Source organism: Chiloscyllium plagiosum, chromosome 35 (genome assembly GCF_004010195.1).
Source record: "Chiloscyllium plagiosum isolate BGI_BamShark_2017 chromosome 35, ASM401019v2, whole genome shotgun sequence".
NCBI classification, from domain to species: Eukaryota; Metazoa; Chordata; class Chondrichthyes; order Orectolobiformes; family Hemiscylliidae; genus Chiloscyllium; species Chiloscyllium plagiosum.
In genome coordinates this window covers 21,733,012-21,805,100 of record NC_057744.1, presented here as the reverse complement: position 1 = coordinate 21,805,100, position 72,089 = coordinate 21,733,012, and the positions used below count along the sequence as shown (strand labels likewise).

The 72,089-nt window shown below is 40.6% G+C and overlaps 1 protein-coding gene across 1 annotated transcript; it reads left to right on the top strand.

Annotated features, from left to right (window-relative positions):
* Positions 1-30,214: 30,214 nt before the first annotated feature.
* Positions 30,215-44,721, top strand: LOC122540549 (delta-like protein 4). The gene is made up of 7 exons (XM_043676415.1): positions 30,215-30,360; positions 33,278-33,457; positions 35,638-35,754; positions 38,602-38,751; positions 41,106-41,258; positions 43,175-43,419; positions 44,596-44,721. The coding sequence occupies exons 1-7, from the start codon at positions 30,345-30,347 to the stop codon at positions 44,719-44,721; spliced, it is 987 nt and encodes a 328-aa protein (XP_043532350.1). The 5' UTR covers positions 30,215-30,344.
* The last annotated feature ends 27,368 nt before the right edge of the window (positions 44,722-72,089 follow it).

Genomic DNA, 72,089 nt, shown 5'->3' with positions numbered 1-72,089 from the left:
TCTAGCACAGTACAGGCCCTTTGACTCTCAATGTTGTGCATACCTTTTATCCTTCTCTAAGATCAGACTTACCTACACACCCTTCATTGTACTATCATCCACGTGCCTATCCAAAAATCTATTAAATGTCCTTAATGTATCTAACGCTACTAGCACTGCAGGGACGGCGTATCATGCACCCACCACTCTGAGTGTAAAGAAAACCTACCTCTGACCTCTCCCCTCCTATCACCTTAAAATCATGCCCCCATGTGATAGCTATTTCCGACCTGGGAAAAAGTCTCAGGTTATCCGCTCTATCTATGCCTCAAATCATCTTGTACACTTCTATCAAGTCACCTCTCATCCTTCTTCACTCCAATGAGAAAAGTCCTAGCTCCCTCAACCTTTCTTCATAAGACATGCCCTCCAGTCCAGGCAGCATCCTGGTAAATCTCCTCTGCACCCTCTCTAAAGCTTCCACGTCCTTCCTATAATGAGGCAACCAGAACTGAACACAATATTCAAAGTGTAGTCTAACCAGGGCTCTATAGAGCTACATCACAACCTTATGGCTCTTAAACTCAATCCCCTGATAATGAAGGCCAACACAACATATGCCTTCTTGACAACCCTATCAATGTGTGGCAACTTTGAGGGATCTAAATACATGATAAGCATCAGGAGGATGTTCATGAGTCAGTCATTGATCCTCACAGGGAATTCAGAGGGACCACTGATGAGCTGGTTCTTAATTGAGAATCCAATGTTGTGAGTTTTAGGCTCATCAGCAGCCTTCCCTTTCCAAGAAGGTGTAACCACCTTTCATCTCCTTCAATTGCTCTTCGTCTGCAAAGTGCGGCTTCAGAAAGAGCAGATAGGTCAATATGGTATCTCTTCAGTTCCCTGGCTATGATCACATTTCTTCCCTTAGGTTGGTCGCTGTCACCTGCGTCCATTAGAGTTCTTACATTCCAGGCTCCAAAGTTTATTGTTCTTTATTTCTGACCGCATGTTGGTGATCTCTATGGATGTGGTAAATCCAGTCAGGAGTTTTGAGGCAGGCTATTATCAGGACACTTTTTCCAGCCCCCTCCCCAACTGGACTGAGCAGAGTGGATCCGAAATAGGGCTGTTGAGTTGTGGGTGCAGCTGCCAAAATGATTGATCTGCCTGGTTCAGGAGGAAGATGACTGAATCTGACACCAACCACCTAATGTGTCAATTTGTGACTAGGGGCTTCCAAATATCACAGCCCTGCCCCCTTTGCCACTAGCTGATCACCATAGGGCTTTTGTCCTGGATGTAAGTAAGGCTGGTACCTCTTGGGAAGGTCTCTGTGCATGATGTGTTTTAATTTGGGGAGGCTGGTGCACAGACAGCCACAATGTGGACCTTGGCAGATAGGGGTCGAAGCCCAATGGCATGGAGACCATGATAACTGGTGGCCCTTATCTGTTACAGCTGTCATTCACCTTTATAACAGTTGTGATGCTTTAATCTAAGTTCAGCTATAGTCTTCAACCTGCTCAGCTGATGAGGTCTTCATGTATTATGCTTTGTCTGGAACTTTCCCCTTGACTTTACCATCATGGGTGACTCTGCTAGGAGTAATTTTCCTGAAGAGTTAGCTCTTGTGTTCCTACATACACACAAACCTCTCCACCACAACAAGGTGGCAATGGACGGGGGGAGGGGGAGAGATAATAGTATAGTGATGATGTCACTGTTATATATAACTGGAACTGACAAAATAGGAATTCAATTAATAAATCTGAAAAAGCTAGTGTCAGTAATGGTGCAGGACCACTGTCATCAATAGTTGTAAATAAACCTAACTGTTTCACTAATGTCTTTCAGAGAAGGAAAACAGTCATTCTTACTCGCAGTGGCTTACATTTACTCTGAACTCTCAACCACGTGGTTGACTTTTAACTGCCCTCTGATATGGTCTAGTAAGCCACTCAGTTCAACAGCAATTTAGGTTTTATAAAGAATTTTAAGAACATGATTCTCTTGGTCCTGTTACTTAATGTTCTTGATGATGTGTCATTCTAACCATCTTAGCAGTTCCCTAGCAGTTCCTTTCTTGATGAGTGATGTTCTATTTTCTAGCATTCAGTCCACTAGGACAATTCCAAAATCTGGGAAATGTTGTAAGATCACAACCAGAGGACTGTAATAAAGTGACCCAAATGATGACACTGTTAGATGTTAAATAGTAGCGAGTGTTGTGATTTTCACAGTCTACATGATGAGTGCAAGTCATTTTTAGTGAGCCATAGATCTTTCATTTAAAAGCTGATTGTCTTTTTGTACAAGTATGTTGCAAATCAGAATTGATTAATTATGGATAGTCTTATGCTTTGGACTTTGGTCCCTTGGGAAATAAATTGCAATTTCAGAGAACCTTAGTACTTAAGCTTATAATAGATATCAAAGGTGTCTTTGTCTTAACATCCTCATCAAAAACACAGCTCAGGGTTTGGGTTATGTAAAACCTGGCAAATAATTTTACAGCATTTGTCTCCTATATGAAAGGTACAAGCATTATACAGCCACAAAATATATAGCCAGTGAATAGAAAACTAATTAGATTCGAGAAATAAATTTACAGTTAGCAGTAAAGTTGTAGTGCGTGTCTTTAAGAAAGTTGCCCACAAAAGTTTATCAATTTCTGTGGCATGGATTTCTCCTTTCCCTAGATCAATTTGATCACATGCCAATCCAAGGGGATTCTCAGGCACCCAACAATAATGATGACATCAAAAAAGGACTGACCTCCCTATCCTAGCATTGGTCGAGATCAAATTGTGGAGAGCAATTCAGGAATACCCTCTGCCAGCAACTATCTTTTTTTTTGGTTCTTTCATGGGATGTGGGCTGTTTCATGAGCACTTAGCAGCACTGTGTCCACCATGAGATCTTTATTGAACAGCTTTAAATAGCTGTTTATAGAGTTGGACCTCAGTCACATGTCTATGGCAAACTAGGACTGACATTTTCAGATGATTGCATTTCAATCCAAGTATGGGTGTCACTGGCAAGGCATTTGTTATCCATCCTTAAATGCCCCTGAACTAAGTGATTTGCGGGTCATATGAAAATGCCAATGACATTTCTGTGTAACTGGACTAACATGTAGGCCAGAACAGTAAAGTTCCTTCCCTAAAGGGCATGACTGAACCAGATAGATTGATAGGACAATTTATGATGGTTGTCATAGTCACTAGCTGTCAATTTCAGATTTTTATGAATTGCATTTAAATTCTAGTTGCATATTCCCGAAACATTGGTCTAAGTCTCTGGATAACTTGTCCATTGAGATCATCGCTAACTTCCTGTTAGACTTAATTCAAATTAAAAGACTCCACATGTGTAAATATAAAGATAATTTAATTTGGTGAAAGTTCGAAAGGCACCAGCACTATAAAAAGGACAGACACATTTTGAAAACTTTAAGAGATACCTAATGGGTTTAATTTTAAGAAATAACTGAGAAGGACAATGTCATGTAGAAGAATAGCAAGCCTTTCAATCAATGCATGAGGCAAGCTCTATGTTTCAAGGTTCCATCACTGTCTGCATGCTGAGGTTAGTTTAAGTGCTCCTTCATTCAGATTTGGAGGGTGGCACCATGTTGCTAAACAGGAAATTGTGAAATGGGAATATTAGATTTATCAAACCAACACTGCAGTATTCTGCCTGAAAGGAAGAACAGGAGGATGCTGGATGGCTTGTCAAGTTTGAAAGTGGTTGCAGGGGAATGAGAGGTCCTACTTTGTGTTAGGGCACAATGCATTTGCAGTTCAGCAGTTTTCTGGAAAGATTACTTCAACATATATCAGGGATGGCTTTGTAGTTGTTGTCTCTTGTTTGTCTCTCAATAGTTACATTAAAAATGGATAGGTCATAAAGTCATAAAGTCATAGAAATATACAGCACGGAAACAGACCCTTTGGTCCAACATGTCCATGCTGACCAGATATCTTAAATTAATCTAATTCTATTTCCCAGCATTTCCACATATCCCTCTATACCCTTCCTATTCATAAACCATCCAGATTTTGTTTTAAATGTTGTAATTGTATCAACCTCCACCACTTCCTCTGGCACCTCATTCCATACACGCACCACCTTTTGCATGAAAAAGTCCCCCCTTAAGTCCCTTTTAAATCTTTCCTCTCTCACCCTAACCTATGCCCTCTAATTCTAGACTCTCCCAACCCAGGGAAAAGACCTTGTCAATCCAACCCAGCCTCCAGCACTAACTGCAGAAAAAAACAATGTTTTCCAACTATTGCAGAAACCAGCATGTCCCTTGAAGCAGCTTAAGGTCTTATTTTTTGGGAAACATTCGCCCCTTAACTGCATTTTGGCATTAGTAGACGAAACTCAAGCATATGTATCTCTGACAAAAATTGCGAGATTCAGCCTTCTCAACTAACTCATGGGATGCTATGGTACCTCAGTGGTTAGCACTGTAGCCTCCTAACACCAAGGACCGGGTTTGATTCCAGCCGTGGGCAGTTGTCTTTGTGGAGTTTCCACATTCACACTATATCTGCATGGGACCACCAGATACTCAAGTTTTCTCCCATTGAGCAAACATGTGCAGATTAGGTGGATTGGCCATGCTAAATTGTCCCGCTGTGAGCAGTACAAGCCATGATAAATGCAGGTTTCTGGGGATAGGGTGGGATGCTCCTTGGAGGGCTGGGCAGAGTCGATGGGCCAAATGCCTCCTTCTGCACAGTAGGGACTCTATGATTCAATAACTGGTCTATATCTGAGAAATTGCGCTACATAATCCTTTGCACCCATGGAAACAATTTAGCAATCTCAATTTGGAAGTTACCAATTGAATACCCAGTGTTAGCAACTTTTGGGAGAGAATTCAAGTCAACCTTGAATGGGCGAGCCCTCACACTAAGGCTTTGTCCCCTTGTTGTGGGCATGCTCACCAAAGGAAATAACTCTACCTGCCTTATCAATTCCTGTAATTTTCTTAATTGCTTTGACTAGAGCAATCCAGTCTTTTGTATGAAATGCATATCACTCTGAAATTTAAATGCAATGTACACCATTCTGTTCCTTCATGTTTAGAAACCACAAAAGACATTGGGTAACGTTGTGCATGCACAATTGATGCAAACAAGAGCACTCCTTTTCATTTTGACTTACATATCTTTGCATATTTCTTTGAAATGACTGCTTCATGCAGCATAGTCTTAATTAGTGCCTGCAAGGTGTAGGGGACACTATTTCGAAGCAGGGCACAGGAAAATCTGCTCATAAAAATTGACTAATTTCAACCTCTTGCAGATTCTTCTGTTCCAGATTAAATACCCAAGCTCCATCGGGGCCATGCAATCCAGGATATTTCTGCACGGGTGGTGCCAGCACTCCAACCCAGCATGGCACGGCTGAGGGGCACTATTCACTTGCTGGAACAGCAAGCCCCATGCCCTGCCCACTTGGCACTTTCCAAATGGTATGTGTGATTCACATTTCATGCAACAAATAAATAGCCTGTAGAATCATTAAACTGTGTATCTTCATTTTTCTGAAATTTACTGATTGTTTGCATATGCTTATCAGCAAAAGAGCAGGTAATGGACAAGATCATATCACATTTTATTTAGCATCATAGTCCCAGGGGCCATGGGCTGCTGTCTCATTATAGAGATGAGAGGGCTGACGTTAACCTGAGGGTCACCATGTCTCAGGTGAGGGACAAGGGTGAGAAGGTGAGACTGTCATGGTAACCTCACATTTTATGTCACACTTCCATACAACTCCATGTTGCAATTTCTCATTATTGCTGTAAAAGTTGACCAACATTATCCCAAAACAAATTATTCCAATATTTCCTTCTATATATCTTATATTTAAGTAACTTCAGGATACCTTACCTTGAAAGCAGGTAATCCAGGTACTAAATGCTGAAAAAAAGGAATTATAGGCCCCTGCCCCTCCCATTTGAAAGCACCATTTAAAACTTCTCACCATTGTCTGTTACTCCGGATCATTGACTTTAGGTTAGAGACACAAAACGCTGCAGATGCTGGAATCCAAAGTAGACAAGCAGGAGGTTGGAAGAACACAGCAACATCAGGAGGTGGAGAATTCAGCATTTCAAGGGAAGAAGGGTTACACTCAAAACGTTGACTTCTCTACATCCTGATGCTGTCTGACTTGCTGTGTTCTTCCAATCTTCTGCTAGTCTACCATTGACTTAAGATGCAGACTTCTGCCAGCATCTTGGATTCACTCAGAAACTGGAAGTGATCAATATAAAGTTGATTTCAGTCCCCGTAAACCAGTAGAAGTTCATAACACAGATTGTATTTCAGACTTTTCTGAGCTGAAGACTTTAAGCCTAAACATATTAAAATTAGCACAATATCTATTACAGTGGCAAACAGCATAATGAACAAAAGAATTATTTTGTGACTTTTATTGTATTTTTTTCTGGTACCATTCCCCAAACCTGCATTGCCAATGAAGGAAGAGGTTCTCGTTTTGTGATTTAGTTCAATACAAACAAGATATCTACATTCCTGGTCAATATTGACATACACATTAGAAAAAAAATGATGCCAATTGTAGAACTCTTACTGTAGATCTATATTGTGAAATAATATATCTATGATATGCAGTATTTATGACCCTCATGTTAGGTCGTTTGCAAACAGGGCAACCATGTTCACATATTGCTCCTTGTTCAACTAAACAAAAGCATAGTTATAGCCATCTCCTAATACATTCCCAAATGCCAGTTAAAGTTAATACGTCTGGCATGAATTTAAGCAGAGGCTGGACTGTTAATTGTTCCCATGAGCATTCTCCATCACAAAATCTTCACCAAATAGGATCATCTTGCTACCTAATCAGTCCATCTTCTTATGCAGTTGCTCCTTCTGAGATTTATGTTCTTCTCGTTCTTTCCTGATGAGTGTAGATGAATACTCTCAACAACAAGGACTGGAAACGATGATTGGTGATAAGGGATTCATTTTCAGGTTGGCAAACCATGACTAGTGGGGTTCCACAGGGATTAGTACTGGGACCACAACTGTTCACAATATATGTTCATGACTTGGAAGAAGGAAGCGAATGTACTGGAGTAAAATTTGCGGACAACACTAAAATACATAGAAATGCAAGTTGTGAGAGGGATGCAGACAGTTTAAAGAGAGATATTGATAGGTTAAGTAAGTAGGCAAAAAGTTGGCAAATGGAGTGTAATGAAGGAAAGTGTTCATATTGGAAGAAAGAGTAAAATAACAGAGTATATTTGATGGAGAAAAACTGCAGAAAGCTGCAACACAAAGGGACATGGAGGTACTTGTTCATAAAACACAGAAAGCTAGCACACAGGTGTAGCAGGTAGTGGAATGTTGGCCATTATTTCAAGAGGGTTGGAGTAGAAGGTTAGCAAGTCAACCTGCAACTGTACAAGGTGCTGGTGCAACCACATCTGGAGTACTATGAGTAGTTGTGGTCCCTTTATTTAAGGAAAGATAGCATTTCACTGAAGGCAGTTCAGAGAAGTTTCACTCGGATGATCCCGGTATGGAAGTCTTAAATGCAAAGGCAAAACAAGTATGGGACTGTACCCACTGAAGTTTAAAGAATGAGAGGTAATCTGACTGAAAGATAGAAGATTATTAAGTTGCTTAACAGTGTAAATGCTGAGAGGATGTTTCCCCACATGGGAGAGTTTAGGACCAGAAAGCATAGTCTCAGAATAAAGAGGTACTGATTTAAGACTGAGATGAGGAGGAATACCTTCTTTCAGAGTTTTGAGTCTTTGGAACTCTTTGTCATAGACAGCTGTGGGGGCAGAGTTCTTGTGTATATGTAAGGCTAAAGATAGATTCTTGATCAGTTGGGGAATCAAACGTTACAGGGAAAATGCAGGAAAGTGGAGGTGAGAAGTGTGAATCAGCCATGTTCCTATTGATAGGGGAGCAGGCTCGAGGGACCAAATGGCCTGTTCCTGTTCCTGTTCCTATTTGTAATGGTCTTATGTCTGTTTACTCAATGTCTGTACCATCAAATGATTATCTTCATGTTAATATATCCTCTTGGTTTGATCCTCCAAGGCACCTCTCCAATCATCTTGTTCAACTTGCCTGCGGGGAAGGTACTGTAACCAAACAGGCCTAGTCAGTCCTCCATTTTGTATTCAAGGAAACTATTGCCCAACTGGAAGCATTCTGCCCATTCCATGCCCTGTGGTGAGTTATTTATTACAATGATTAAGCCTAAGGGTTTTTTTTTTCAAGGCGTCACTTAGAAAGAAAAATGATTAATAATTCAGAAATTCACTTGCTACGGTTACAGAGAGTGCAATTGAGCCATCTGACAGTACAAAATTTAACAGTTAATAATTAGTTCGATAACGAAACATGATATGGTCACATATCATTGTGTAGCTCCTTTTCATAATAGGAACTGTATGAATATGTAGTCCTAGTGTACTTTCTGTCAGTACTTATTTCTTCTGCAGTAACTTGGAAGATAATTAATAGAATTACGTAAGCTTCAAATCAGGGTATAGACTCCCACAATAATTACACGAAATATTAAAACTTTTAGGTGGAGAAACATTCCAAGTGAAATCGCAGAAGACAATTCCAAACTGTGGGACTTAAATGATTAAACCCATGATTATCAATACTGGCATAATATAATGGAAGTTGAAGGAATGGAGCATCCAGGTGACAGATTGTAGGGCTAGAAGAGAATACACAAATACGAATGGGCCAAAACAATGATGGGATTGGATCAGGAAGCATTTTTTACCTTTGAACTATTGATTGACTCCTTTATTCTCCTTCACCAGAGATGTCACAAAGTTATATTTTATAAAACTGCATTGACAGAGGCATGGCAAGATTGATGATTTAGTTCAGTTCAATATTCTGTGCTGATTTGCTATTACAAGTGTCGACTGTTCCTGTTTCCTTGTCTTTCAGGGATACTACTTACACCAAAAAGGAGCAGAGGACATCACGTCATGTAAACTTTGTGATTTAGGGATGTACTGCAGTGTGGTAGGTCTGGCTGCACCAGAAGGGCCCTGTCAGCCTGGATATTACTGCACCAGTGGCTCCAACACCTCCGTACCTGTACGTTCACAAAACACTATTTCGTTAATGCTAAGAAAATATTTCCAAATTATATTTTAGAGGAAGTCCAGCTACTACCATTTCAATTTACATTATTGTATCCCTTCCCAAACCTTTTCCCAATGCGACTCTATTTGGAGACTTGAAAATTGATGCAACACCCAGTGAGAGTGAAATAAGGGCAAGCGATGAGAGGCCCGTGACAATAGGAGTTAGGGGACAGGGAGTCAGAGACCTGGGAGAGTAGGAGTTGTGGGCAAGGAGTGAGAGACCTGGGAGAGTAGGAGTTAGGCACAGGGAGTGAGAGACCTGGGAGAGTAGGAGTTGTGGGCAGGGAGTGAGAGACCTGGGAGAGCCGATGGTGGAACGCTTGGACTTCTGAGTGCATGTGTCTCTTAGAGCAGGAACACAGCTTAGTGAGAGTTCAAACATATCCACTGCCACCTCAACACCTATGACCCCCAACATTTCAGCTCATGACCCCACTTGAGCTCACAATCCCCAAGTTCAGAAGCTTTGTATTATTGTCGGTGTCAAGCATTTTAAAACATGAATCTCAACATAAAATACATTTTGTTTAATCACATTTTGCATACCAGGCTTTGTCTTTCACCTCAATCAGTAATATAGAATGGGAGCTATAACTTCAACCCCAATGAGCTGCTTCAGGCCTTTACTTTTAATCCAGTATCCAACTGGATTCCAAATCATGATGGGTCTAATTATCAATTTTCTTTAAAATGTTTAGAATGCCTGTAACTGTTTTTCTTTCTTTTCCAGGTGGAATTGTCCTTTGGTAATGTTTGCCCAGCCGGTTACTATTGTCCTCTTGGAACAAAACATGCTTTTGAAAAACCATGTCCAACAGGAACATGGAACAACATCACAGGTGCCCAAGATATTACATTCTGTCTTCCATGCCCTCCTGGATATGCTTGCCATCGTATGGCACTGACTCAGCCAAGTGGACTGTGTGCTCCAGGTAGGAACTTTCTGTTACAGTGATTGGGATTAATTGAGATCATTTGCATTTTTGTAACATCCTCAAGTCGCAATTCACTGTATGTCATCCTATGTGTTTGATATTAATTATTCATGGCTATCTTTAGGTTTTTATTGCAAAGAGCGAGCTACAACCACAAAGCCATTAGATGGAGAAACAGGTGATTTGTGCCCTGAGGGTCACTACTGCCCAGAGGGTACAGCAATGCCTTTACAATGTGGAGATGGCTCTTATAACAATGTCACAGGTGAGTAAATAAAATTTGCGCACTTTTTATACCAACTGGTATTTTTCTGGAAAAGCTGCACTCCAGTCGTTGAGTTGAATCTCACCATTCTGGTTTTTCACACAAAGGGTCTGATGTTTTTGGATCTTGGTCCCAAGGGTTGTTGAGGTCAGCCTGCCAGTGCAATCTTCCTGGAGCGGGAAGTTTCACAAGCTGCCTCTGGAAACACTGTCCAATTAGAGACAGTGAGCAGGATGCCTGGATGGGAGGACCAATGGAAGCATTCACAGCAACATAGAAACAGGAAGAGACCATTCAGCCCCTTGTGCCTGTCTGCCATGCAATGCTAGTTTGTGGCCTAATTCCTATTACCTCCATTAGGCTCAAATCCCTTAATGAATTTGCTTAACAAAAATGTGTCTGGCTCAGATTTATAAATTACAACTGATGTAGCATTCAGGGTTCCTGTTGGCTGGAAGCCTCACCAAGGGAAGTGGGCAGTGACAACATCTCAAGGTGAAGACACTTGTTGAAAACATTAAAAATCAGTAAAGCAAGTATTAGCACAATGACCAGGCCATTATTGTGGAGTGGTTATGAGTTGACAGGAAATATGGACCTGTTTGCAACCCTGTCCTCCCATGGCCCACCACTGGATGGCTATCTCCAGCTCTCTGCCAGGATTCAGCCGAGCATCTTAGCTGGCATTGGGAAGATCCCCTCTTCAATCCAGTCCAAAGTGACCTTTTGGGTGCCACTAATTGACTACTGTAGCTATATGGTGGATAGCTGGCATGACTGTTTCTGTAACAACCTCACTCAGAGGCAGCATCATGTCAGGTAGATGTCCCAACACATTACCTGCTGCCCACTACTCCAATTCTTGTTGTACTGTTATAATCATTGAAATCTGTCAAATATCTAAACATAAAGCATTTTGTTTCCCTTTATTTGACATTGATTGTAGGTCAGAGCAAGTGCTTTGATTGCCCTGCTGGGCTTTACTGTGTCGAAGGGTATATAATAAGGCCTTGTCCAGAAGGCCATTACTGCACAAAGAACACAGGATGGAACCATCTACCTTGCCCACCAGGAACCTACAATCCAGCAATGGGACAGAGCAAAGTGGAGCAGTGCCTGCAGTGTCCAGCTGGTCAGTCTAACTAATGGGATGAATATTAGAAAGGTGGAATGCTTGAGTTTGAAATTGGGACATTTTCCAATCTGGTCACTTAGGGCACAATATTGTAGCCCCCTCCAGGACTTTGAAACAGAGGATGGTGAGAGCTAAAAATAGTCCCCCCACCAACACGCCTCTAGCCCATTTTAAAGCAGGAGTGGAGTGGAATGTTGATGTGGTGGTATTGACAATCCTATGTCAATACCACAAATGATGGGTAACCAAGAAAGCTCAGTAAGAGCTGTTTAAGCCAAGTAAGGATTTTCCAATGAGCTTCCAAGTGTCTGCAACTTGAAGGCAGCTTCCTGAGGCAAGGCAGATGTTGGGGGATGGTGGGTGATTTGTACCAGCTCCAATTTCCTGTGTTCCTTTATTACCAAATCAACTTTAACCAGTTCCTTCTTCATATTAACATAATTGACGTTATTTAAGATTCTTGTGATTGCAGTGTATCATTTTCAAATGTAACATGGAATTCAGTTGTATTATGGTTATTGTTTCCCTGTGGAAATTCTACTGTGACCTTACTAATTAATCTGCCCAATTGCACATTGCTATATTGAGTTGTAGCTACTGCTTTTAAGATGGAGATGGTGAGATTGGCCCTGCTGCTTTGAGAAGCTGTACATTTTCCTTCATTGGCCACCAACCCATCTCCAGGTTAATGAAAAAGGTGCTCCCTTGATAAGCAGGACTGATGATTATCTGCACTCCAGGAGCTGGTTTAGGACTATAGAAGACTGTCGTCTATCCCCACAGAGAAACATCCAGCCACACTAACTGAATCAAGTAATCTAACACGGTTACGGCGGATTAAATTCTTCCTACATAGATCAAACTGTATTCCTTTCCCCAAACATTAGAGAGTAGCCCCTATGACTGTGGTACTGTTTATTCCAGCAATTCAGCAGGCCTCAAAATTCTCCAAGTGATATTTCCAATTTGTGCAGCACAGGAGACACTTACATGCTGTTGATTTCTAAGTAGTTTATGGCTCCATACGTTAATTTCACATTGGAAGCAGTTAGAAATATGCAGTTGAAGAGTGTATTATAGGTTTACATTTAAGGGATTGTTATATTAATATATCTATGAGATCAATGAATTGGGTAGCTTGTTACTTCATGCATGAAAATAAAGATTCTGCTCAGCAGAGCAATTAACCTAATTGTTCCTCTGTAATTTCTGCAAAATCACTGACTGGATGTGACTGAATAATATTAATTTATAATTATCGAATAACATAATATTCAAGTTATATTTATTGAATTGCATTAACATTTCATGATTTCTGATATCACTTCTTCAACACTTGTTTTTAATTTGAAGGTACATTTTGTGGCACATGGGGATTAGCTGCTCCATCTGGACCCTGTCAACAGGGATACTACTGCTTAACAGGTGGAGTGTATGGAGAAAATCAATTCTGATACTGACATTTTATCCAGATTGTCAGTTAGTTATGCAGAATGTGCAATAACTATGTCGAGGGACCAATCCAAACAAGCATGAAAAGAATGCACTTTACAATGTCAGGCAACATTTAATTAAGGAACACATCACCACTGAGCTTCTGCACTGACAGCAAGTCTGAAAGGGATTTCAGCTGATTTTTGTGTTTGTGTAACTACAGTCAAGGCCAAGTGATGAATGAAAATCACGGAGCAGTAAAGTTTATCGGCAGAGAAAGGATCCTATTTGGTCCACTATACCTGTGCTGATTCCGTGAAAGAGCTGACATGCTTATCTCCACATTTTACTCACCACCTTTTGTATCCCTCATCCTGATTGCATGTCCTATTCCCTTTTAAAATTAATGATTGGATCAACTGTCATCTTCTTTTCAGCTGGACCATTTCAGCTGAATGTGAAAATAATTCTTCTCATCACTATCTCCTTTGCCAATTGCTTGAATCTATGCCTTTTAGTTATTTATCTACTTGCCAAACAAAATCATTTTTATCCTCCCCTCACCATTCATCAAAACCTCTCTTAGGTCTCTTCTTAACTTTCTCTGCTCTAAGGAGAACAACTTTAACTGTTCCAAATGTTCCTCATCACAAACGTCCTTTATTGCTAGCAACATGGCAATATTTCTCATCCATTCTCTTTCTCAAGTCTTTCCATCCTTTCTGAAATGTAGTGCACAGAGTTGGTCACAAATCACCAGCTGATGCCGAGTCTGTAAAGTCACAGTTTTTTTTATATTCTTATCTTATTTTTAAAAACATAATAGATATTTTGCCAAGAATAATATAAGGCAAACATAACAGAGTTTGAGGTCTCATCCATTCTCTTTCTCAAGTCTTTCCATCTTTTCTGAAATGTAGTGCACAGAGTTGGTCACAAAACACCAGCTGATGGTGAGTCTGTAAAGTCACGTTTTTTTTTTATATTCTTATCTTATTTTTAAAAACATAATAGATATTTTGCCAAGAATAATATAAGGCAAACATAGCAGAGTTTGAGGGAATATTTACTCTTGTGTAATCAAAGTAGCTAGTGAATTAATTATCTTTGCTTCTAATTCAGGGAAGCAAGTCTATTTCACCAACTGTAAACTGAAATAAAACACTGCATATGGTAGATGAATAAATACAGTTGTCCATTCATGTTTACCTTTCGACAACATATTTTAATATACTTAAGCATGTCTGTATTTGATATACTTATAGTGTTTAAGATGTGACAAGTAATGACAAACTAATCGGGAATGAACTCTAGAAGTTGGTTTCAAGTAACCACCTGTCTCCACCTACTGGGGATGTAGTGCTCAGAAATAACAAAGCCTTTTATTGTCACTCTAATTAGGTGTAGATGTTGAAAACCCAAATGGTAACATCAGTACAGGAGTAGGAGAGCCCTGTCCAATGGGACACTATTGCCCAGTTGGCACAAGTGTGCCTCTGTCCTGTCCAATGGGTACATACTCTGACAAGTAAGTAAAATATTTCATCTATAAATGGTAGAGATAATGAATGATTTTACAGGCAGTATGAAATAGCTATCAAAATAAGCCTTCTTGCTGATTCTTATTCTGACTACATGATAATAGAAAAGTGAAGGCTCACTTGCAACTATATTAAACCTTTATTAACCAAAATATATTGGCATTCGAAATCAGCAGCCTGATTGTTGATTCTACTATCTTTTGAGTTTATATTAACAAGTTATGGTAAGCACCCTTTATAGAAAAGCTGAAAGGACATGTTCAAAGACCTTGATGACTTGTGGAGGGTGGAGTTGTAGCAGATACAGTCAAAAGTGAAATGTGAACTTTTCAGATATTTCCCTTGGAATTAAATATGATTTTTTATCAACAAAATAGATGTGCTGTTGCCATTGCACTATTGATCTATTTCATTCAAATATTTTTGTTTACAAAGTCTAATATGTATCTTCCAAAATATATATAAAGAGCTCCTTTTAAACTCTGCAATGTCATTAACAGAGTAACTAGTTCCTGATTTATTTGCAAACACCACCATTTAAACTAAATCTGTTAGTTGCACTGAAAACACCACTACGAAGACATATAAATTAAAACAACAAATCAGATATTCAGACCCAAGCTATCTCTGAAGTGGTGTCGGCTGAGATGCCTTTCTCAAAGGTTTTACATGTAATTTCATATTGTTATGGGATCAGGTACCATATTCTGCCTTCATGCAGACCATAACTGCAATACCCATGCAAAGCCAAATCACTTTGTGCAAACACTACATTCAGACTCTGAATATGACAACCAGCAAGCTCACTAACAAATGCTCGAGCAGTCTTTTCAAATCCAGTAGATTTATCTTCATGTTTCAGTCAGTTGTATGTCATTCATGACAGTGCTGGCAAAGATCTTGTATATTATAAGAACAGCTTTAGTGAACACAAGAATATTTAGAAAACCTGTGTTAGTGCATCCATAATCTATTAATAGAACACCTTCACCCAGCCAGTTTTTCACCAATATCTTTCATCACTTTCCTGATCAATAATGCTTCAAATAGTCATGCCAATCAATTTTCCAATTATTATAACCAAATCTTTTAGTTAAAAACATTCTACTTGACATCTCTTTTCTCAATTTTAGAATTGTGGAAAACAAACTATTTTAAGTGCATTTCTGTAACTTTTCATCATGCATGATATTATGTTGGGTAATGTGGATAGGTTCGAGAGTAGGATTTGTTTGTTGCCTTGTTTGATTGACTGATTAACAGGTTTAGTTAAGAGGAGAAAGTGAAGACTGCAGATGCTGGAGATCAGTGTTGAGAGTGTGGTGCTGGAAAAGCACAACTGGTCAGGCAGCATCCGAGGAACAGGAGAATCAAAATTTCAGTCATAAGCCCTTCATCAGGAATAAGGCTTGTGGGTCGGGACTGAGAGATAAATGGGAGGGGGTGGGATTTGGGGGAAGGTAGCTAAGAAAGCAATAGGTGGAAGAAAGGGAGGGAGAAGGTGATCAGTCAGAGGAGGCAGTGATGGACGGCTCCAGAGGACGGTGCTGAGTTGGAGGCTTGGGACTGGGATAATGTGGGGGGAGGAGAAATTTTTCCGTGTGGTTGCCGGGTCACAAGGCGGAATATGAGGCGTTCTTCCTCCAGGCACGGGCGGTGGAGCAGGCGCAGGACCTGCCTATCCTTGACAGAGTGGGAGGGGGAGTTGAAGTGTTCAGCCACAGGGCGGTGGGGTTGGTGGGTACGGGTGTCCCAGAGATGTTCTCTGAAACAATCCACAAGAAGGCGTCCTGTCTCCCCAGTGTAGAGGAGACCACACCGGGTGCACCAGATGCAGTAGATGACATTGGTAGAGGTACAGGTAAATTTCTTGCAGATGTGGTAGGATCCCTTGGGGCCTTGGACGGAGGTGAGGGGAGTGGTGAGGGCGCAGGTTTTGCACTTTCTGCAGTGGCATGGAAAGGTGCCAGGAGTGGGGTGTGGGCTGGTGAGGGGTGTGGACCTGATGAGAGAGTTGTGGGAGGAATGGTCTTTCTGAAATGCTAATAGGAGTGGGGAGGGAAATATATCTTTGGTGGTGGGGTCTGTTTGGAGATGGCAGAAGTGGCGGAGGATGGTGTGATATATGAAGAGGTTGGTGGGGTGGAAGGTGAGGACCAGAGAGGTTCTGTCCTTGTTGCAGTTGGAGGGGTGGGGTTCAAGAACGGAGGTGCTTGAAGTGGAGGAGATGGGCTGGAGGGCATTGTCAACCACGTGGGAAGGGAAGCTGTGATCGTGGAAGGAAAAGGACATCTGGGACTTTCTGAGGTGGAATTGACCATCCTGGGATCAGATGCAGCGGATGAGGAGGAATTGGGAATAAGGGATGGCTTTTTTACAGCAGCTAGGGTGGGAGGAGGTGTAGTCTAGGTCACTGTGGGAGTCAGTGGGCTTGTAGTAAATGTCTGTGGTTAGTCAAAAGCCAGAGACGGTGATGGAGAGCTCCAGGAAGGGGAGGGAGGTTTCCGAGATGATCCAAGTTAATTTAAGGTTGGGGTGGAAGGTGTTGGTAAAGTTGATGAACTGTTCAGCCTCCTCGTGGGAGCATGAGATGCACCAATACAGTCATCGAAGTAGCGGAGGAACAGGTCGGGGGGGTTGTGCCGGTGTAACTGGAAGATGGACTGTTCCACGTATCCAACAAAGAAGCAGGCCTAGCTGGGTCCCATGGGGGTGCCTATGGCTACCTCTTTGGTTTGGAGGAAGTGGGAGGATTGGAGGTTGTTGAGGGTGAGGACAGGCAGATGAGGGTATTGGTGAAAGGGTACTGGTTGGGACGGCTTGAAAGGAAGAAAAGGAGTACTTGGAGATCTTTGTCGTGGTGAATTGATGTGTACAGGGACAGGATGTCCATAATGAAGATGAGGCATTTGGGACTGGAGAAACAAAGATTTTGGAGGAGGTGAAGGGCATGGGTGATGTCACAAACATAGGTGGGGTATTCCTGGACTAAGGGGGAACAGGACGTTGTCAAGGTAGGAAGAGATGAATTCGGTGGGACAGGTGCAGGCTGAGACAATGGGTCAACCAGGGCAGTTAGGTTTGTGAATCTTGCGAAGGAGGTAGAATTGGGCAGTGCGGGGTTCACGGACAATGAGGTTGGAGGCTGTGGATGGGAGATCCCTAGAGGTGATTGGGTTGTGGATGGTCTGGGAGATGATGGCTTCTGATGGGAGGTGAAGTCATGATCAAGGGGACAATAGGACGAGATTTCTGCGAGTTGGCACCTGGCGTCAGTGGTGTAGAGGTTGGTGTACCACACTACGACTGCACTCCTCTTGTCTGCAGGTTTGATGTTGAAGTTGGGGTTGGAGCGGAGGAAGTGGAGGACTGCGTGCTGTGAGGGTGAAATGTTGGAGTCGGGAAGGGGGGTGGACAGGTTGATGCGGTCGAAGTCACAGCGGCAATTTGAAATGAGGTCAAGGGCGGGTAACAGGCCGACATGGGGTGTCTACATGGATGGGGTGTGTTGGAGACAGGAGAAAGGGTCCTTGGTAGGTGGGTGGGTGTCTTGGTTGAAAAACTGGACATGGAGGCGAAGGTGGCAGAAGGAACATTCAAGGTCGCAGCGTATGTCAAACTTATTAATCGGGGACTGTTGAGGGATAAAGGTGAGGTCTTTACTGAGGGCAAAACGTTCGTCCTCAGTGAGGGAGAGGTCTGGGAGAATGGTGAAGACATGGCAGGGATGGCAGCTAGGACCTGGAGCTCGAGGTGGGGCAGAGACTGCAGCTTGGGTGGGCGTGTTTATAAGGTCAGTAGTGATATCACCAACCAAAGTGACGCTCACAAAGGGGGCAGAAATGGTGCTTATGGCTGTGTTAACAGGGGAGGAAGTGGCGTCACTAGCGACGAGGCCAAAGTTTCAGTTTGGTTCTTGGCTGGTGATATCACTGGAGACCGAAGTGATGTCAGCAATAGAGACTTCTAGTGGGGCGGAAGTGGCTGCCGCGGCGGCAACTGCAGGGGTGGAAGAACATGCAAGGTAGGTACCACGTCTGTGCTGGTGAATCTAGCGACACCAATGGATCCTGCGGTGGTCAGGACGGCAGTAGTCTTCTCGGCAGTCGCAGAGGTGGTTGGGTGGACGGCAATCTCGGAGGTAGTGTGGTCGGCAGTGGCTGCGGGCTGTGTGGCGGCAATGGGGTCGGAAGTGACGTTATCAATTGCCCCAAGGGATCATTCCTCATCCGCCAGAAATTTATCTGTACCTCTCCCAATGTCATCTACTGCATCCATTGCACCCGGTGTGGTCTCCTCTACCTCGGGGCAACAGGATGCCAACTTGCTCATTTCAGAGAACATTTCTGGGACACACGTACCCACCAACCCCACCGCCCCGTGGCTGAACACTTCAATTCCCCCTTCCACTCCGACAAAGACATGCAGGTCCCGAGCCTCCTCCACCACCAAACCGTTACCACCTGACACCTGGAGGAAGAACGCCTCATATTCCACCTTGGGACCATGCAGCCACATGGGAACAATGTGGATTTCAACAGCTTCTTCATTTCCCCCCCCCCCCCCCCCCACATTATCACAATCCCCCCAAGCCTCTAACTCAGCACCGCCCTCTGGATCTACTTTTCTTCAGTTTAAACAAAGACAAAGACACTGCCCTCTCTGACCTATCACCTTCTCCCTCATCTTCATCCATTTATCGCTTTCCCAGCTACCTCCCCTCAACTTTACCTCCTTCCATTTATCACTCAGCACCAACCCGCAAGCCTCATTCCTGATGAAGACCTTATGCTCAAAACGTTGATTCTCCTGCTCCTCAGATGCTGCCTGACCTGCTGTGCTTTTCCAGCAACACACTCTCGACACTGGCTCAGGTCAAAATGCAACTTTGTACACAATTGTGGCTAGATTATGACAGTAAACTGAGATTAAACCACATTACTCATGATTTTCTATCTGGGTTTTTTTCTTCTCCATGTCATAGATTGTACTTGTCCGTGGTTTCTAACTGCACTGTTTGTAGTCCAGGGATGTATTGCGGATCTCCAGGTCTGATCAAGCCTTCAGGGTCCTGTGACCCAGGTTTCTTTTGTTTGGCAGCTGCTACAACACCAAGACCGCTGGGTAAATCAATCCTAAAACATTTATTATTGATTGACTTTTTATTAAGTCAATTATATATTATATAATATTATGTGTGGTTTGAATTGTTGGTATTTGTTTCATATTTCAATTGGCAACCACCAAATATTGATAAATTAAACTTGTTTTTAGAAAGACTAATGCTTCAAAGGTCATTTCATCCAATTTAAGGTAATAAACAAATACAAAATGTTTCGATCCTTCATGTTAAGCCAGAGTAGATTCTAAAGTAATCAAATCTCAGATGTTTCTCAGAAATAAGAGGCTGGATTTTGTGAGAAGTGGCAATATCATGTAGATTGTCCCTCTATTCCTTTCACTTTTCTGCCAAGAGATTCAGATTAGGACTCCTTCAGAAATGTGGAATATATCCATTTGGACAGGTCCCTTTTCTTCATTCATTCAAGGAGAAAGGGCATCGTTGGCTCGGGCAGCATTTATTGTCCATCCCTAAATGCTCAGAGTGGGGGGGCTAACAATAAAGCACATTGCTCTGGGTTTGGAGTAACATGTAGGCCAGACAATGTTAGGATGGCAACTTTCATGTCCACAGGACATAAGTGAACCAGATGGGTTTTTCTTAACAATTGATGGTGCTTCATGGTCATCATTAGATTCTTAATTCCAGATTTTTATTGAATTCAAATTCCACCATGATTCAAACCTGGGTTCCCTAGAGCACGTCCTGGCTTAATAGCCCAGTGATAATACCACTAGGCCTTCACCTTCCCTTGCACTATAAAATGCTTGAGTGAGGAAAGGTCAGTTGCCATTTTCTGAAACTTATAGGTCCAGCATCACAGACAGCCACTCTGACAGTTGCTATCAAACAGTAAGTGTTTAAGGTAAGGATTCTGGGAAGGTAAGGTGCCAGATGGGGAGAGTGGAGGGGCACTGGTAATTGGGGTTCGAGGTGGGTAGGGTACCATGTGAATCAGGTTAAGATGCAAAGTTGTTAGGAGGCTGAGTGCCAGCTGGATGGGGTGACAAGTGGATTGGATACCATGGTACAAGGTGACCAGGTTAAGGGATGGGGTTTGGGCAGGTTGGCATGGCTGGGTAGGGGTTGATTGGTCCATTGGTAGGAGTGATGAGGGTGTCAGGCCTGAGGTGAAAGGGTGTCTCTGCTCAAGGTCTAGTGAGTATTGGGTGTCTGGACCATGTGTGATTGAGGGTGTGTGAAGTAAGTATGGAGTTATTTGAATCATTACCCAGGAGTTAGACAACCAGGTTAATAGTCTAACTCTTAACTACTTAACTTCAGCAGAAGTCTCTGAACTTTCCAATTAAGATGTGTACTTACAGATCTTTTACAAAAGTAAGGAAATTCTCAGCTGAATACTCAATTTTTCAGATAATTTCTTTGAAGTCTGAATGGGGTTTCCACAGTATCCACATGAATAACTCCCATCTACGCTGGAAAAACAAGTGTGTGGTCAATGGAAAATCCCAGCTAAAATCTTTGAAGTATGATTAATACACTTACTTGTCTTTGTTTAAACTGAAGAAAAGTAGATCACGAAGTTATTAGTAATTTATGTCTTGAAATTAACTCCTGAATGCCACACAATACTGAAAAAATAGAACTGACATCGACTTCCCAAGATTCATTGAGAGTTGGATCCCAAGCTCAGCATTTGAACTTGGGGTGTTAAATGCCATAAGTATGTTGCAGGTTGAACACATAGCTATGGTACAGCATCAAAAGTCATACTAGTTACAATATTACAGCATGTTCTCAATAGCTTTTCAATTTCTCCTAAAACCCTTAGATTTTTAGGATAGGTTCTACATTTAGGTTGGGATCATCTGGTGATGAACTAACAATTATGCTGACTCCTGATAGCAAAAAGAGAACATTGATTCCTACTATCAGTTTTTAGCTAAATGGAGCTAGTAGAATGTTGAATGATCAATTTTGTTGTTTTCTTACACACTCTTGAAAACGCTTTATAAAACTGGTATATCCACAGACAATCTTCCTAATGAATTGTCATCTTTCACTTTGAAGACATTGCTGTTCTTGATTTTCAAATACATGTTAGGGAGTACCTGCACAGCAGAAATTTCAGACTGCGTATAGAAAACCAAGAATTAAAATCTGAACATATAAATGCTGCATTGACATTCCATTATTACCTTTCAGGAAGTCATTCAGCTGGACAGTTGTTTGCATTTAAGTGACAGCAACAGCACAGGGTCCATTTCCCACAGTGGCTAAAGTCACAATATAAGTTATAGCTTCTCAGCATTACCACTGGCCTGATTTAAGGTGACACTCAGGTTAAGCTCACCACCAGTCATCTCTCTCTCTCTCTCTCTAATGAGAGTGCAGTCATCTGGAACCATGATAACTCTACCTGATTATCTTTAACACAGGTAACTAACTCTGTGAAATAACTGCACAGGGGCCATTATACCATCATCAAGTCATCCTTTAATTACATCTGTACAGTACATGGCCTCTGGCAGCCAGCTCAAAGCCAGTCCCTCGCTTGAGGAGGCCTTCTGAATTTCCAGGTTTTCTTTGTCTTTTTTTCCCCCTTTTCCCCCACGCCACCACCTGACAACTGTAGTGCTTACTTTTTACCCAGCACCCATGTCATGTGTGTGCAGGTGTCGGACATAGTGAAAAACAACAAGTGTGTAAATCTTTATTTGTATTTCACTACCAGAAAGAGAGGAAACACCCTAGTGGCCAGTGACAAGCAATGCCTTTCACATCAAAGGGCAATGCTGTGTGATCAAACAGTGAAGGGGAGGGCAGGGATTAAATCAAAATAGAGTTGGATGGGGAAATAATACATTCCACTCCTTGCGGTGCCCAACTTTCCCTGAAAATCTTGAGGGTGTTGGTGGGCATGGCGTGCTCCTTCTCCAGGGACACACGGGCTCTGAATTTCCTGTATATTTTCTTTTGTTATGTTCTTTATCCCATTTTTGTTGGAAAGTTCTTACAGTGAGTTGATTCATTTGTGATGGTTCCAACAATTAGTGATATCTACTTTGATGTAGTGACTTAGAGCTGTAGAGTCATACAGTACGGAAAGAGACCGTTCAGTCCAATTCATTCAGGCCAAACATAATCCCAAGACACTTTCACAGCAATGAAATACAACTTAAAACTGATCCCACATAATGTAAGAAAAATGGTAGTCAAAAGAGGTCAGGTTTAAGGATTACAAATTTAAATTTAAAATCACATGCCCAGTGAAATAACTCCAAAGTGGGGTGGTATCCTTTCACCAAGTCACCCTTTATTTACACGTGGAGAGTCCTTAACACTGATCCAGCTCCCCCAGAGCCAGCTCTCAGAGTGAACAGAACCTCAGACACTACTGTTTTTTTTCAAGTGTGTAAATCTTTATTTATATTCCACCACCAGAAAGAGAGGAAACACCCAAGTGGCCAGTGACAAGCAATGCCCTTCACATCAAAGGGCAATGCTGTGTGATCAAACAGTAAAGGGGAGGGCAGGGATTAAATCAAAATAGAGTTGGACGGGGAAATAATGTACTCCACTCCCTGCGGTGCCCACCTTTCCCTGAAAATCTCTAGGGTGTTGGTGGACACTGCGTACTCCTTCTCCAGGGATATCCGGGCTCTAAATTTCCTGTATTTTTTTAAACTTTAAAAATTTTTTTTGCAAAAAGAAAAGCCAGAAAACAAACAGACAATCTCAATAAACAATAAAGAAAAAACAAACAACTTCAAAATAAACTCTTCCTTAATACGAGGACACAGAATCAGTCTCCCCTTCTCTTTTAACACAGGGAAAAGAGCAGAGTCCTTCACTTCCACACTGATCCAGCTCCTTTGGAGCCAGCTCTCAGAATGAACAGAACTCCTGACACTCCCATTTTTTTATGTCTGATACTTCTGTTTTTTTTTAGAAAACAAACAAACTTAATAAACAATAAAGAAAAAGACAACTTTTTTTTCTTATTTTACCCCCCACATTACCACCTAACTGCGGTAGTGCTTATTATTCCCCAGCACCCATATTGTGTGTGTGCACCTGTGAGACACAGTGAAAGACAACAGGTCTACAAATCTTTATTCAATTTCCACCACCACGAAGAAAGGAAACACCCAAGTGGCCAGTGACAAGCAGTGCCCTTCACATCAAAGGGCAATGCTGTGTGATCAAACAGTGAAGGGGAGGGCAGATATTAAATCAAAATAGAGTTGGACAGGGAAATAATACATTCCACTCCCTGCGGTGCCCAACTTTCCCTGAAAATCTTGAGGATGTTGGTGGACATTGTGTGCTCCTTCTCCAGGGACACACGGGCTCTGAATTTCCTGTGAATATCTGTCAGCCAGTGCTTCCCAATTGGTCCAGGTAATGACCCCAATCAAGGATCTCATCATCTATGAGATCTACCTGGCCCTGGTTCCAATCGCTGCACTCTGCTTCCAACCTGGCATAATTTTCAATAGAGAGAAAGTGAGGGCTGCAGATGCTGGAGATCAGAGCTGAAAATGTGTTGCTGGAAAAGCGCAGCAGGTCAGGCAGCATCCAAGGAACAGGAGAATCGACGTTTCGGGCATAAGCCCTTCTTCAGGAAAATTTTCAATAGACAAAACGTGCAAAAGTAAACTCTGCAACTTAACGTGTAACTAATCATACATAGCGGTTCTGCAATTCAACACAAGCAATCGATGTTGGGGCTATGACTATCAATACAAGCAGTTGACAATTGTCTTGTAATTTCTAACCTTTTATGAATCCTTGTTTGATAGGTTGTGAACCACAAAATGGTATCTATCTTAATTTGTCATTGGGTTTTATTTCTTTTGTTGATCTTACCTAGATCGTCCACTCAACTAGGAAGTAGGTAGCAATACATGGATATTTTATGTTTGTGTTTAAAATGCTATTCTAATTGTAGGTGCAGGCGACACAGGAGGCCTCTGTCCTGTAGGTCATTATTGCTCAGCAGGCACTATCCAACCGATTCCATGTCCAGCTGGGACATACAATAACGCAAGTGGACAAGCCAGATGCTTCTCCTGTCCTCCAGGATATTTCTGTCCACAGAATACTACCACTTACAGTGACTTTCCCTGTCCTGCAGGATTTTACTGTCCCAACGGTGAGAATTACAGAAGTAAAACAAAGAACTGTGGATGCTGGAAATCTGAAACTAAAACAGAAAGTGCTCGAGAAATTGAATAGGTTTAGCAGCATCTGCACAGAGAAAAACAGGATTAACATTTTGAGTCCAGTGACCCTTCATCAGAAATGAAAAGCAGCTGGGAAAGGGAGGGATTTATGCTGATGTCGGGGTTTGTGGGAGGAAGGAATGAATAGAATATGTGGAGACGGTGCATTTACTCCCTGCCCCCTCACTATCCAAGGCCCCAAACACTGTTTCTAGGTGAATTAGCTGCCATTATTCAGTGCAGTATGTAGTGCTCACAATGAAGTTACCTCTATACAGTATTGCAGTAATGAAACACTGATTGGGTGACCACTTTTTAATAGCTAAGCCCTAGCTGTAAAAATTAATCCTGAGCTTCCAGTTGTCAACCACTTCAATATACCACTGTGTTTCCGTGTCAACAGAGTGCTGCAGTCCTCCAGTGAAGCTCAATATGAACTGAATGAACAATACCTCATCTTAGGCCTAGGTACCTTACAGCCTTTAGGACTCAACATTTAGTTTAATAGAATATGAACACCTTCCTCCATGTTTATTGCCTATCCCCACACTCCGAGGAACTGTTTTGTATGGGTTGACCCCAGCACAACTAACCCATTTACAACCATTCACACTTTTCATTAACAGCCTTTATCGAGGCTTATCATTAGAAATCTCTTTGTTTGCCTCCTTTTCTTTCTCTCTCTCTTTCAGCACGTCTCTATATATTCTGCTCACTTCTCCCCAACATTACCTTCAGCATAAATAGGATCTTTTCTCAGCTGCTAATAAAGAATCATTGGAATCAAAATGTCAATTCTCTTTTTTCTTTACAGATGTTGCCAGACCTGCTAAGTTTCGCCAGCACTGTATGTTTTTGTGTGAGAATTACAGATCATCTCTCTATCTGCATAGTTGGAAAGCAATGAAATGTGGTGTGTTCATGACAAATGGAAGTTCGCCTTATTGGATACTCTGTTGCACTTCATTGGTGTTCTTGTAATCTGAGAACGTTATGTGATTGTCACTTCATTTATATGTGAATGCCTGGTGAAATCCTATTAGTTGTGCAAGTAAACTATGACATAATCATCATGTTAGCAGGTTAGTTGAACTGAACTCAGTTGCAGGGAGTGAATTAATCTACATGCACGATGGAAATTTTTGGAACAAGAAAGGAAATAACATGGAAGTAAAGTATTGACATAAAGTCAAAAATTGCTGGAGAATATCAGCAGATCTGGCAGCTTCTGTGGAGAGAAGACCGAGTCAGCATTTCAGGTCCAGTGACCCTTTTGAGAACTGAAAGCAGCTGGGAAAAAGTCTTATTTATGCTAAAGAGGTGGAGTGGAGAGAAGGGAATAGAATATATGAAGATGATGTTGAAAGAGAAAGAGAATGAGAAAAGGAATGACCAACAAAGGGATTGTTGATGATAAACCAAGAGGGAGACGAAGGTCAAGCTAACGAGAAGTGTGCAAGTTCTGAAGAAAGTTCACTGGACCTGAACCATTGACTCTGCTTTTTCTCCACAGATGCCCCAACCTGTTGAGTTTCTCCAGCAACTTCTATTTTTGTTTCAGATTTCCAGCACGCGCAGTTCTTTTCTCTTTATAAAATATTGACATATTAATTTCACACTGATATTGTATTAGTGCAAGATGGAGTGATTTTGTTGGGATCTTCAATTAATGGAATTTGCACATTATCATTGTTTGGGTTAGAAATTCAATAAGATTCATCTGATGATAGTATATTCAATGGCACGGCAGTTCATAACTGAACATGAAACTTTTTTCTTTCTTCCAGGAACAAAGCATTCTACGGAGTTTCCCTGTCCTAGAGGTTACTATAACCCAGAGCCAATGACCCAAAGTTTGGACAGTTGCCTACCATGCCCTCCAGGGCACTACTGTGAGAAAGAAAAGCTAACCAGTGTATCAGGAAAATGCAAAGCTGGTAGGTACTGCATCTAATTGACTATATGGGTACCATTGCCTGGGCCAGCAATTGTTGCCCATCCCTAATTGCCCTTAAAAGGCTTTCTAGTCCATTTCAAAGGGCATTTAAGAGTCAACGACATTGCTGTGGGTCTAGGGTCACATGTAGCAAGACCAGGTAAGAATGACAGAGTGTGTTGCTGGAAAAGCACAGCAGGTCAGGCAGCATCTGAGGAACAGGATAATCGATGTTCTGGGCATAAGCCCTTCATCAGGAATCTTTCCTGATGAAGGGCTTATGACCAAAACGTCAATTCTTCTGTTCCTCGGATGATGCCTGACCTGCTGTGCTTTTCCAGCACTACACTCTCGACTCTGATTTCCAGCATCTGCAGTCTTCATTTTCTCCTAAGTAAGAATGACTGATCGACTCATAGAGTCCTAGAGATGTACAGCACAGAAACAGACCCTTTGGTCCAACTCATCCATGTCGACCAGATATCATGACCGAATCTAGTCCCATTTGCCAGCACCTGGCCCATATTGCTCTAAACCCTTCCTATTCATATACCCATCCAGATGCTTTTTAATTGTTGAAATTGTACCAGCCTCCACCACTTCCTCTGGCAGTTCATTCCATACACGCACCACCCTCTGTGTGCAAAAGGTTACCTTTAGGTCCCTTTTAAATGTTTCCCCTCTCACCCTAAACCTATGCCCTCTAGTTCTGGACTCCCCACCCCAGGGAAAAGACTTTGTCTATTTATCCTATCCATGTCCCTCATGATTTTATAAACCTCTATAAGGTCACCCCTCAGCCTCCAACGCTCCAGGGAAAACAGCCCCGGCCTATTCAGCCTCTCCGTATAGCTCAAACGCTCCAATCCTGGCCACATCCTTGTAAATCTTTTCTGAACCCTTTCAAGTCCTTGCTTTAAGGACATCAGTGAATGTGATAGTTATTTTTTAATAACAATGTTACATGTTGGCATTGGGTTAGCTTTTAATTCTACATTTTTTATTGTATTCAAATAGCACCATCTGTTAAGGTAGAATTAAAACCCTTGTCCCAGAACATTATCTGGAACTGTTTTTTGATAAGACTTGTCATTCAGATTGATGATAAGTATGTAAGTTAGCTCACTGACAAACCTTCAAGCTCAGTGAGCTAACTTATGTACTTATTATCTGGTCTCTGTATTACTGGTCCAATGACACCACCACATTCTCAAAGGCAACTCCAACAATAATTGCTTGCCCAGCCAACAATATCCATTATCCCACAGTGAATACAAGGAAACATTATCACTATGCCACTGTTTCCCATCAGAAAGCTCTAGTTTGGTATTGTTGGTGCCATTCTCACCTCCAAGACCGAACTTTTCAAATCATGTGATTGTTGCCTTCAACCTGGTATGTTACTAGATATATCAGTGCTTATCATATCACTCATAACATAAAAAAACTAGGTGTGTATATTGTGGTAATGAAGAATTCAATAGACATTTATTACAACTCATTAGTACATACAGCAAAAACATTTACAGGCACTTACATGGGCGGCATTAAGATATAAGATTACAACAGAACAGAGTAGCAAATTTCTAAGCATGTTGTGCTTTGAGTCATCGCTGGGGAAGATGGAGTATAAGGTCTTTATTGTCTCAAGTCATATGCTATGATATGCTAATGATATCATGAGGAGAAAGTGAGGACTGCAGATGCTGGAGATCAGAGTTGAAAATGTGTTGCTGGAAAAGCGCAGCAGGTCAGGCAGCATCCAAGGAACAGGAGAATCGACGTTTCAGGCATAAGCCCTTCTTCAGGAAAGAAGGGCTTATGCCCGAAACGTCGATTCTCCTGTTCCTTGGATGCTGCCTGACCTGCTGCGCTTTTCCAGCAACACATTTTCAGCTAATGATATCATGAGCATGTCTCTGAAAGGTATACAGGCATAGTGACTATAATTCATAACACAACATCAGTATCAAGGCCTATTCCAAGATTTGAGCACAGAATTTAAAGCTGACATATCAGGAGAGTGTAGAGCTGCCTTGCTGAAGTTATGCTCTTCAGGTGAAATGTAAAAGTGATCCCCCACGTGCCTGATTACACAGACATAAATATTCCATGGGACCATTTAAAGGAGAGCTGATAGTTGCACTGGTGAACATTCCTCTCACAATCAACACTGCCACAAACATCTGTATTTTGTGGGACCAAGTTGCATTCATGCATAACAACAAAAGCAGCACTATTTTTGTTATAAAATAAGTTAATTGTGAAGCTCTTTGTCTTCCTGAAGATATCATAATCAGAATAAGCACAAAATAATCATTTGAAATAAAGAGTGTGTGACTATCAAGTATCAAAGTGTACTATGTTTGAAGGACAATAACAAGCTTTCAGTGTTGTTATGGGCTAGGCCAGACCACTCCAAACATTCTTATGCAGGCAGCCCAGACCATAACTTTGCAATTTGTTTCAGTAAGTGTACAGTGAAAATTACCCAGAGTAAGTTAACTAGGTTGACTACTAGGTTTTAAAACAGACAGAAATTTATTCACAAAATTACACAATGAAAGATAAAGAACAGAATAAAGAACCTCTCCAGAACTCAGTCTATCCAAATTAGACTTAATTATGCTGTTCCGAATATGCACAACAGTCCCAATTAGCAAACTGCCTTAAAACAACAGTTAGAAAATGGAACAGATGCTTACAGGTTGAAGTTAGAAGGACAGAAAGAGAGAGAGCCTGTTCACACACAGCTGAAGTCCTAACTAGTTCTGCACTGAACTGCTCAGCTGAAGAGCTGACTGCTCCCCTTTCGTTATATAAGTCACTTTGAAAATATGACCACTTTGGCCTGAAGTCTCATCTGTTTAAATATAAACAAAAAGGCTTCTCAATACCCTTTAATCTCTGCACCAAACCAGTCTAATTGCAACCGGGAGAAGTTTATGACCCCTCTGAAAAAAAATCAAGGATACAGTATCCTTGAGAAAAGGAAGTTTTTCAAAAAAAGGGACCAGCTTTGTGACAGTGTACACAATAAAAATCAATCTTTCCAAATACATTTAAATTATCTGTCAAATGCAATGTCACATCCCAATAACTGATTTAAATATTTCTGGGTCCCATGATTTTATTTGTATTGAAATGTTTGATTTTAAATCAAGCTTTTGCTGTATTTATTCAAATAGAATCTTACAATGACATCAGGTCTGCTCGATTTTGCCTATCCTCGGATGCTGCCTGAATTGCTGTGCTCTTCCACCACCACTGATCCAGAATCTGGTTTCCAGCATCTGCAGTCATTGTTTTTACCTCTTTTACTTGTAGTCCAGGTGGTTGAGTCTGGTTGTGTGATGAAATAGTACACACCATCACAGGAAGTGATGCAGTGTCACATGATTCAGCTCCCTTTTACAGCTTTGTGGTGTTGAAGGTGTCATAAGAATGTTCTGAAATAAAAATTTCTTTTCATGTATCAGCAACGCAATGAGACAAAGAATGTTATATTAACTGCCTCTTTTCAAGTTATATGTGTGCAACTAAATTATAAACCTACCCAAAATGGCTATCACCAATTGAAAAATCTAGGTCATAAAGAGTAATTATAGAAGATGGAGAATGCTGAAGTTCAAAAGTAAGTCTGTATCTTAACAGGAAATGTATTTTAACACAGACATGTATCTCTGGAAATGTCCTTATAAGGATTGTGAGTAATCCATTGTTAATGCTTTGATCAGTGATATACAAAGCATTGAACACATATATTTTGTGGCCATTGATATTCTGGGGGATTTGAACTGTGATATGAAATTTTCCATGAATGCAAAAACTTATTATTAAATTCAGCCTTCTACATTTCATTTTTTTTCCAATCCCCCTGGAGTTTATTCATAAATAATTACCATCCTAATACCTGCAGTGAGTACTTAATCATTAGAGCTTGCAAATGTTCAGACCAAGCTGCAGACTATGTACAGACTGGAGAGCCAAATTTGAGGCCACAGATGAAAGCCTGTTCTTTAATTGCATCCTTCCCTGGGGTTCCTACAAAATATGAGACCATTTAATTGTAAATATTAACTCTATTTGAACACAAATGTTTTGCAATCAGGTATGAATCTGCTGAACAGAAACAACAGACATCCAATATGACTGAGCTTAATAAGCTGATTTTCTATGTTTATCTAAATAAGAATGTGACTTTGTTTTGGTTAACACATGACCTACATATGTATTAGTAATGAGCTGGAACTGGTTGGGGGTGCTTTAGATGCAATCTGCAATTCCTGCATAAGTTGAGTCCACTTTGATAGTCATTTCTAATTACAAATTCATATTCAAAATAATTTGCATGGTGATAAATGCAAACTCTGCCATAAACTAATGCAATTATATTTTTTAAAGGTGTTTTTTAAAACATATACACATATTTATTGATATGTTAGAAGTGGTAATTTGATGAAGTTTGATTAATAAAACCAAAAATGTGACCAAATATTTACTGAAACAATGACTTTCTGTAAAATAAAATACAAACCTGTTTTCTTATTAGGTGGTTCTCCTGTAATCAGTTCCATAAAATCATTTAAGTCATTTACAAACCTCTCTATTAGGGCCCTTGTAGTCAAAAAGGCAGCCTTCATTTTTGGAGGTTGAAAACAGGATCACAATTAGCATAAATTTCTGATGGTGATTAATTCATTCTGGCCTGGCTAATGTTGTGGGTTTTTACTGTTTCCAGTGTAATATTGTTAAACTGATATAAATGAGTAAGGCAATTCCAGTTGCCCTGAGACAAATCTGCATTTAACATTCAGCAGTTTCTTTCACACAATGCTGATGCCAAAATCAGGCAAATTGCCCAAGAAGGAGAAAGTGGGGACTGCAGATGCTGGAGATCAGAGCTCAAAAATGTGTTGCTGGAAAAGCGCAGCAGGTCAGGCAGCATCCAAGGAGCAGGAGAATCGACGTTTCAGGCATAAGCCCTTCTTCAGGGCTTTCATTCCTGAAGAAGGGCTTATGCCCGAAACATCGATTCTCCTGCTCCTTGGATGCTGCCTGACCTGCTGCGCTTTTCCAGCAACACATTTTTCAGCAAATTGCCCAAGAAAACCAGCATAAACAAACAGAGTCTGCGTCATATCTTGACAACCAAAACTAAAGTTACCTTGATTCTTCCATAAATATCTGTAGTCCCTTACAAACTATGGAATTGAGTTTTAAGTCATCATCAGTCAATATGCAACTGTGCTTGTTTTTGAACTTTCTTCAGTTACCAGGTTCCAGATTATTTTTTGTGGGCTTTGGTTTCCATCTAGATTTTAAAGGATGCAAATTAAGTTTTGAACATTTGGAGCAGTAAAAATTTATGATTTATAATTCTTTTCTGATTTCACAGAGGAATGTAATGTAAAATGTGAGAAGTTGTTAAAAATGTCAGCTGTCTGAGGAAATATAGTTTTCTTTAGGTTTCCACATTGTAAATAAGTCCATAGACCCATCTAAACAAATAATACACAAAAAAAACAACAAAAGGCTTCCGAACATGGGTCACTGGATCTGAAATGTTAATTCAGCTTTCTCCCAGACCTGATACATTTTTCCAGCAATTTCTGTTTTGTAACAAAAAACATCTATTCTTTTTGAAATTTCTGCTATGTGACTGATTACAGAGGAAACCCTGACTTAACAGCAACAAAGGGTTAAAGAAAAGTAAAATAATGAAGAAGCTGGCAATCCAAAATATAGACATGAAAGTTGGAAGAACTTTCCAGGGTTATGTTTTGAGTTCAGTATAACTCTTTTTCAGAATCTTAACTAAGGGTTGTTACTCACTGAATGAATGGACTCATTGTAGGCAATGGGAAACATAGATTTTGCATTCATTGACCATTTGCCCACTTTCAGTATTAGTACCTTTCTTAAGGCCTGATAAACACTGTGGTCCCAAAGTTTTATAGAAAACATTAATCTTTGCGATAGGGAGGTGTAAGAGGAAAACTTAGTCTCCATTTAGGATGATAAATCCCACTGTGAGACTCTCAGCGAAAGCATCTCACAACCTCAGTGCAGTAAAAATTTCAATCTTGTGTGCTATCCTTCAAATTTCTGATTTTTAATTCTAGGAATAATTTGAAAAATAGGGAAATGGAAAACCAACTAAGGGTTTAACTTATTCTTAAATTACGTTTTATGTTGATAGTTTTGTATTGCTGGAAATGCATTACACTTTTTGATGCCGAATGCTATCAACAAAATTTATTTCAAATTACTATGACAGATATTTTAGTAGGAACATTAATCTATTGTAAAAGTCAATACTACCATTAGAGCAGCAGAGAATTTTATGAGTAAATTGAGACCTTATATGTTAGGGCTTATGCCTGAAACATTGATTCTCCTGCTCCTCGGATGTCATCTGACCTGCTGTGCTTTTTTGGCGCCATACTTTTCGATTTTGATCACCAGCATCTATAGTCCTCACTTTCACCTGATATAAAATATATCTTGATCACATTTAATTTTGTTTTCTCACATTCCATTTGCCTTAGGTTGGTTTTGTGTATCAGCTGCTTGGACCTCCCAGCCATTTGATCTTGATAACTACACAACTGCAAACTGCCTCTGTCCAGCAACAGCTACAGGAGGGAAATGCCAACCAGGTTTTTACTGTCCTGAAGGCAGTATTGAGCCAACACCCTGCCCCCCAGGGACTTACTGCAATGATTCAGGTTGGTTTAAGCAGGTTTCTCTCAGCAGATTTGTTTCATGTTTGAATAGTGGGTACCGAGACAGGAGTACATCAGAATCCAATAGAGGGTTGGTTGGCTCAGTTAGCTGGTTGGCCGGTTTGATTCAGTGTGACACCAACAGAATGGGTTCAATTATCACACCTGCTGAGGTCACCATGACGGTCCTAACTTCTCAACCTTGCCTCTCACTTGAAGTATGGTGACCCTCAGTTTAAACTATCATAAGTCATTTCTCTCTAATTAGATAGCAGTCCTGTGTTCCTGTGTGATGATGAAGACTTTATTTCTTACTTTATATCAGAATCCAATAAACACGACCTGGAGTCCAATGGGGTACTCTGTACGTTGATCGAAGGTGGGCCCAGGGGCCTAAGCCAGGACCAGCAGTGAGGCCTCAGGTTTTTGTCCATGTCTCTGTATTTTGACATACTCTAACATTAAGAGCAACATTTTCCCAGTCACAGGTTCGAGGAGAAACCAGGAGTTAAGTCCCCTGAAATTGCTGGGTGAGCTGTGAGGAGAATGCAGAGATGTTACAGCGTGATATGGCCGGGTTGCAAGAGTTCCAAATGGCATATAATGTGGATAAATGTGACCTTAGCAACTGTGTTAACAAAAGCAGAAAGGAAGATTATTGTTTAAATGGCTAGAAATTGAAAGAGGGGAATATTTACTTAGACACCATTGGTGGACTGGGTGTCCACATGGACCAGCTGCTGAAAGTAAGTAAAGAAAGCAAACTGTATGTTGGCCTTCATCGTGAGAAGCAAGGATGCCTTGCTGCAATCATACAGGGCATTGGTGAGGCCACACTGGAACATTGTGTGCAGATTTGGTTTCCTTATCCGAGGAAGGATGCTCTTTCTCTACAGTGAGTGCAGCAAAGGTTTACCAAATTGATTTCTGGAATGGCAGGACTAACATAAAGGATAGATTAAATCGGTTAAGACGTTATTCACTGGAGTTTAAAAGAATGAGGGGAGATCTCATACAAACCTATACAATTCTAACAGGTCTAGACAGGTTTGATGCAAACAAGGTATTCCTGACAATGGGGGAGTCCAGAACCAGGGGTCATAGTTTAAGGATAAAGGGTAAGTTAATAACAACTGAGCTGAGGAGAAATTTCTTCACCTAGAAAGCTGTGAGCCTGTGGAATTATTAATTCAGGAAGTTGATGAGGCCAAATCATTATGTTTTCAAGTAGAAGGTAGCTATAGCTCAAAGGATACTGAAGGAGAGCAGGATTGAGGTATTGAGCTCAATGGCAGGCCATGATCATAATGAATGGCAGAGCAGGCTCAAAGGGTTAAATGGCATCCTATCTTCAATGTTTCTGTGATGAGCCAGGATCCTGACATCATTCCAACCACTTCTGGCTTTCCCTGCAGTGAGTTCCAAGCCTAGAAAGGATAGAAAGGAATGTCCTTTATTCAATCAAGAACATTTATAAGCATTAATTCCTCAATGCATGCTTTCCACACAAAATCAGTACTTCAACAGTTACCGTGTTCAATGCACTGAACGAAGTGGCTTCAATGAAATTAATAAGCACAATAGCTTTGATCTGTAAAACTGAAGAGCTCCAGCCATGATCAGATGGGAGGCCTTTTGTCAAAAGCCTCTCTCCCAGCATCTTGACAATGATCTTGAAGGCACATCACCTACCTTGCTTTTCCCTCACATTCAATTGCTTTTCCCTGCTACTAGCCTTCATCATAGCATAGCGTGGTAATAGCTTAGACAAAACTTTTTGCCATCTCTGCTGAGGGGAAAGAGTTGAAGCCACACCTCTGGCAACAATCCAGTATCAGCAGAAGTAAAACCAACAGCAACAACAGATTTCTCCCACTCAACCTCATGCCCATCTCTCAGGCTGATGGAATAGATTCCAAGATTCAACTGAAACTGAACAGGAGTTTTTTTAAAACATCAGTTGATTTACCAAAACTTATAAATTTTTAAGGCACTAGATAATTTAGTCTATCTGTCAAGGAATATTGTTAAAACATGCACCTGGTTTCTGATTTGTGACATTTTGATTGAAATTGGACCTGGAAAACAGAAAAACATCTCTCTCCGTTTTCGTGTGCAGATCACATTCAAGGGTAACTTGGTATACTGAGTTTCTTTCTCTTTGTATTCATTCTGTGTTGCAGGTTTGGCAGAACCAAGTGGAGAATGCAGTCCAGGTTACTATTGCATAAGAGGAGCCACTAAACCACAGAATACTGATGGTATCACCGGTAATATATGTCCCGGGGGTTCATACTGTGGTAAGTAAAATACTATGAAAACAACAGGCAGACAAAGCCAAACTATTCTACACTGTCTAGGCACAGATTAAGTACATCATGAACTCCCAAACACCACAGACCCTGGCAAACCTCAACCTCACAACACCCCAGTTTGCTGCACATCAAAGGATATGGATAAAGTATAAGAAATGGTATTGAGACAAAACGTCAACAATGATCTGTTTGAATCATTAAAGCAGGATCAAGAGCCAGATGACCTCTGCTCTTAATTCCTACATGAACAGACAGTCTTAACAACACATCCTGGATTGCAATGGCAAAAAAGAAAGAAAAATGCCGGGGACTGTCTATTAGTTAAGCAATTTCTCCAGAGCCAACAGAATTCCAGGAGAGCACTGTGGCTTAGAGATACTCCTCCCATTATTTCACCAGCTCTTGCACACTGGCAACTCTTACACAAGCAGAATTGTGACTGGCTTCAGCTTTGCACCAAATCTGCACCTTCTGAGCATGCCAGCTATTCATCCCTTTGGCCAGCACCTCTCACTGAAAGAAGAACCCTGGTCTGTAATGAAAAGTGGAGTTTGTACATTTGTCCCCTTAGCCAGTCCTACTTTATCTACCATTATTAGCCCATTCATAGGAAGCAAATCTATTAACAATACATTTTGAAAGAGCAAGTGCTGCTGGATTTGGATGAAAGATAATTATTCCACAAACTACAAAATGCACACAGCCAATCATGATTATTCTGAAATGGATAGACAGTATATAATTAGAGTCCATGCGGTATAATTAATGGCCCATCAGCTGGCAGACATGTCAAATTAAAAATGTCAAAGCCTGCTTTGTTCATATTTAATCTGTCTTTTAGGTTTAACACTAAGCAGGCAGGTTCCCAGCAGCTTGAGGTAAGAGGACTGCTGTCTGGAAGAGGCAAATGTCTTTCCCTCTCTGTTTATAGGTAAAAAAGAACAGGAATATTTTCCTCTAGCCCACCATCATTTTGCTCACTCTTGGGAAAGAACCTGATAATCAAGGACCAGCCTCCATCCGAGCCCTAATCCGGGGGTCACAAATCATAACCTTGATTAGGCTGTCCATCCACCAGAGGACCTCACTATCACACCAAACAGTTGCCTTCCTGCTTCTGAACCTCACTGGATTACTCCTCTTCCAGCAGCCCATCAGTCAAGCTGACATCTAGTTTGAGTGTATAGTGCAGGATGGAGGCTTAGCTCCACAGGACCATCTCAGAAATTCAGGAAAAGCTTTCCAGAATTTAAACTATGACCTCTCCCTGAACTCTACTGAACTCTCCCTGGAATTATGGCCAGAGTTTGCTGCAATACCCAATTAACCCCAGTTCAAAACTTAACACTTTAGTGACTAGCACCAAAATGTCATCTTCAGTCTTATTACTCAATGAAGCATATTGTTTTGTTACTAAGATGTGATTCCAGAGCACTGGCATAAATGCAACAGACACCAAATAAAAGGTATACAACATAAAATTGTTTCTGGAAATGGAACCCAATTGGAAAACAATGACTTGCACTGTTCTGTAAAAAGTGACAGTTAATAGCTCTCTCATCTTTGAACTATTATTGGATTCTGGGTTCACATCCCACTCCAGAGCTTGAGTAACATCAAGACTGAGACTGGTGTATACCCATCAAGTATAGAAATTCATTAGATAACTATAGCAGACTGGGAGGTTGATGTAGGGTGACCCTATTTAATTCAGAAGGAAAAAGTGAGACTGCAGATGCTGGAGATCAGAGTCAAGAATGTGGTGCTGTAAAAGCACAGCAGGTCAGGCAGCATCTGTGGAGCAGGAGAATTGACGTTTCAGGCATAAGCCCATCATCAGATTCCTGATGAAGGCTTATCCCAAAACGTCAATTCTGCTGCTCCTCGGATGCTGCCTGACATGTTGTGCTTTTCCAGCACCACACTCATGACGACGTATTTAATTCAGAACACAGACATAACCCAGTAAGCTTCACAGAGACATATCCACAGTATTGTGTAGAAAAATAGAAAGTCTAAACATTACAGAAAGGTAATTGCTCTGAATGGGGACCTGTTTGCATTTTCAAGTGATGTGGTCACTGGATATGGGTGTACCAGCAGCTTGATTAGCCTTATATTTGAAATTGTTTATCCTAACCAGTGATTGGTCAACCTTCTAATGAAACTTCGATACTGTAATTGTCTCCTAGTTTTAGCCACATGGTGAATTATATATTGCATCTGGAAGTATATAAAAGTGTATAAGAATATAAAGAAGCTTCCATTCATTGAAATGCATTCATATATGCATGCATTGGAATAAATTTATCTTGTTTGCACACTTAACCAGGTGTCCTTGTCAAGTATTGCTTAAAATACTGCAACATACTCCAGTGCAGCACTGAGGATGTGCTGCACTGTCAAAGGCGCCATCTTTAAACTTTTGTCCCATCTCCCTAATGAGATAAATGTAAAAGATGCTTAGGCACTTATTCAAGGTTGAGTTCAGAAGTTATCCTGGGTGGTGTTGTGGCCAATATCTACCATCAATCGAAAATACATGATACAGATTGTTAACTATATTCATAAGAAATGTTGATGGAATACAAAAGTTAGTTTTTGATAGGAACAGAAGTGAAGCAGTAAAGAAAATAATAATCCAACAATTTGCAATGTGCAAAATGTCAGGGACTCTGTGAATGTTTAGAGCAGGCATTCAAATAAATTTCTGTCAAACTATTTCTTGGTTTCAAATTGTCTTTACCTAGAATGTATTTGAGGAATTAAATTCTATTTTCCCTCTCTAGATTTTTAAAATTTTAACTATGTTCCAATTTGGTTAACCCCCAGATGCTGGATCAGGGCAACCAATACCTTGTCCATCAGGAACTTATTCTAATATTCTTGCGCTGAGTGATGTGTCAGAATGCTTGCTTTGTACAGCCGGGTTTTACTGTGATCTCCCTGGTCTCACTGCTCCAACTAATCCCTGCTCAGAAGGTAAGGTCACAGTCTTGTTGTAAGTGTACTCGACAAGTATGCTGTAACTAGTTTATATACATTGTGTGATCATGCCTTAATTGTTTCCGTACTAGATTGCAAAACCATCATATAATTACATGGAATCCACATCACAAAACTAACTGGTATGCTGGTTCTAAGATTTTGGATTCACATACTTAAGATAGGTAATCAGCCTCTAACAACTAAAAGGACGAGGGCAACAAGTGTATGAGACTATCACCATGTGCAAATTTTGCTGCGAGCCACACACCATCCAAAATGTGGAGCTATACTGCTGTTCCTTCACTGCTGCTGGGTCAAAAACCTGGAACTCCCTCTTTAACAACTTTGTAGGTGTTCCGGTGCCCCAAGGAATGCAATGGCTCAAGATTGCAGTTCATAACCACCTTGTCCAGGGCAACTAGAAATGGGCAAGAAATGCAAAGCCAACTTGAGACAAACCGCATCCCATGAATGAATAAAAGTTATTCATTTGTAAGTAATTTTAACATAATTTATTAAGAGAGAACAGTTTAGTTGTGGTACATTAGCTAAAACAGCAAAAATGTAAACAATTCATGGCAGTTGAGAGTAGTTCACTGATTCCAGAGGGTAACTGGATGGTTAGCACAGTACTTGTTGATCTGAATTGCTTGTGATAGCAACATTGTTATCCTACTCCCACTCTTCCTCAATTTTCCCTGATCTACCTTGCATCTGAAAAAGCAGTTTCATGATCAAGGGTGCCTCGCTCTGACAATAATTAAAATTATTTATTTCCTGGCTAGTACTTTTCCCTCTGTCAATGACTTGTCTGAACCTCCTTGCCAATGAATACAGAAAAAAATAACCAAGATAACAGAATGGTCACCTCATACCTGTCGGACACTAATTAAAAGTTCATTTCTTCATTTAAAGCATAGTGAGGGATCATCTACTACTTCCTAGGTAGTAGGGTTACTTTCAAATAAGTGGGTTCAAGAGACCATCCAATCAACGGAAGAGTGAGAACACGGTGTTCTGAATTCAAGAAAATTCAACATTTCTCAGGATTGATCCTGCATATTTCCAGGAACAGAAGCTGCCCTTATGCTGTCCTCCCAGTTCCATGAGGATTATTTACTTCAAAACGTATCATTTCTTAAAGATTCCATTCATTTTATGGTGCTATTTCTCCATATAAGTCTCTTCCCACTCTACACCATCTAACTCTGTCTGCATATCTTTCTCTTTCTTTCTTCCTCATGTACTAACCTAGCTGCCTCAAAGCATCTATGCTATTCACGTCCATGTGACAGTAAGTTCCGTTCTCTGGGTAAATACATTTGTCTTACCCTATCTTAATGAGTGACTATCTTATATTTATGGGCCCTAATTTCTAACTGCTACAAGTTGAAAAATCTTCTGTGTCTATATTAATTGCCGGCACAGTGGCTCAGTGATTAGCACTGCTGCCTCATCATGTCAGGGACCCAAGTTCAATTCCAGCCTCGGGCGACTGTGTGGAGTTAGCACATTCTTCCCGTGTCTGCGTGGGGTTTCCTCTGGGTACTCTGGTTTCCTCCCACAATCCAAAGATGTGCAGGTTAGGTGAATTGGCCATGCTAAATAGTGTTCAGGGATGTGTAGGTTGGGTGCATTAGTTAGGGGTAAATGTAGAGTAATAGGATAGGGGGATGGTTCTGGGTGGGTGACTCTTGGAGAGCTGGTGTGGATTTGTTGGGCCAAATGGCCTGTTTCCACACTGTAGGCATTCTACGAAAGATAATCAAACATTGACAATTTTAAAGACTTGCCGTCAGACATGTATCAGTCTTCTCTTGTCTAGAGAAAGAACATCAGCTCTTTTTGGATGATTCCTGCAGGTTTTATGATCATTCTTATCAATACTTTATTTCCACATTTGTCAGTGCCACTGGAATTGTATGCATCATGCTCAGCCTGGCCTAACCAAAATTCTGAAATGTGCCCCGGAATTTGTTTGCATTTTTATATACTTGTAAACTTGCTTAGATACTTTTAATGATTTGTAAATGAGTATTCTAAAATCCCTTTTCTCCTCCACTCCATTCAGGCACATATTTTCTGAGGAGTATGTAGACTTGTTATTACATTTTCTTAGCAAATTGGCAACCTGCAACGTTTAGGCCTACACATAATTCCAGTCCAACTCCATGTTTAACTCTCAATTTTCTGAGGCCATGAAGTGTTGCACAAAATAGTTTCTGCATCACTGCGTACACGTCTGCGTCTTGTTTAAAAAAAGGCATGATGGTTAAATTATTGCAACAGGCATGTCTGTATTTTCCTGATTTGTCACTGTTACCTATTCAATTGTCAATTTGTCCTAGGATTCTTTTGTCCCCCAGGACAGAATGTGAGCAAGGCTATTGCATGCCCTCCAGGACACTACTGCCCAGAAGGAAGTGCTAAACCTAAATTGTGTGACTCAGGTTCATGGCAGGACCTGGGAGGCCAGGCAGAGTGCAAACCTTGTGTAGCAGGTATGGACTGGTGTGTTAAGAATTTTCCATTGTGTACAGCGCATCAATTTGGTTCATTAATCCTACTCTCACCCTTCAATGAGAAAGCTGATAGTTCAAAGTTCAATCCAGGGCTGCAGTGTGCTAAATTTTCTCAGGGTAGTAATTAGGCCCAAAAATTGTGGTCCTAACTGATGGCCATTTGTGTAAAATTGCTTTCGATTGAAAGAAAAAGGCTAAGATTGAGATAACAGGGATCTTTAAAATTATGGCGACTAGTGACAGTGTAGATGTAGGGAAAAATGTTTCTCCTACCATTAAGAAGGGCAAGAGCAGCAGATACATGGGAAGAACCATCACTTACTAGTCCCCCTCCAAACCACTCACCATCCTGACTTGTAAATATGTCACTGCCCCTTCATCCTCGCTGGGTCAAACTTTGAGATTTCCCTGCAAAAGGGCATTGTGGGTCTAACATCAGCTCATGGGCTGCAGCAGTTGAAGAAGGCGGTTCACCACCATCTTCTCAAGAGCAACTAAGGATGGGCAACAAATACTGGACAGCCAGCAACACCCACTTCCCATGAGTGAATAAAAAATACTTAGATGAAGTCCAAAGCCAGTGGCTATTCATATAAAATAGTCGCCAATAAATTCATGCAAGAATAAGAATAAATTAGTCAAGTAACGAAGATGCCAGGACCAAAAAGCATTACAAAAATAAAGCCGTAACAACCACTTACTTCAGCAGATAATATCTTGGTATTTTTAATGTTTTTAGGACCATCAAGATGGGATATCAAACCTCATTTCCAAATACACTTCCAACTCACTGAGACAAACCACCCAGAAAAAATCTGTACCAGGTTTTCTGAAGGCAGTTGAGTCATAACAATAGATTATGTAATCTTAATAGGTCAGCTTGTTGCTAAAACTGGACATAAGTAAGATTGCCTGTGCCTTTAAGATTTTAGCATCTCATTACTTAAGTAACTGCCTCTTGTGTTTAGTAAAGTTTTAACTGTTATTTGCTGAGGGATGTTGGTGGATTGGAAAATATCTAAAAATGGCTTCCAGGTCAGAAAGATAAGAGATGTCAGCTTGTCATTTTCTTCTTTTACTGTGGAATTAAAGAGTGACATCTAACATCTGTTAAGAATGCTTCCAATTTGTTATGTGTAGTAATGGAAACTGAAGGCTACATTTGTAACAGCAGGTTGGAATTTATGCTTCCCCGGCAGATGGGTTTGAAGTTGGGAGGGGCTTGTAAAATCTAACCTGCCTGCTGCCTACTTGACTGTTCCTCATCAGTCTTGAATATTACAACAGGAAATACATTGGGTGACGAACCCCTTACATAAACAATTTATGGTCTTATATGCCACTTCCAGCCTCTGCTACTGCTTTTAGTCAAGATGGAAAGGCCCCAGGCCACTTTCATTAGATGTGCTGGTGTTGGCCAAGCGGGAGGTGATCTGACCTCCTTTGTAGGGCAGAATACCCTTTGTCTATCAGAGGCATCTTCCCTTTGAGTCACTCCTCTCTCTTTACCCTCTTTCCCCTTGCCCTGTGCATCTCAAACTTGGCCCTCAGTCCCCTCAGTCACTTTGCTAGGGCCTCAGTGATAGTTTGTATCAGGATTGCCTGTAGTCCCAGCAGTGATCATTACTAAACCTGACACTGCTGGGACTATCAAGCTGCTGGGCATCCAATTGGCTGACAGCTCTCTAAGGTAGCCTTTCCTCTCATGATAGAGGGGATGAGAGAAGTTTCATCTTCAGGGATGCTCCCAGCATAACATGGCATCTGGCACTGTTGAGGATAGGGGTTCCTCCTGATTTATTAGCTTGTGACAAAGGCAGCCGGGAGTACAGTACCTTTATAAACCACAGTCCATGAAGTAAATCAGCAAAATAAATTATTATCTTTCTATTTAGGATATTATTGTGACAACAGGATTGGACCAGTTATCGATATTGAACTTTATCCCTGTCCGGCTGGGTTTTACTGCCCAGTGGGCACTCAGGCTGCCACCCAGTATGGATGCCCTCCTGGTACATTCAGCCCTAACACAAGACTGAAGAACATCAATGACTGCCAGTTGTGTCTTCCTGGGCAATACTGTGCATCGTTCGGATTGAGCGCACCTTCAGGTGAATTGCCTTTCACTAAATCGGGGCTTGTGAGATTGCAGAAAAGTGGTTTTCTCCCTCTTGTACTATAAACAAATTAATTATAACTTTTCACGATGACAGAATCTTCACAATATCCATCACTTTATAATGAACATTTGCATTGGCTGTTGTGTTTTATGCCTTGAGGATATGCAGAGATGATACAACCCAGGTTATTCTACCAAACAGAAGGTTTAATATTTAAAATTTCTGCCTCTCACTGCTTGCCTACTGCTTAGTTTTCCTTTCTCAGTCACAACAACAATATTTAACTAATCACACACAGTGAGCTGTCAACAGATAACATAATCAAACACCAAACAATTGAATCCTGCTGTTCGACATCACATAAAACATGAATCTAAACCCTAAACATGAAGAAGCATCTGCTCCCTTCTAACCTGTGTCTGCTGAGTTTCTGGGGATAGTCCTTCCCCATGGGTGACATTGCAAGGTTTTCTTTTGATGATAATTGTGTATTGTTTATAGGTTGGGGCGGGGCATTTGTTGTCACTATATGGTTTTCTAACATAATTTACAAGATTAAGAGAGGTGCACAATGTATCAAAAACAAAAACAGAAATTGCTGGAAAAGCTCAAAGTCTGACAGCATCTGTGGACAGAAATCAGAGTTAAAGTTTTGGGTCCTGCGACCCTTTTTAAGAACTCCAGTTCCTGCTGAGTTTTTCTGGCAATTTCTGTTTTCTGGTTCCAGCACACACAGTTCTTTCATTTTCTTTTGTTCATTATGGATGGTCTGCCGTTGGTTGGATCGTCCATTACATTTTAAATAGAAGATCTATAATCGAGATTTTTTTTTAGATTACTTACAGTGTGGAAACAGGCCCTTTGGCCCAACAAGTCCACACCGACCCGCCGAAGCGTATACCACCCAGACCCATACTCCTACACTTACCGCTTCACCTAACACTACGGACAATTTAGCATGTTCAATTCACCTAACCTGCACATTTTTGGATTGTGGGAGGAAACCGGAGCACCCAGAGGAAACCCACGCAGACACGGGGAGAATGTGCAAACTCCACACAGAGAGTCGCCTGAGGCGGGAATTGAACCCGGGTCTCTGGCGCTATGAGGCAGCAGTGCTAACCACTGTGCCACCGTGCCGCCCACAAATTTCAGATCCATTGAGCCAGTAAGGACTCCTTTATTTGCCCCCACAGGTCCCTCGAAGTTGCTTCCACTATAGGAGGACAGCTGAGGGCAAAGGCCTCGGTGATGGTCCAGCAGCTGTGGTTGGAAACCATTTTAAGAATTTCACCCATCTACAGAATGTGTCAACATCTTGAAGCACCCTTAGGGTCCCCTTCCTGCTGCAGAAGCACAACTGTCTCCCCCAGAGGGTGAATGTGTCCCAGCAAGTCCTCCCTATAGGCTCGCCTGTTCTGACTCTGGCTGACTCCATGAACACTGTAAGCAGTGGCATTCTCAGTGGAGTTGGGACCCACAAAAGTGGTGTCCATTGTTATAACAGAACTGCGCCTGCTTAAAATCTCTCCACTGAAGTAATAATTCACATTTGCTGCTAAGAAACAAATTAGGGACAAAATACAGGGACAACCAGGAGTTAAGAAATGGTTAGACAGAGAGTTGAAAATACTAAAAAGTATATCATGTTTAATCAGTCACAGTATAAGATAACAAACAATAACCGATAAAAAATTCAACAAAAATGTTTTCTGCATCTATGTTAAGATTAAAAACATGAAAAGCATTAAAGGGACCAGTGAATAAAAACACATATGCACTGAACATTCCTGTTGAAACCAGGAGAAGTTGTAACATGGGCTTCCTTGAATAAAAGCTTAATTAAAGTCTCTGTTCCTTGCTCCACAGATGACAAGCCTGCTGCTCATCTCTAGCAGTTTAGTTAGTTAGTTAGTTTAGTTAGTTAGTTTCCCTACAGAAACAGGCCCTTTTCTATTCTTCATTCAGATTTCCAGCACCCACAGTAATTAACTCCTGATTAAAGGTTTTTGAACTTGAGAAAGTTGTTAGATAAGTCCACTCTCATTTAAGAGGACTCCTTTTTATAATAATTATTTTTTTCTGTTTGTCATACACAGGAGACTGTCTCATGGGTTTTTGGTGTAGAAATGGTGCTGACACCGACAGTCCAGTTGATGGAAAAACTGGTGAACCTTGTCCAGCTGGAAACTATTGCCCAGCAGGTACTTTCCTTAAGTATCCAATATTTAAGCAGCTCGTCTTAACATGAATCAATTTTATTTAAATAGTTTACAGATGAGGAAAAGTCCATAGCGTGGAACTAAATTGCGACTCCCAATAAAGACATGACATTTTCAAAGTAATAACCCACAATTCTCTTATATGTGTTTAACTAACTTTTTTTTTAATTAGCCTGTTCTGAGATGTTATTATATACCTCTGGAGCAGGTGGGACTTAAAACCTAGGCCTCTTGGTTCAGTACAGTACTGCTGCATCACAAGAGATCCCATGAAGTCTGCTGCACCTGGTATTTCTAGGTAGTGTCCCATCCAAGTACTAACCAGCCCTGAGTTTGCTTAGTTTCCGAGATCACTCGCAATTGTGTGTTTTCAGACTAGCGTGTCAAATTTTGTAAGTGAAAAGCACATTGAATGTTGCAGAAATAGGCATATCTGAATTTCTAGGCCATGATCCCTAGCAAGTTCTATATGACTTAAATTTGAGTTCTACTTCCTGACTACAATTGAGATCTTTCCCAACAGCTTCACCTCCAGCTTCATTCTTCCCACCAAAGTCCATCTAACTATACAAGCTCTGAGTTCTAGTTTGAATAGTTTTAGATTCCCTACAGTGTGGATACAGGTCCAACAAGTCCACACCGACCCTCTGAAGAGGAACCCCCAGACCCATTCCCCTGCACCTAACACTACGTGTAATTTAGTATGGCCAATTCACCTAACCTGCACATCTTTGAACTGTGGAAGGAAACCGGAGCACCTGGAGGAAACCCATGCAGACACGGGGAGAATGTAGTGGTCTCACTGTTTGCTGCTTCCTATGTTGTTGGCACTGGTATTGCATTATGTTCTGTGCAACTGTGTCACGGTCTATCCCCTTTTACAATGTAGACTCCATCACCTGTTCTTATTACGTGCCAGTAATAAAGCATTGTTTCTCCTCCTTTGTCCCAGTCTGTGTTCTGTTTCCATGTAGCCTCATCCTCAGGCTCTGTTCCTGTAATCTCAGCCCTGCTCCATTCCAGCTCTGACCTTCTTCCCTGCTCTTTGCCAAATAGAAGCCAAACAATCTATCTCACCTTGAGTGTACTCCTGCCAACCTGATGCCCTTGTTTTAGTTCCAGTTGTTTCAACCTCACACAGGCACGTTACAAGTGTGTTGTTGAACCACAGAAAATAGGAACAAGAATAGGCCATTTTCCCTTTGAGCTTGCTTGGCATTCATTATGATCATAGCTGGTATCCAATTCAGTACCCTGCCTCCATTTTTGCCTTATGCTCTTTGATTCCTTTAACCCTACGAACTACATTTCTCTCCTTCCTGAAAACATTTATGTTTTGGCCTCAACTACTTTTGTGGCAAAGATTTCCAATGTCTCATCACTCTCGGGGTGAAGACATTTATGTTCATCTCTGTCCTAAATGGTCCACCCTGTATCCTTAGACTGTGACCCCTGGTCCTGAACACCCCATTGATCAGGAACGTCCTTCCCACTTTTACCTTGCCTAGTTCCTTTTAGAATTCCAAATATTTCTATGAGATGCAACTCCATTCTTCTAAACCCAAATTAATACAGTCCTAATACAGTCCTAACTGATCCATGATTTGGAGATGCCGGTGTTGGACTGGGGTGTACAAAGTTAAAAATCACACAAGCTGAAAATGTGTTGCTGGAAAAGTGCAGCAGGTCAGGCAGCATCCAAGGAACAGGAGAATCGACGTTTCGGGCATAAGCCCTTCTTCATTCCTGAAGAAGGGCTTATGCCTGAAACATCGATTCTCCTGTTCCTTGGATGCTGCCTGACCTGCTGCGCTTTTCCAGCAATACATTTTCAGCTCTCATCTCCAGCATCTGCAGCCCTCACTTTCTCTGCCTAAAAATCACACAACACCAGGTTATAGTCCAACAGGTTTAATTGGAAGCACACTAGCTTTCGGAGCGACGCTCCTTCATCAGGTGGTAGTGGAGGGCTTAATCTTAACACACAGATAACTTTCAGTTACATCACACTGTAAATTTTTGCTATAAATTCTGTGTGTTAGGATTGACCCCTCCACTACCACCTGATGAGGAGCGTCGCTCTGAAAGCATGTGTGCTTCCAATTAAACCTGTTGGACTATAACCTGGTGTTGTGTGATTTCTAACTGATCCAGGCCTCTTCAAATGTTAGTCCTGTCATCCCATTACTTTGTAAAAGGTAATGGTCTGGAAAGGATTAATGATGAAGACTTCATTAAACTCCATCAAATCTGATTATGTAATAAGGGTTTGAGTTGGGAAAGACAGAACATGTTAGGTTCTTAATAAGGACAGATTTACTCATAGCCTTTGTAAGAGTGTCTATCGTACTCAAGTAACATCGGTGGTTGCCATTCAATAAGTTACATTTTGTTTAATTAAATTCTGGTCTCCTTGTTATAGGAAAGATGTCGTTAAACTTGAAAGGGTTAGAAAAGATTTACAAGGATGTTGCCAGGGTTTGAGCTATAGGTAGAGCCTGAATATTTTCCCTGGAGCATCAGAGGCTGAGGGGTAACATTATAGTGGTTTATAAAATCATGAAAGACATGGCTAAGGTGAACAGACAAGGTCTTTTCCCTGGGGTGGGGGCATCCAAAACTAGAGGGCATAGGTTTAAGGTGAGAAGGAAAAGATTTAAAAGGGATCTAAGGGTCAACGTTTTCATGAAGAGGGTGGTGAATGTATGGAATGAGCCGCCACGGGAAGTGGTGGAGGCTGGTACAATTATGACATTTAAAAGGCATCTGGATGGGTATATGAATAGGAAGGGTTGAGGCGGATATGGGTCAAGTGCTGGCAAATGGGACTAGATTAATTTCAGATATCTGGTCAGCATGGACGAGTTGGACTGCAGGGTCTGTTTCCGTGTAGTACAGCTCCATGACTCAGTGACAAGAGCATTTTCTCTCTAGATGGTCTAGTGATTCTCCCCTACCACTTTTAATCAGGTAGGCCCTCCAGATCCAGTCTGAAAAGGGTTTACTGAATGCTATCTACTCAACTACACATCACCATTTCAACAGAGGTTGGCATCACATGCTCATACTATTTGGTGCCACTGGTGGTCATCTGAAGATTCGATCTAGCTACTCCATAAATAGCACTTCTGAACTCAGTCCGATGCTCTTCTCGTTGTGACAACTGCCTAATAATTGTGTGCTTTGAGTTTTGATAAAGATTAAATAAGCAAATCAAATAAACCAGCAGTGCAGGACATATGTGAAACCTGATGAATGAGTAGAAAGCATACTTATGGGTGAAGTAGAAAAGAAGAGATTTAAAGAGGTGGACAGAGTGTGAGAATCGAAGCTGCAGAGAGGAGAATGGAAAGCTGTATCGAATGGAACTGAAATAAATGTAGAAAGGTAATGCATGAAATGAATTAGATCAATGGAAATGCTAAGGTAGAAGGAACAAGAAAGAGACTCATTGCTGTTCATGAACTACAGCAAAAACTTGTATTTGCAAATAAATAAAATCTTAAGCAACTATTAATTTAGTCAATAAATCATTACAGATCCATTCATTTCTATTTAAAGTATTTACAGGTTTAAAATTCATTTCAGAATTGTAAATGCACAATGTATCTTAAATATGTTTTCAAGTTTTTTGTGCAATTTTGCTCTTGATAGGGACTACAGTTCCAATTCCATGCCCAGTTGGTACCTGGGCAAACAACACAGGCAGTAAAACACCCACAGAATGTGAACAATGCCCCGGGGGATGGTATTGCAACGGCATTGGACTAAGGTCACCATCTGGACTATGTGCTCCTGGGTAAGTCATTATATGATTTGCAATGCAGTAAAATGGTTTTTAAAATTATTTTGCATTCTTTATCACATATTGCAAAGCACTGCAGGCTGCTTGTCTGTGGAGCAGGAATGTTGGCTTGTACTTTAAGTACTTACAATGCTCTCAAATAATTCTTTTCTTCAGTGGCCTACTGTTCTCTGTTCCAATCATTCCCTGTAACAAAGCATTCAATGTTTCAATAAGCTAAGTCATTATGACCACATCCAATCCCAGAGGGTGAATTATTCCCTCTCCTCACTCCTGATGTTGCTTATAAAACTTGATTTTTTTAAAAAAAAGACATGCATTCTTAATTCAGTGTGTGTGTGTGCCTATTTGTAAACTGAGCAAAAGCAATCTAATTTGATTTTGCATTAGAAAGTTTGTTTATTTTTTAAACATTATAAGTACCAACACAATGTAAAACCAACCCAAGTCCCATGACATAAACATATTTACTGACATGCAAGCAAAAATAAAGATTATACACAGCAAGATGGTGTTATAAAGAGTTCAAGTCCATAAGAAAAAGAATACTGCTTGATTGGTGGTCTGGAAGTTCCAGTGGGGTTGTGGCCAACTTAAGTTGGCTAATCTTCTAGTGTCTTTTAAGCTACAATCAATCCTTTTCCAGAGAAGAATACTAATGCATTTGAAGTTTCTTTTGTCTTTAAATTCTCGATCACTGTGATGTACCAGCCCTTCTGGATGTTGCCATTAGATACAGGAGCAGAATGAGGCCACTCAGCCCATCAATTCTGCTCCAACATTTGATCATAGCTGTAATGTTTTTTATCCCATTCTCTGTTCAATCCCCATAACCCTTATCACTCAAGAATCTATCTCTATTTAAATATGCTGTTACTTTATCTCAACAGTTTTCTGTGGTAATGAATTCCACAGATTCAGCACCCTCGGACTAAAGAAATTCCTCCTCATCTCAGTTCTGAAGTGTCACCCATTCACTCTGAGGCTGTGCTCTCAGGTCCTAGTATCTCTGACTCATGGAAGCATCTTCTCCATGTCCACTTTATCCATGCCTGTCAGAATTCTATAAGTTTCAGTCAGATCCTTTTAAACATTTAGTACAAACATAGAGTGCTAAATTATAGCATCATAGAGTCACAGAGATGTACAGCACGGAAACAGACCCTTTGGTCCCAACCCAATCTAATCTCACCTGCCAGAACTCGGCCCATATCCCTCCAAACCCTTCCTATTCATATACCCATCCAGATGCCTTTTAAATGTTGCAATTGTACCAACCTCCATTACTTCCTCTGGCAGTTCCTTCCATACATGTACCACCCTCTGCATGAAAACGTTGCCCCTTAGGTCTCTTTCATATCTTTCCCGTCTCTATTGCTCCTCATAAGACAAGCCCTTGATTACTGAAACTGTTCTTGTAAACGTATGAACCTTCTCCAATACTAGCTCATCTTTCCTTAAATACAGGGCCTGAAACTGCTCACTATAATCCATATACAGTCTGACCAGAGCCTTATACAGTACCAGCAATATATCCCTGCTCTTGTATTATAACTCTCTCAAAATGAATGTTAATATTGCATTTGGTTTCCAAACTGCTAACTGAACCCTCAAGTTAATGTTCAGAGAATCCTAAACAATTAATTCTCTGTTTCAGATTTCTGATACCTTTCTCAATTTAGAAAATATTCTATACATCTGTTCTTCCTTCCAAAGAATATAACTTACCACTTTTCCATATTGTATTACATCTGCCACTTTTTTGCCCATTCTCCGAGCCTGATCAATTCCGTTGGCAATCTCCCCATCTCCTCAACCTATAACTTGTCTTATCTTCATGTCATCTGCAAACTTAACAACAATACTCTCAGTTCCTTTGTTCAGTTGATTAATATAGAATGTGAATAGATGTAATCCCAACACTGACCCATGTGGAACTCCACTGGTGACCAGCTGCAATCTCAAAAAATCCCCTTTTATCCCCATTCTCTGCCTTCTGCCAGTCAGCCAATCTTCATCCATCCCAATAGCTTGTCCCTTTCCACCAATGCTGCCACAATCTCCCCAGCTAGCTCCTTCTGAATCATAAGTTATTGTCTGTCTGGTCTGGGTGTATTTATCCATTTTAGATCTTTCAGCTTTTCCAGCACCTTCTCCTTAGTGATAATCACTTCACTCACTTCTGCCCCTGACTCTCTTGAAGTTCTGATCTGCTACTGGTGTCTTCCGTCATAAAAATTGATGTCAGGTACCTGTTCAGTTCCTCCTTGTTCCTCATTACTACTTCTCCAGCCCCATTTTTCCAGTGGGCTAATGTCCACTCTTGCTTCTCTCTAAATTTTTATATATCTAAAAAAAAGCTCTTGCAATATCTTCTTTTATATTATTAGCCAGCTTACTGTCATTATGCACTAAGCCACACCATTCAAAACATTCTTAAGCGGGCAGCCTCGACCATAACTTTGCAATTTGTTTCAGTAAGTATACAGTGAATATTACACAGATTAAATTAGCTAGGCTGACTACTAGATTTTAAAACAGACAAAAATTCTTCCACAAAATTACACAATGAAACACAAAGAACAGAATAAAGAACCCCTACAGAACTCAGCCTATCCAACTAGGCTTAATTATGCTGTTCCAAATATATACAACAGCCCCAATAAGCAACCTCCCTTTAAAAACCAGTATAAATGGAACACATGCTTACAGGTTGGCGTTGAAGGACAGAAAGAGAGAGAGAGCTCCCTGTTGAATTTCCCAGTTCAAAACTGAACTAACACTGCTCAGTTCAGCTCAGCTAGAGAGCTGACCACTCCCCTCTCTTTATACAGGTCACTTCTAAAACATGACCACTTTGGCCTGAAGTCTCATCTGTTTACATATAAACAAAAGGCATCTCAAAATCCTTTTCATCTCTGTACCAAACCAGACTGATCAGAGCCCGGCCCGGCTTATCACCCCTCTGAAAAAAAATCAAGAACAGAGTATCATTGAGCCAAGGAACTATACTAACTGTAGACATGTAAACATGCACAACCACATGCAAATTCAGGCCATGGCACACCCACCACTGAATGCCTCCGTATCTCATTCGAGTCTCAATGACGCATCAGCAATCACATTCCCACCACCTGCCACTTGCACAATTGTCAAAGTGAATGGCTGCAACAACAAGCTCCATCTAAACAGTCTGATATTTTTGTCCTTAAATTTTTCTACAAATATCAATGGGTTGTGAACAATGTATACAATTGTCTCAGATGCATTGCTGTAATATAAACACTGAAATGCTGCAATGCCAACACCAAGCTTAAAGTCTGTTTCTCGACTGTTGAATATTTCTGTTGATAAACATTCAATTTCCTGGAAAAATACCCAATGGTCTTTCTATTCCCTTGTCATCCTCCTGGAGCACCACACACACCCACATCACCAGCATCAATAGCCACTTTGAAAGACTTTGTGTAATCCGGTGTGGCTAATACTAGGGCAGTGGTTAACACAGTTTTTAGGCTGTCAAATGCCTTTTGACAGTCCACTGTCCACTGAAACTTCTTGTCCTTTTTTAACAGTTCGGTGATTGGAGCAGCCACACTGCTAAAATTCGGCACAAATTTTTGGTAAAATCCAATCAATCACAGGAGTCGATGTTTTTTTTGTCAATGGTGCCGGAAATTCCCCAATTACTTGCATTTTCATATTTATGGGGCCATTTGTCCATGTCCAATAATATGGCACAGGAAGGTGACTTGGGCATTGGCAAGTTCACTTTTAGTTAGGTTTACCACCAAGCCTGCCTTCCGAAGTCAATCGAACAAGTCCAATAAATGCTGTAAATGTTCCTTCCATGAGTGACTAAAAATCACACGTCATCAACATACACCACACAGTTGGGTAACTCAGCAATGATCTTATTAGTCAGTCTCTGAAATGTGGCTGGAGCATTTTTCATACTAAGTGGTGAGACTTTGAACTGATATAGTGCATTTGGGGGCGTTACGAAAGCCGAAATTGCCTTTGCTCTCTCTGACAGAGGTACTTGCCAACATCCTCTGAGCAAGTCCAACTTAGAAATGTAAATTGCTTGTCCCACTTTTTCAACATAGTACTCCAACCGTGGAATTAGATATGCGTCAGTCTTTGTAACAGCGTTGACTTTGCGATAGTCGCACATAACCATTGGGTACCATCTAGCTTTGGCACCATGACTATGAGTGAGCTCCAGCCGCTGTCACTCACTTTGATTATGCCATTTTGGAGCATGCGGTTATCTCCTTCTGAACCTGTGCCAACATAGGGTTATGCATATAAGGAAGTTGCTTAATCTCTTATATTGACAATATACACGATTAGGTTAGTACTTTCCAGTTTATTTCCGCATATCTCCCCATGTGATAGCAATAACTCTTTCAGGTCATTTTGATTTTCTTGTGGTAACTCATAATTTATCCCAATTTTAACAACTTCCACATTGCCAATTTAACTTGAGGAATGTCCAATTCAAAATCCTCTGAACTTGGTTCTTCCTTCTGTGCTGTAATCATTAACACCTTCTCCTCTTGCTTTCCTTCTCTGCCAAAATACCTATCAGCATATTCACATGACACACTCTGTGAGATTTCTTCCTACCTGGAGTTCTTATCAAGTAGTTCACCTCATTCAATTTATTCTCAATTTGCTAATGTCCACTAAGGTCCACTGGCTTTTAAAGGTTCACCTGTTACTGGAGATAGCACCAATACCTTATCCACAATTGCAAAATTGTGAATTTTGTGATTTCTTATCCGCTTCCTGTTTCACTGTATGCTGTGATACTTTTAATTGCTGTCGAGCCAACTCTCCAGCTCTATTTAATCATTGTCTAAAATTTGACACATAGGGTGGTGTCTGAATTCTGACTTCTTAATTTCTCCTTAACCAATTTTAATGGTCCTCTTACTTCATGCCCAAACATTAACTCAAATGGACTGAATTTGGTCAATTCATTCACTGTATCTCTGATTGCAAAAAGTACAAATGGAGCTCCCTTATCCCAATCCTGACTATAAGCCCTCAACATGGTCTTTACTATTTGATGCCATCTTTCTAGCACTCCCTGTGATTCTAGATGGTACGCAGTAGATTTGAATTGCTTTATTCCCAAGTTATCCATAACTTCCTTGAATAGTTTGGATGTGAGGTTTGATCCTTGATCTGACGGGATCTCTACTGGTAGTCTATATCTAGTAAAAAAATTTCAGCAAATCTTCTACAACTCTTTTAGCTGGGATTTTGCATAATGGGATTGCCTCTGGAAATCTAGTCGACACATCCATTATTGTTAATAAATACTTATTCCCACTTTTTGTAGGGGACCTATGCAATCAATCAAGACTCTTGTGAAAGGTTCCTCAAATGCTGGAATAGGTATCAAAGGTGCAGGTTTTATTACTGCCTGTGGTTGTCTGGCAAAATTCAACTACATCCTTGTGTAGTCCAGGCCAGTAAAAATGTCTTTGTATTTTAGCCTGTGTTTATCTCACCCCTAAATGACCTCGAAGTGGTAGCTCATGCACCACTTGCAGCACCTCCTTTCTATATCCTATTGACAAATCAATTTGATGAATCTCTGCCCATTTCTCATCTACTTGCATGTGTGATGGGTCTCCATTTTCTCATTAAAACATCACTTGGTAGGTAATAACACACAGGAATGCATTCACTTTCTTTCTTTGTTTATGTCTTTTGATATAATTGTTTTAACTCATCTTTCTGCTGTAATTTAATCAGCTTGGCAGAGCTAAAGATACTGCCATGTTTACCTATTTCCTCCTTCTCTGTTCCACTTTTGATCTCTCCTGCTTCAACTTGTGCCTCTGTAATCTTGTGATCACACAATCAGGGAAAATTCCTGGATAAAGGTCATTCATTTCTTCAGTTGCCTGTGTCTCCACTGGCTTTTCAACTAGGGGAGGCAGCATGCCTACCAGTGAATCAGCTATATCATTTGCAAGCACAAATTGTATTCCGAGAACTGAGAGTTTGTCCAGTACTCCTACCACAAATTCTCCATTCTTCTCTGGAATCTCTAGTCTCACTTTATCTAATTGAGTACTTTTTGTCTCACCATGAATTCCTGTTACCAGTACCGTTTCTGGTAGTAGTCCCTCAGGAGTATATATCTCCTCATCCTTCAGCATCACAGACTGAAAGGATCCTGTGTCCTTAATATTGTAACCTTTTTACCTGCTACTCCTGGCCTATGTGAATGAACTTTACCCTTGCATTTTTATTTTTTAAGCAGATCTGGCACTTCCTCGTTAATCAGCCTCTGATCATCTTGTACACTCTGAACCAGTTGTCTAGCTTCCCTTGTTCTTTTTGTTACTAGTCCAACAAAACTCCAGGCTTGTCTGGTTTTCTTATATCTGGCTTTCTCCTAGCCCACCAATACTGTGATTTTGGGTGGCCCATTTTATTACAGTGAAAACACCAAGGCCTTTTAACCTTGTCCCCCTCAAGGGTTTCTTTTTTATTCAGTGGTAAGTTCTCCTTTTGATCTTCACTAAGACCCACCTTTCCCTTTCCATGTGAGGATTTCTCTTTGCCCCAATTTCTATCCCTCATGGACTGAAATTGATTCTGGAAGCTTAACCATGTTTAATAGACCAGCTTGTAATCACCAGCCACTTCAGTTTCTAACCTTGCTGTTTTAACTCTTTGCTCTTCCACATAAGTTTGCACTACTTCCTCACTGAGCTTCCCCTCAGCTTTTATCTCCAGCCTTTTAAGCTGACTTTCCTTTTTAAGTGTCAGTTTTGAAGTTTAAAAGCTTTCTCTTTTTCTTTCTCTGCTCTCTCTTCTGCTTCTGTTTCATTTCTGCTGCCCTTTCCTTATCTCTCACCTCTAATTCAAGCTGCTTCATTTGCAATTGAGTTCTTGCCATTTCTATGGATTCTGATGGTTTCTCCAGCAAGTTTAAATGCTGATCTCCTGCTGTAATTACCTCTCCTTTCCTCATAGAAGCAGGCAGTTCAAGTTCCAGCTTCTCTGCTAATTCCCGCAGCTTGGTCTTATTTATTTTTCAAAAACTTCCAAAGCCACCGCATCCACATCCAGAAAACTTTTGGCGACTGAAAGAGCCATACCTATCCCAAGCTTTGTCTATCCAACCAAACCAATACCCAAAGTAAAGACACTACCATCTACCATTCGCTGTTTAATATCACTAACAAGTCTCCAATCTGTTATGGACTAAGTCAGACCACTCAAAACATTCTTAAGCAGGTAAGTCAGACCAAAACTTTGCAATTTGTTTTGATAAATGTAACAGTGAAAATTACCTGGATTAAGTTAGCTCAGTTGTCTACTAGATTTTAAAACAGACAAAAATTTATTCACAAAAATACACAATGAAACACCAAGAACAGCATAAAGAACCGCACTGAAAAGGAGAACTTAGCCTATTATGCTGTTCAGAATATAGACAATAGTCTCAATAAGCAAATTCCCTTTAAAACCAAGTATAATTGGAACACATGCTTACAGGTTGAAGTTGAGAGACAGAAAGAGAGAGAGACAGAGTTTCCACAGATCTCCCTTTTGAACTTCCAACCAGTTCCAGACTGCTCAGCTTAGCTAGAGAGCTGGTCACTCCCCTTTCATTATACAGGTAACTTCTAAAGCATGGCCATTTTGGCCTGAAGTCTTATCTGTGTAAATATAAACAAAAGGTCTCTCAAAATACTTTTCATCTCTGTACCAAACCAGACTGATGGAAACTGGCCCGCTTTATTACCCTTCTGAAAAAAATCAAGGACAGAGTCTCCTTGAACAAAGGAACAGCTTTTACATAAAAAGGGGCTAGCTTTGTGACACTGTCATATTTCCTCTTTTACCCCTTATTGTTTTTTATAAGTTATCCTCTGCTGGTTTTTTAAAGGCTTCCCAATTATCTGGCTTCCCGCTAATCAGGCAAGCTTATAAAGTTAGCTCTTCCCAGATAGGGTTTTGATCATGTGACAACAGGCTATTGGCACACAATTTCCCACTGTTAAAACTAACAAAATGCTATTAAATGGGTCCTCATCCTTTCTTTGTATAATACGTTCTTTGTTTCTGGCCACCTTGCGGATCGGAGGTCTGTTGTTTATTGTGATTTTCAAGTATTTTAGTTCAAATTAGTTCCTTAATAATGTCATTTAGGTATCCATTTTGTAGTTCTCCATGGAGCTTAACCAACTTGTATGTCATTTGACTTGTGCAGCTATTTTTTTTAAAAATGTCTGAACTCATATATAACATGGAACAGTACAGCACAGTACAGGCCCTTCAGACCTCAATGTTGTCCTGATCTTTTATCCTACTCTAAGATCAAACTAACCTACACACTCTTCATTTTACTATTATCCAAGAGTCGCTTAAATGTCCCTAATGTATCTGACTCTGCATTCCACGTAGCCAGTACTCCCTGTGTAAAGAACCTATCTCTGAAATCTCCCCTAAACCTTCCTTCAATCACCTTAAAATGGCCCCTTCGTGATAGCTATTTGAGCCCTGGGACAAAGTCTCTAGCTATCCACTCTATCTCTGCCTCTCATCATCTTATACACCTCTATCAACACCGCTTCTCATCCTTCTTCGCTCCAATGAAAAACGCTGTCTTCTTTCAAATAAATTATTTGGCTAATACATCAGTGAATGGTATTAAAATTAATGTTGTAATTTCATGACCAAAGTATTTATGCTTTCTCAGTGAATTTATTTTGTGAAATGAGGGCAGTGAAGAGGCATTTAACTTTCTTTGAATCAGAAGAACTGATGACGCAAGCATTGGCACTTCTAATTTCTTACTGAATGTACAACTCTTAACAGCATTTCTAAATGGTCATCCTATCAATACACACTTAGGAACATATGGTATAGGTTTCCAGTAAGTCAGTTAATATCAACATTTACTTCCTATATTTGGGGAATATTAGTTTGTGTCAATACTGAGTTCTAGATGTTAAAAATCAGAATGCCAATGGAGTTTAGTTATCCTCATGCTTATGCTTATTATTAACAGATATTTCTGTACTGGAGGAACTTCGTGTCCCAGGCCCACTGATGGGGTTACTGGAGGCCCATGTAAAGCTGGCCATTTTTGCCCTGAGGGGACCACAGACTCTGTTCCGTGCAAGCCAGGAACCTATATGACAGCAACACACGCAAATGATTGTTTGGTCTGTCCAGGTGGGAGATATTGCACTACTGGGTTGGAACCATCATGGTGCCCTTCAGGTAAGGAAGATACCACTATTTTCAAATTTTCATAAAGAAGCTTGCATTACACATAACGCATGTAAATGAGCATTATCTCTAAAGTATAAATATCACTGCAACTAATCTGTTCTGACACATCAGATCTTAACAGTGCTCGGATTTTATACAACAGGTTTCTATTGCCCAGAGGGAACCAGCTACAATTGGCAACCATGCCCACCTGGAACCTACAGCCCTGTAGATGGTTTGGCACATCTGTCTGAGTGCAGACCCTGTGATGGTGGAAAGTATTGTGCATTTCACAATGCAGTGGAAGTCACAGGGGAGTGTTGGGAAGGGTACTACTGTGTGGAGGGATCTGACTCACCAGCACCTGAATTGAACCATTCAGGTAAGCTGAGATCTAATAGATCCTCCTGCAACATTGCTTATGGTGCATTAGAGACATATTCTATCCAGAGATTATGTCAAAATACATCCATGACTATACTCCCTCCCATGTTTTTTTTCCTATTTTTAGTTTTTTTATATTTTGCTGCCTGTATTTCCTTCTATTCTCTGTCTTAATTTACATCCATATTTATCTTTATTACTTCCCTCTTTGGCTTCTCTCTCTTCTTGCCTGGCATTTCTCTCCAAATATGATCCGATTACTCTCTTCTGCTGATTCACTGGGCGAAGAGGCTAACATTTGGGTAGCTGACCATCATAGCAATGAATCCCAACAGTGCTGGGTGCCACAGGGCCAAACCATTTTACAGCCTGAGTTAGATTTGACTAGAACCATGAAAAGATTCACTTGTTGGATTAGCGTGAGTTTTCAGGCCCCGCAATGGTTGGGAATGGAGGTGGGTGAACGTTGTGGATCACCTGGCCTCCTCCATTCTGGTTTCTCATCCTAGTTCCCAATATTTTCACAGGCTGGTAATTAGACACATGAAAGACAATTAATTGAGGCTGACCATGATTTTCAGCGGGCAGCCAGTTTAACTGCTTGAGGTCAGGCATCCCTTGGGAAGGCTGGTGACCAGCCTCCAAACTGGCCACAAATCTGTTTGTTGTGCCTGATGGCTGCAGCACTACAGAGGGACTTCTCCATGCTCCTCCTCATTTTACTGTAGCTAGGTGATCCTTTGTAGCTGGAAGACCTCTGAGATCCTTCAACAGGGTTAGGATAATCCAGCTCTACACTTTACCCATCCCTTAGGCTAAATATCTCTATCAGTCCCACTTATGTGCATGTATGTCATATTTCATAGTTAGTAACTATTTCCCTCTGGAGACAGGACCCAGAAACAGTCCCAGCTGCCGTTTCACATGTACAATAAGTAAAAGAAACATCAGCCTTTTATAACAGCAGTCAATAGCTATCCAATAGAATTTGTGCACACTTGTTCCTTACATGCAAAGCTATTTATAACAAAGTACAAATCAAATTTTACCTGATTGTTATACAGAAAAGAAGTCACTAACTGATTATTAGGAATTTTTTACTGTTGTCATTTGTTTTCCAAATTTAATATTATTAAGACAGATTGTAGTGTTCTGCCTGGGCCATGATTCAGATTGGCTAATTCCATATCGTACTATAGGATCCCTTTGACATGATTTCAGGCCAGCAAAGATGCTGTGACTAAAGGAATGTGAAAGTGCAGAGGTTATAATAGTAAGACATCCTGTTGTGGGGGAGGTGGTATGATCTGCAGTTCCTTTCTTCTCATAATTAATATGAAAAGGCCTGGAACATTATATGTTTAAAAAGTATATTTTTTCCACTGCTTCAATATCTAAATATAATTAAGAATAGTTTGCAATTATTGTTCTTGCACCTCATTGTACAATATTCCATTTATTATCACAGGGAAAGCTGGTCCTTGTCCAGTGGGTCATTATTGCCCCTATGGAACATCCAGTCCAAAGCCGTGTCCACTTGGAACTTTTAGTAATCAATCTAAGCTGGTTTTGCAGGTACAGTATTAAACAGAGGAACAGTTTCCAAATGTGAAGTGGGTTAACTGTTTATGCAGAATTTGGAAGAATCCATATCGAGCCATTTGATCTGCCAAGCTTCTTTCCATTTAACTTTATTTCACTTCATTAACATATCCTACTGTCTCTTTCTCCCTCTATATCTTCTAGCAAGTTTTAAGAAGATTTGTAGCTAAGATTGAGGTTCTGGATGTAGGTTTGTTCGCTGAGCTGAGAAAGGTTCACAGGCAGAAAACTAGCCACCAGGATACATGAACATCAACAGCCACAAAACAACATGACCCTCTCTCACTAATATCCTTACATATAGATGAGGAAGGACAGCACTTCGACTGGGACAACATATCCATCCTAGGATGAGCCAAACAGAGACATACACAAGAATTCCTAGAAGCATGGCATTCCAACCAGAACTCTATCAACAAACATATTGATTTGGACCCAATTTACCACCCCCTGAGACAAAGAACAGGAAATGACATCACCATATGACATGACATCATCACAGGAAATGACATCACTAACCCAAAGAAACCCAAACATATAAATAGAAAGCAGGAGTCATCAGCAATGCTTTGTCCAGAGGCTCACTGAAGATGTTACCTACTATGGCGATGAAACGTCTGAAAATGAACCTTCCAGCTCAGCAAGCAAAACTATATCCATATACCTACCTACCTTACTTGAGAATACAGTTTCTGAGTAAAAAAAAAGCTTGTTAATTCCTTACTGAATGCGTTGGAGATGATTTTCTATTTGTTGCTCCTAGTTTGCCCACATCCCCACATACCTGCTTACACATGACACACATCTCCAAATCTATCCTGCTGTACTCTTTCATAATTTTAAACTGTGTTGCCTCTGCACTTGCCTGTTCTATATAAAAGAATAAAATAAATATTTCAAAGTTGATAAAACTACACATAATTGGATGTTTCCACGATACTGACATGAAAGTCTACATTTTTGTTGGACAGGATCTGTATGCAGAATCTTAAAGTATTGGAATCCTACATTTAAAGTGTAACTAATTCTCGCTATAACTTGCTTACCTCCTCTATATAATCAGGTGACAAGGAATCAACTTGTATCCTCGTCCCTTCTCCTCAAGTCTTTATCAAAATGATTTGCTTTCCAAGTCAGCAATGGTTAACTGATTCTGCACTGTGAGCATAAATGATGAAGTTAAAAATCACACAACACCAGTTTATAGTCCGACAGGTTTATTTGGCAGTATTAGCTTTTATAGCACTACTCCTGCATCAGGTAGCTATGGAAAAAGTAAGGACTGCAAATGCTGGGGATCAGAGCTTAAAAATGTGTTGCTGGAAAAGCGCAGCACGTCAGGCAGCATCGAAGGAGAGTCGACGTTTCGGGCATAAGCCTTTCTTCAGGTAGCTATGGAGCAGGATCGTAAAACACAGCATTTCTCGCAAAAGATCTTGCTACTGAAACAATATATTGAACAAACCTAGATTGCTGTTAAGTCTTTCATCTTTTAGAATGGGTTGTAGTTTTTCATTCATTAATATGTAAATCCTAGAACTTCTTTTAAGTCACATTCTCAAGATAACTTAAGGAAATTTACATATTAATGAACCAAAACCTGATTTAAGAAGCTCTACCTTTGAAGGATGGAATAGTCAAAATGAGGTAGGGTTGATGGCGGGAAAGATGGCCCATTCTGTGTCCTATTTATTTGGCATTTCAGCTGCTTGTCCCATTTTGCTGAGATAGAAGGTGCTTAAAACACACAAAGGGTTGGCTAGTTACATGACCTTCTCCCTCTAGCTGTCGAAGGGTCCAGTTAAGAGTCATGGCTAAGTAAATTCCAAGTGTAGCTTGATTAGACCATGACCTGGGCCCCCACTCTCAGCCAGGATCCCTTTGTCCAATTGGTTATTTTTGATGGTTGTTTGGACACCGTGCTAATGAGAGTGGGGATGTGGTTCATATACATCTCCCGAAGTCATAGTGAAAGTGTTTTTGCAGATAGATAGACTCCAACTCAATCACTCCTGATGAAGGGGTTTTGCCCAAAACATCAACACTCCTGCTCCTCTGATACTGCCTAATCTGCTGGGCTTTTCCAGCACCACACTCTCGACTCCAACTCAGTCATCTCAAACCGTGGCGCATACAGTGATGCAAATTCTGACCATCATTGACTGAAAGCACAAGTCACTGGATAGCAGCTTTAGTTCAGCATTTAAGCGATCCATTAGCATTTGCAGCCAGGAGTTGCAAACATCTCTTTTTTTCTAAAATAATGCATGTTCTTGTGACAACAATGGATGCATATCAAACTTAAATCATTGTATGCAGAGAGTTTTAAGTAATATGGTAATGACTCTTTTGTTTTCCTCTCCCTTAACACTTCTGTATAACCCAAATTCAACTTAGATTTGCACACTTTTTCATGCATAATTCAAATTATTTGTTGTGCAAGGAGAGGTAAAAGATGGCAATGTCTGATCATGAAAATTTCATATTTAGCAAGACCGATCACTGGGAAAGTACTTTTCCTATTCCTTGCAGCCGGTAAAATTAAAAGTAGGTTGGCTGTTCTACTGGACATGGAGGTCCTGGGCCTCCTTCACCACCGCTCCCTCACCACCAGACGCCTGGAGGAAGAACGCCTCATCTTCTGTACTCTATGCTAATTTCTCCTCATCCCCACCCTCCTCTCAATTATCTCTCCACCCTTCAGCTCTCCGCCTATATTCCTGACGAAGGGCTTTTGCCCGAAACATCAATTTTACTGCTCCTCGGATGCTGCCTGAACTGCTGTGCTTTCCCAGAACCTCTCTAATCTAGACTCTGGTTTCCAGCATCTGCAGACATTGTTTTTACCTGGCTGTTCTACTGGGACATATTGTAACATAACATTTATGTCCTCTTTCAGAGTGACTGCATGCCTTGTATTTTTGGTCACTATTGTGGTTCAGAAGGTCTAGAGGCACCTTCAGGTGAATGCTGGGAAGGTTTCTACTGTTTACAAGGAGCAAAAATGCCAAACAATCCTGTCCAGGATGACAGTGGCGGTCCCTGTCCCCAAGGTAATTGCAATATTTTGTAATTATTTATTGTAACTAATTATTAATACCTTGACTGGGGCTCATGGGACCAATTACCCAAGTCCTGGGTTTGCAACAAATCTGAATTACTGGAGGATCTCAGCAGGTCTGGCAGTATCTATGGAGAGAAAGCAGAATTAACATTTTAAATCCAGTGACCGTTCTTTAGAGCAGAAACAGTTCTGAAGCAGGTCACTGCACTCGAAATGTTAACTCTGCCTTCTCTCCACAAACACTACCAGACTTGCTGAGGTTCTCAAGCAATTTCTGTTGTTGTGTCAGATTTCCAGCATCAACAGCTCTTTGTTTTAGTTGACTTGATTTGCAAGCTGAACGCTGTCCGAGACTTGTGAATTGTTGGCTGACTTCTGTGGGTTGGATTTTATGGATTTTCCACCCCACAAAGGGGTACATATAAAATATGAGTGGTGGGAAGTTCATTGCTTACCTGCCCCATATGACCTGGTCTTCATTATACAGTGAGTCACCACCAGTCATCAAAATTCATAGCCTATTGCATCCTCATCACATTTAAAAGTAAGCAATTGAATGTGCAGTTGAGATTGTCACCAAGCCAATTGACCTGTACTTCATGCTTTCCAAGCCTTAATATAGTTGGCCTGGAAAAATGGGTGAGATTGGGAAGGCCACTTTTGCAAAAAAGGATTTTGGACTGGGGCAGGGATAGGAAATGTTTGGTGGCGGGAGTAACATTTCAGGAGGTTCCCTTGTGCACTGCCGTCAGGATTTTACACACCGCTCCTGTTCCTTCCCACATGGGCTTTCCTTAATTCTGTTTGCTGTCTGAGAAACACTAAAAGAATCTTTGTAACCAATACCTATTTATTTTATGCTCACTATTGCTAGTCAATGATAATGTTGCCCTATCTTGATTTTAACAAATGAAGTAGATAACTGTTTCACTTGTGCAACCAATGATGTCTTCAGCACCCAATGTTGATTTCTACCAGAGGCCTGTGCAGGATTTTATTGGGGCAGGGGATGGAGGAGTGCAGGAGTCTCTTTTGCTTGCCTTCCATTATGTGTGCCATGAAATGACATGAACTATTCAATTATGCAAAGCAAAGCTTATTTCATACTGGATAATTATCTCCATTAGAGCACTCATGGATTTTTTTTGTGGAACAAATGATCACAGCTGCTGTGCCAATTATATTTGCAAACTGCAATTACTTAACCACATGAAAAGCTCTGGTATAATTCTTTTTTTGATTTTACACTTACACTGAATTTTGCATTGTCATTCATTGCAGGTCATTTTTGTCCAAGTGGCACAGCTTTTCCAAAGGGATGTCCTACAGGAACATACAGTGCACTTGAAGGTCAAGGTAGTTGCAGTCCATGCATGGAAGGGTAATTTCCATTCAGTTGTGCATTTACTTTGTGACAAAATTGATTGTAAATTGATGGATGAATTGGAACACATCAAAAGGCTCTCTGTGCTCTTGAACAGCATAACACAGCCATCAGAAGCTTTAACCCACTTAAAAATTCCAAACAGGCTTTAATAATCTACAGTCTTGCATTGGATAATTTAGAACTTGGTTACAATATGTTCTCTGCTTCTAGGTACTATGTTACTATATAAATGAATAACTCCAAAGTGGTCCAGATGGGTCTTAGAAAAGGATTCTGAGAGGGGTTAGGAATAATTTGTGAAATGAGACCCAGTGTAATTCCCCTATTTTATTTCTCAACATCCAAATCCATCAGTGGATGAGAGCAGGAAACTATTTTGGATTTGTGAACATTTACCAGTAGCATTTGCCTGCCAAATTCTCAGTACTTTTTTCCTGTAGTGTACAAATCCACAAGAGATAAAACAAAAGAATGTTGAACAAAATAATTTGATATTGACTTCAGTGTGAATTCTCTTTAAATCTCTTACTTCCCTTATAGGTATTTCTGTCCTTCAAATACTTCATCTTATGAAAGCAACATCTGTGTGCCTGGGCATTATTGTCCTCCAGGAACAGAATCTAAAGATCAATTCCCCTGCCCCACAGGAACATACAACAGACTCTCAGGAAGGACCAGTGTTTTGGACTGTACGATGTGTGATGCAGGTAGAAAATTAAACTATTAGTGTTCTGAGATTCACATGTGTCTTAAGTGCAAGTTCAGAGAATAATCGAAGTGATGTCAACCTGCAAATTTCTCAATTTAAAAATCTCAGCAAACTTTGAACTTCAAAATAGTCCCACTGAAATATTTTTATTGATTCAAGATTGTTTACTGTACGCTGGAAATGTCTGAGAGCATGGAATAAAAATATTGAATTATCCAATAATGTAAATTACAAAAGCTTTAATAAAGAGGAATTGATTTAAGCTAAAATGTTATTATAAACTAAACATAGCAATTTTAACAAGTCTAACATGCATTGATGGGCATCTTCCAAGATTTTTTAACCTTAGGAACAGTTCCTACAAATTGGAGGGTAGCTATGTAAGTCAACAATTCAACAATGGAGGTAGAAAAGAAATAGGGAATTATAAATCACTGAGCCTGACTCTGCAGTGGGGAAATTGTTAGAGTCCATTACCAATAATTTTATACTGGAGTACTTAGAAAACAACATGCTTAGCAAATCTACTGGAATTCTTTGAAGATGTAATTAGTAGAGATGATCAGGGGAGCCAATAGATATGGTTCATTTGGACTTTCAAAGGCTTTTGAAGTCCACATTAGAGATTATTGTGTAAAATTGAAGCACATGGGATTTTGGGGTGATGTATTGAGATGGATAGAGAATTGGTTGACAGATAGGAAATAACAAATAGAAACAAATGCATATTTTTCTGAATGGCTGGCATTGACTCGTGGAATATCATAGGGATATATACTAGGATCCCAGGTATTCACAATATATCTTAATGATTTAGATAAGGGACTAAATGTAATAGCTCCAAATTTGCAGATAACACCAATTTGGGTGAAAGGGTGAGCTGTGAGGGGGATACAGAGATGTTAGTGTGATTTGGACAGGTTGAGTGAGTGGGCAAATGCACAACAGATGAGATATAATGTGGATAAATGTGAAGTTATCCACCTTAGCATCAAAAATAGCAAGGCAGATTACTATTTGGATGTATATTGAGAGAGAGGAATGTTCAACGAAATTTGGCTGTGCACATGCACCAGCTGCTGAAAGTAAGTGTGCAGATGCAGCAGGCAATAAAGAAGGTAAGCTTAAGTTGGCCTTCATAACAAGAGAGTTTGAGTACAGGAACAAGAATGCCTTGCTTCAATTATACAGGGCAATAGTGAGGCTACATCCAGAGTATTATGTGCAGTTTTGGTCTTCTTATCTGAAGAAGGATGCTGTTGCTATAGAACAAGTGCAGCAAAGGTTTGTCAAATTGATTCTTGGAATGACAGGGCAGATATAAAGAGGAAAGATTGAGTTGGTTAGAATTATACTTGGTGGAGTTTAGAAGAATGAGGTTGGATCTTATACAAACCTATAAAGTTTTAACATTACTAGATGATTTGAATGTGATAAATGAATGTTCCTAATGGTGGGAGAGTCAATAACTGGGGATCATAGTTTAAGGCTAAGAAGTAAGCCTTTTAGGACTGAGATGAGTAGGTTTTACACCCAGGGAGTGGTGAGCATGTGGAATTTACTACTATATTTGGTTGAGGCCAAAACATTGTGTTTTGAAGAAGAAGGGAGATATAGCTTTTGTGGTTAAAGGTATCAACAGCTTATCCATTCTCCACAAATCCTCCCTCCAGGTTCCCTGATCCTTCTCCACACAGAAGCACAAGACATATCAAGTCCAATCCCCATCCTCCTGACATGTATTATTACAAAGAGGAGGTTTTCTCTGTGTCAGTAAAAATCAACATGGAATATTGTGTTGCTTTAGTTATTCCACATTGCGTGATACAAGTAACCATCCTGTTCTAAATCTCGCCATCAAATAATTATATAATGTTTCACCTTTAACTAGTACCACCAAATCATTTAAAAAAAATACCTAGCCATTTATCCTAATATTCTCTGAGGAGTCCTGTGTAAACATTGGCTGCTGCATTTTTCACATTATAACAGTTACACGTCTCCAAAGTATTTCTTTCACATTGGATCAGTTTGGAATCCTGCATTCATGAAAGGTGCTACAAAAATGAAGTTCCTGTTCCTTTTCACAAACAAATTCTTTTAACCTTGACTTTTTCTAATGTATTAATTAAGTAGCTGATTATATCAGGATTACCACTTCCAAACCTACTCTGCTATCATTGTTCCTTCCATCTCTGTCCCAACTTCTAGACATCAACTTTAAATTCTTTCCTACCAGCACCCTGATCTCCAATTTCTTTCTATGTCTTGAGTTTTTGTTGGGGTAGTATCAGGGACACTGGAGGTGGTGTTGATGTTGGTGGTGAGTTTTCAGGCTTTGGAAGCTGGGTTGGAGAATCAAAAAAGTGGTAATACCCTCTTGGAATGGTGTCCACAGAGGAAGAGGTTTAGAGAGCCCCATCAGTGGCAGTCGAGGTGACTAAAGCTCACAACTTTGATGTGTCTGTTATTCTCTGACTGCCTGTAACCTCTAAATGTCTCCATTGTGTTTCGAAGATGGACAATTACTGTGGATGTCTTCCAGCTACTATGTTACATAGAAACATAGAAGATAGTTGTGGGAGTAAGTCATTCAACCCCAGAAGTCTGGTCCACCAATCAATATGATCATGGCTCATCATCAAGCTCCATACCTAATCCTACCCTCCCTCTATGTCCAGATGGCCATTGTCATCACTTACGTATAAAGGTTTTTAGTGTCAAACATATTTTACATTTGCTGCAGATTTGCTGTTAATGTGCGAGTTAGCTACACACTGACAGGCCCATTATACCTTATTTGCTCTTAAAGATTTTTCTAATCTAATAATTGCTCAGAGAGTTGTGATAAAGGTGAAGAGTCTCCAGAAGGAGTGAATTGCTGAAGAAGATACAGTGAACCCTATTATTTTCTTGAAATTGGGAGGTTATCCTCAGCATATTGTCAAAAAGGATGTCCTTTTGCAAAGGATGGTTAATGTTCTTATTTCCACTCCATAGGTCATTACTGTGAGCGAGCAGGTCAAGAAAATGTCACAGGATTGTGTGCTGCTGGTTATTACTGCATGAGGAGAGCCACAACTCCCACACCAACCGATGGTATTTCAGGCAATGTGTGTCCTCCAGGTCATTTCTGCGTCACTGGAGCATCTTCTCCACAGCCATGTCCTGCAGGTTACTATAGCAACAGCTCACAGAACACTAAAGTGGATGACTGCCTCCCTTGCCCACCAGGTATTCCTGACCATTTTTCATTGTCATATCCAAATCAGTGAGAATAAATACTATCAGGCTGTCGCTAGCTGTCTTCATCCATTTTGTAGTTCTCTTGGTAGGAACTCATAATTCATTTTCTGCCCTACGTTGTTAAATATTTGCTTAAAATTTCTAATATTACACAATCTTTGGCTAACTGGACACTGTTGTATGAATATCCAATCACTGAAGGGTGTAGTACTGTACAGGATGTTCAGCAATGCATTAGTACAAAGTAGCTCACACTAGTTCATTAGTCATTTCTGACAGCATTCTTCTTATGCCCAGAGATTCCCAATTTGTTGTGTTTCCAAATGGGATGCCATAAATAGTTAAGCTCCTGGGAGAGGACAAGTAAGTTGGTGCACCCTTGTTATTCCTCTGCCCCCTCAGTTGTTTGCAACAAGGTTGATTTAAAAATGGATCCCTTCCATATGGACACCTTTCTCCCCAATCCAAATATACTTCTGTCTTAAAAGGAGCTGATTTAATTAGGCTTTCTTGAGTTAACAGAGAGTGAGATTATTCATTACTAAACACAAAAGGAATTAAAATGCAACACATATGCACATTTAGAAATAAGAGGAGAGTCAAAAAGATGAAAGTCTTTTTGTAAAAACAAAAACAAAAATACAAGGATTAGTCTCAGATTTGTCCAAGTTAATTGAACTTTTCAATGTTGCAGTGGAGATTACCAGTGATGTTAATACTGGTAGTTGAAAAATCAATTGCAAGATTTGCAGTTTTATAGTTTGGTTAAGATTCTGAGACATTTCAACTTTGCCTTCTAGGTATGTTATTCCATTGGTCTGTTTCTAGAGACAGCCTCTTAATTTACATCCACAGCCTTCTTCCGCTGTACCATACCTCTTTTGGAATTCATGATATGAAGATGCCAGTGTTGGACTGGGGTGTACAAAGTTAAAAATCACACAACACCAGGTTATAGTCCAACAGCTTTATTTGGAAACACTAGCTTTCGGTGCACTGCTCCTTCATCAGGTGGTTGAAATTGCAAGTTAAGAGCGTGCATAACACTTTGGAGTTTTGACCCATGATCCTAACGTACACATCACTGCCCAGAAGGTTGAGCCTTTAAGGCTCGCTGAGATTTCAACAATTGATGACAGTTGATGTGCAGGACTTTAAGGAGGGCTACATTGTGGGAGTTTACATCTTTCAGAATAGATAGTTTATTTATTCTTTTGTCGGCTGTGGGCATCACGGGCAGTTTGTTATCTATACCTAAATGTCATTGAAGTGTCAACTGCATTAATGTGGATCTGGAGACTCTTAATGAGATAGGTTTTTATCAGCAATCCATGATAGTTTTGGAGTCCCCTTAACTGAGACTGGATTTATTTTCCAGATTTATTAATTGAGTTTCAATTCTACCAGCTGCCATAGTGGGATATAAATTACACATTCCCCATTGCAGTAGCTTGAGCCTCTGTGTTACTGATCTAGTGACATTACTAATGTGCCACCAACACCCATTGTATATTACACCAAGACCACCTAGTCCACCCTCCCATTGCACAGCACTATTTGCAATAGAACAGGAGACTTTCCCTGATGTTTCAAATGTCTGATCAGGTTGATTCTTTTTGCTTTGCTGGTTTTTGGGTGATGCATTTTGTGCAATTTGGCTGCAGTGTTTCCCACAAAAGTGCTTCATTTCTTGCAAAGCACATTAAGATATCCTGAATTCATAAAAGATGATATATAAATGCACCTTCCCCCTTCCCTTCTTAATTCCAGTGTATAGTCTGACTACTGGCCAGGGCATTATGGAGAGTGAGCTATATATTTCAAATGCCTCTGGGATACCCAAAAAAACATCTGGTCAGTCTTCCTCATAACTTTAAACTGTAAAGCCAATACGCAGTGCAGCCTGTGCCTGTAGATCCTTGGGATATGCAAATTCTGCATAGAGGGAAAATATTCTCTCTATCACAGGTGTAACAGAGTCAAACCCACTGATGGAGTATCCCACTGAGTGAATCCAGTACATAATGAGAGAAGGCTGGATATGCCCTTAGTGCCTCATCAATTCGACAGTGTTGGGCTTGTGTGGCTATAGGCCAAGCCACTACATTGGAAGGAAACCCTGGGTCAGTACCCAGTAATGTGGTCTTTTTAGTTCACATAAAGGATGTCAATTCCCTGGCACAAACAGATGTGATAACGTAAAACCAAGATCCACTTAGTTCAAATGAAAAAAACACTGCAGATGCTGCAGGTCTGAAACAAAAGGAGAAGTTGCTGGCAAAACTCAGCAGATCTGGTAGTGTGTCTGTGGGTAGAAAGCAGAGTTAACATTTCAAGCCTGGTGACTCTTCATCAGTAGAGTTTGCAGCTGGGAAAAAGTGACATGCTGAAGATGAAGTTATGGTGGGGGTGAAAATGGGGAAAGGTCAGTGGATAATTTGAGATGGAGCCCAGAGAGAGATATTGGGTGGCACAGTGGTTAGCATTGCTGCCTCACAGCGCCAGAGACGTAGGTTCAATTCCCGCTTTGGGCAACTGTCTATATGGAGTTTGCACATTCTCCCTGTGTCTGCATGGGTTTCCTCTGGGTGCTCTGGTTTCCTCCCACAGTCCAAAGATGTGCACGTTAGGTGAATTGGCCATGCTAAATTGCGGGTAGTGTCAGGTGAAGGGGTAAATGTAGGGGAATGGGTCTGGGTGGGTTGCTCTTCGGAGGGTCGGTGTGGACTTGTTGGGCCGAAGGGCCTGTTTCCACACTGTAAGTAATTAATCTAATTTAATCTACTATGAAAGGGGTAGTTAAACAAATAGGTGATGAATAGCTGGGGCTAGGGCAGTAGAAAAGCTGAACAAGTGATAGTAAGAGCTAAGAGTAGGTGAAAATGGGTGAGCTACACTGAAAGCAATCCATATAAAGGTGTGTGGTAGCCCTTTGGCGTAGGAGTAGGTGAGAATGGGTGACTATGCTAAAAGCAACCAATGTCATGACAGGAACAGAGTGTTGGGGTAAGTAAAA

Coding starts and splice junctions, on each gene's coding strand:
- LOC122540549 (XM_043676415.1), top strand. Junction 33,458..35,637: donor GACTTACTGCAATGATTCAG/GTTGGTTTAAGC, acceptor TCTGTGTTGCAG/GTTTGGCAGAACCAAGTGGA. Junction 41,259..43,174: donor GTGCAAACCTTGTGTAGCAG/GTATGGACTGGT, acceptor CTTTCTATTTAG/GATATTATTGTGACAACAGG.